Source organism: Malania oleifera, chromosome 6, assembly GCF_029873635.1.
Source record: "Malania oleifera isolate guangnan ecotype guangnan chromosome 6, ASM2987363v1, whole genome shotgun sequence".
NCBI classification, from domain to species: Eukaryota; Viridiplantae; Streptophyta; class Magnoliopsida; order Santalales; family Ximeniaceae; genus Malania; species Malania oleifera.
This window is the reverse complement of record NC_080422.1, coordinates 15,123,608-15,195,696: the sequence shown is the minus strand read 5'-3', so window position 1 is coordinate 15,195,696 and position 72,089 is coordinate 15,123,608. Positions and strand designations below refer to the sequence as shown.

Sequence of the window (72,089 nt, the reverse complement as noted above, 5' to 3'; positions counted from 1 at the left end):
CACCACAAGAAGAAAACAAATTGTTTCATAAATATCTTGCCACCCAACACTGAAGGAAACTATAGCCATTAGTCTCCTGCTCTCATTCTCGTCACTACACATTACTCGCACGTCAGGTGTGAGAGCCTTATGGGGTCTCCTAGTCTGAAGCTAGTCATTTGCATTAATCCTGTTGAGAACCAGAGTCCTTGTGAAAGTGTGGATTTTGAAAAGGACTATTGTTTTGTACGCAGCACTATCCAAATGGAAAGGGCTAGGATTTGGGGGGTTTGTGAGATTAGTGAAAAAGGACTTCAAAGAGAAGGACACTGAAGATTCCCCAATCCAAATCCTAGCAACCCCAACTCCCAGCAGAATATACAAATCCAAAGCCTTGTAAGCAAGTGACTGAACAAGCTTTCTTTTGTTGAGGTTCCTAAGGAAGTGGAAATCCCAAGAAATAGATTCCCTTTTAGGAAAAAAGGAAGTTGAAATTAGTGCATTATGAATGGAAGGAAGTCTGAACAAATGCTGCACCAAAGCTATGGAATCTCCCCCACCCAAATATCCTCTCATAAACGGACTTGAGCACCATTACTCACTTTAGGATGAATGAGAGGTAAGAGAGGGCAAACTACTTGAGATACTAATGTTGAGGGACTTTCATGGGTAATTTGCCATTCCCCATGGTATCCACCCAATTCCATACTTGCTCTTAACAGCCTGATTCCATAAGGAGTTAAGACTACGGAGAACATCCATAACAACTTACCTATCAAAAAGATGTTCTTAGAAACTGCATTTCCCAGCTCCAGTCCCCCCCTGCTGATTTAGGTTTCCTAACCCCTTCTCAATGAACAAGGTGATCCTTCTTATCCTACCTAAACCCAGACCATGAGAAATCTCTAGAGTTTATCCAAATTTCTAACCACCTTTGTATGGAGTGAGGACTTTAAAAAGAGATAAAATTGGAGTAGGCTGCATAATGAGTGATCTGCCCCACAATGAAAAGATGAGCCTTATTCCACCCCTAAAAAAATATTTCCCAATCCTCTCAATCACTGGATCTCAGGAAACATCTGACAAAGTATCCCCCACCCTACCACCTTGAGGAAGACCAAGATACAAAATAGGCCAGGCCAAAGTATGCACCCCCTATGGATTGGATGGAATTCATGGGATGCTAGCATTGGATGATTTTCCAACCCCCCTGCTTGCAACAAGCATCTGTCAAAATGGCATTGAAGTTACATGTACTCTTGGGATATCATACAAATTACAACTCTGGTTAACAGTTGAATGGTCTTAATCATACTTGGATGGCACTACAGCATGAGAGGTGATAATTTGGACATGCTTGGATGCTCATTTAAGGGTTGGTATCTTACCGGTTATTGGCAAATTGGTTTTCCAGTATCTTTTTGTAGACTAAACACCTTCAATCATGCATGGCTGCTTCATTGGGTTTGTGGGCTCCAGTGATTGTTGTGTATTGTACTTGCCCTCTTGCCCACCCTGCTTACCATATTTTGGTTTTGTCGTGGAATTTTTTGTTTTGGATGTATACTGCATTTGTGTGTGATAGTTACATTGGCCACTAGCATCTGTCCGTGTCTGTTTGATGCCATGGAAAGGCTGTTGAGGAAGCTGTCTCCTGGGCAGCATGTGATGACTTGATCTGGTCAGTGGTGTTTGCTCAAGCAGCCCACCGACAACCTAACGATTTGGGGACTGGGATCCCCATTCTGTCGGTTGAGTTCATTGCAAAATAAAAATAGTTGTTCTGGTAAAATTGCAACAATTGCATTTTCTGAACCTGTGCTTCTTTCATTTCGAGGCTGTTAAATGATTTGGTATGGTATGCAGGTTGAAGTACCAAAGAAGAAGATCAAGAAAACCAACATCCCTGTCACAGAATTGGTATATGGTGGAATGGCACCTGCAGATGTGCAGAAAGCAGTAGAGAAGGAGTTTGAAATGGCTTTGCAAGATCGAGTTATGGAAGAAACAAAAGACAAGAAAAATGCTGTGGAGGCTTATGTTTATGACATGAGAAACAAGGTAGATTGCCTAGTTTTTTAGTTGCATATAATAATTTTTTGTTCTTAAGCTTGTAATGCCTATGCTCATACTTCTTTTTATCTCCTTCAGCTTCATGACAAATATCAAGATTTTGTTACCCCTTCGGAGAGGGAAGGTTTTGCTTCCAAACTTCAGGAGGTGGAAGATTGGCTGTATGAAGATGGTGAAGATGAGACCAAAGGTGTTTATATTGCGAAGCTTGAGGAGCTAAAAAAGGTAGGCTCTTTTCTGTTTTTTTTTTCCTTGAATGGATGTTGAAACTTGAGATCATGGTTGCCTGATGTGATTAGAAATTCACAGCAAGGTGACCCAATTGAGGAGAGATACAAGGAGCACTCAGAGCGGGGTGCGGTGCTTGATCAACTTGGATATTGTATTAATAGTTACAGAGAGGCAGCAATGTCAAATGATCCTAAATTTGATCACATTGATATGGCTGAAAAGCAGAAGGTAATGCTGTGGATTGTTTTTCAAGAATGTGCATGCACATGAACAATAACATTAAAATGAAAATAAGCATCTGTGCTGCCCATTGTCATGTAGGTGCTGACCGAATGTGTGGAAGCCGAGGTCTGGATAAGAGATAAAAAACAGCATCAGGATTCGCTTCCCAAATATGCTACTCCCATTCTTTTGTCAGCTGATGTTAGAAGGAAGGCAGAAGCCCTTGACAGGTATCACTTGCATGTAATTTTATGTATTGCAGGTTTACTAAATCATTAAAATGATGGCAAAAAACAAATTCCATGTTTGAATTTTGTTTTGATAATTTGTGTTTAATCTTTTGATTGTCCCGTGCGCTAAATTTCATAGTCTGGATGAGAATTATACACACCTGCCATGTTTGATTAGACCACTTTACGTGAAAGTAAGAAATCCAGGTGGTGGTAGGTAACATATGAAAGGGCAAAAAATTATGTCATAGGAATGTGATATGTTTTATTCCCATTTACATTAATATGTTGCATTTCTTCCAAGTCATGATACTGAATTAAGAGAATTTGCTTCAACAGGTTTTGCAGGCCAATAATGACTAAGCCAAAACCTGCCAAGCCAGCTCCGCCTGAAACTCCACCGCCACCTGCTGCTCAGGGAAATGAGACACCACAAGAAGCTGGGGAATCTCCTCCAAATGCTGACAACTCAACTAGCAGCCCCAACCCCAGCACGGAGGATGGCAGTACAGAGGTACCTCCAGCTGCTGCAGAGCCAATGGAGACTGAGAAGTCCGAGACTACAAGTGCTGCATAAATTATTAAGTAGAGTTGTTTGTATTTTCATGACCTTCGCAGGCTTACGTTTGGTTCCATTTGTATTGGTTTGTGCCTGGAATTCTATATCTTCAAGGCTGGCAGTGAGGAGGGCTATGCTAGGAACTTCGTTTGAATATATGAAGCCATTTTCTGGTCGGCGGCGTGCAAATTCTGTTAGGTAGGGGCGTGTCACTCTGGAATCCTGTTTTTAAAAGGGTTAATAGGATAACTTTGAAAAGACTCTGTAATTCCCTACTCTGGTGAGGACTGAGGCCTAAATTTATACTTTGAAACGGCGTTGCTATTTTATGTTGGAAGGATTAGCCTCAGCCTTACATTTCATTTACGGGTTCTTGTTATCAATGGTCTGAGAATCTTTGGACTCTGGAAGATTTGTTTCCATCATGTTTGATCTTTTTGAATGAATTCTTATAAGATATTGCGGTTTATGTGCTTGAAGCAGTGGAACCTGCCGTCTGGGTTTTGTATCAAGCCGAAGAAGAGATTTTATTATTTCTATTTCTAATTTGTTTTTTTTTTTTTTGTTTTTTTTGTTTTTCTGTTTTGGTTTAAATCAGTTCTCCGTTTTATATTAAAATATTAATAGAAACTTGGGCACAGGAATGTGTGATGAGATGGCTCAGATTTTTTAAATACGCGCCCGCCCAGTTGTATACCTACTTCTTGAATTTGAAGGTTTCTGTTGTTGCTCGTTGGGTAGTTGATATTTATGTTAAAGGGGTGTCGATGGTTATTGATGCTTTTTTGTAAGGTTGAGCATGGGTAGATTGCCTGAATTGAAGTGTTAAAAATAGTTCAAGAGGTAAAGGCTTAATGTTTGTGAACTCAAGCCAATGCAAATTCATTGGCAAGGTTTGTTTATTCAATCTAAATTGATTTATAATGTTACAATATTTTTTAAAAAATTAAATACTTTTCTCATCGTTTCATTTTTTTATTTTTTATTTTTTTCGAGTATGAATCACACTTCGTTTATAGAAATCAACTATACAAATGTGTATTGTGATTTGAGGATATGTCAAATATATTGTTATATAATAATTTATTTTGTAAGTATATTGGTTTTGTTTGGGTAATTATTGCTACATCAATAGAAAATTGTAAAAGAGATGAAACAAATTTGAAAAGAATAAATTTGTAATCTATTAACTAATTTTTGTCTTGGTTTGGGTCAACTTTTTTAATAAGTTCAGTGTTTGAAAATCCTACTCATGCTTGTATTTACAATCTTTATTGATTTGAGAATTACATACGAAGAAGACGTAGGTGTCTTTATAAAAATAATTTTACTTGCACAAATAATTAGACTAGTGGAACGAGTAGCATAAAGTTTAACACTTTTTTAGAATTCAAATGTATTGCTATCTTCTTGATGATTGATGAATGATACATGCAAATCGTTTGCTTATTTGTTTGCTTTGTATGCTAGTCTTGTCAATATGTGCCATTATTTGCATATGATCCTATTCTCTTAAAATAACTTATATGATGCTCATGTGTGCAAATTTGATCAAGTAAATATTAGTGACTTAGTGATAATTTATTTTGCTCAATAACCTCTAAATAGAGATTGAACTCTTATTATTTTACTACTTAGTAAATAAGGATTGTTTCTTAAATTTTTGAAGAACACTTGATTGAATTAGCAATGTTTTAATTGCTGATTCGTTTATCACTTGCTACTAACCCTACTTGTAACATTTTTGCCTTTCAAAAATGCTTAAATTGTAGAAATGTTCCCAAATACTATTTGCCAAATCAACCAATCATGCTGCCTTCCTCTCCTCCTTTATCCTTGTTTGTGCAACATGACCTTTTGTTACCATATAGGTTGACATTGGCAATGAACCGTCTCTGGTCATCGTAGACAACTATGGTTGCACAAGTTTTCTCTTTCTCGTGTTATGCACAAAGAAGAAAGAAGGGGTAACTCCCGGGCATAAGCTCAGGTGGTAAGGACTAGCGTCATGTGGTTTTAGATAAAGATGAAGTTTGCGGTTTGCAGCGTACATCCGTGATTTACCTCTTAGGTATTGGTCGAGGGTACGATTGGAGTAGACGTGAGATTATTCTGGTGCGTAAGCTCATGACACCCGGTGACATGAAAAAAAAAAAACAAAAAAAAAGGGAGTTAGGTTTTTTGTTCAACTAGAGTGCTGGCAAGGGCAATGGAGGGTTGTAGAGGTGGGGACGGTGGCAAGCAGTATGGTTTTGCTATTGGATTCCTTTTTGTTTAATTGAAGAAGAAGAAAAGGGAAAAAAATCATTTCATTTTATTAATATAAGGGCGATCTAGAATTTTTTTTGAGAATAATTATAATTGATTATAAAAATAATTTTAAATAAAATGAAAATTTTAGTCGAGAGGGCTTTGATTTTTTTCCCCATCTTTTAATCATTGTAACAAGCCATAAAAAAAAAAAATCATAAACAAGCGGATACACAAACTCGAGATTGAATAGTTAATTGGAAAACTTTAGATTTGGGTTTGGATTATTGAATCCAACTCAAGAGAGTAACTAGTTTTGCTTATAGCATTAATTAAAATTTTTTTAACTAAATGTTTTTATGTTTTACATTTTGTTATTTGTGACTCTTATACTTGATTTTTGTAAGCAAAGAAGGAAGAGGGAAAAAAACATGAAGGGGCAGCATAGTAGAGATCGTCGATGAATGCCTTGTGTTTGTCGACGAGGGGACAACAACGGTTCGTCGACGAAGGCTCTGAAATTCGTCGACGAGAAAGTATCGAGAGCAGGAAATTTTAGAGTTATGGATTTGTCAATGAAAGCTTGTTCTCGTCGACGAAGTGTCTATGTGGATCGTCGACGAAGCCCTGTACTCATCAACGAAAGATGCCTGGGCTGCAAGTAGTTTTTCTGAATTTTGAATTTTTGAACGTTGGGGGGTTGGGTAAACAGGGGGAACCTTCGAGGAACTTCTATATATGTTATTCTGGGCATATATTGAAGTGAGAGTGATCATTTTGAGAAGTGTATTGTGTACATTGTGATTTCCATAGTGAAATTTGTGTGTCATTACTTCTGTGGATGTAGGCTTTACCGAACCACGTAAATCTTTCTATTATTTTCTAGTTGTGTGTTATTTACTACTTGTTGTTTTTTCCGCTGTGCATTTTCATTATTTGATCCATATCACAAAAAATTGGTATCAGAGAGATTGTTGTTATGGCATCAAAATCGTCTTCTGCAAGATTTGACGTTGTTAAATTCGATGGAATCAGAAACTTCGGTTTATGGCAGAGGAGAGTGAAGGACATTCTTGTGCAACAAGGAATGACTAAGGCTTTACTTGATACTCAACCAGAAGGAATGGATGAAACAACATAGGTAGATTTGAAAGCAAAGACAGCGTCTACAATACGCTTGTGTTTGGCCGACAAAGTTCTCTATCGTGTGATGGAGGAGGATTCTCTAGCGGTTATTTGGCAAAAGTTAGAAAGTTGGTACATGTCTAAATCCCTCAATAATAAACTTTTTCTTAAATAGCATTTATATTGACTTAAGATGGTTGAAGGATCAAGTCTAGATTATCACATCAATGCTTTTAACCAAATCATAAGTGATTTGATGAGGGTTGATGTGAAGTTTGATGAGGATGATAAGGCCTTGATGTTGTTAAATTATTTGTCCTTGACTCATACCTACGAAAATCTTGTGACCACTCTTATGTATGGAAAAGAAACTCTTAGTCTGGAAGAGGTAACAAGTGCCTTGTTAAATTTTCATCAAAGGTTGGAGATATGTGATGAAGGAGGACTTGTGGTAAAGGGTAGCAATGAGCGAGGCAAAGGAAAGTTTAAGAATGGGTCTAGTCAGAAATCATCCCGAAATCAATCCAAGAAGAAGAAGGAAATCCGGTGTATAAATGCGGTAAAATCGGAGTGTCTGGATTGGAAGAAGGGAAATGTTGTAAAGCATGAGGGGATTTCAAAATATGTGAATGTTGTTCAAGAACAAGATTCAGCAGATGGTGATGTCCTATCAATTTCAGTAGGGTCGGATAATCTAATGGAATCCTGGATACTTGAATTGGTATGTTCTTATCACATGACTCTGAACAAGGAGTGGTTCAGCACTTATAGGTTAGTGAATTTTGGATCAGTTCTTATGGGTAATGATGCTTCTTGCAAGATCGTTGGCATATGAAATGTAAAGATAAAGATGTTTAATGGTGCTATAAGAACATTGTGTAATGTAAGACATATACCTGAGTTGAGAAAGAATTTAATATCTCTTGGCACTTTGGATTGTAAAGACTTCAATTACAAGTCCAAAGGTGGAGTCTTGACGGTATGGAAAGGTAATCTGACTGTAATGAAAGGGCAGAAACTGGATGAGAATATTTACATGTTGTAGGGAACTATCGTTGTAGGTGGAGTTGTAGCCGTAGATGCTGAATCAGATATGACCGTCTTGTGGCATATGCGTCTTGGGCATATAGGGGAACATGGCATGAAGGAACTAGACAAGATGAAACTCTTAAAGGGTTTGAAATCATGTCAGCTGGAATTTTGCAGGATATGTGTTCTTGGAAAACAGAGCAGGGCAAATTTTAGACTAGCTATTCACAAGACAAAAGGTATTCTTGACTATGTACATTCAGATGTTTGGGGCCCAGTTAGAGTTTCATCAAAGAGTGGACATGTGTATTATGTGAGTTTCATTGATAACTACTCACGAAAGGTCTGAGTTTGCTTCATGCGTCACAAATCTAGTACGTTTGCCAAGTTTAAGATTTGGAAGACTGAAGTGGAGAACCAGACGGGGAGAAGAATCAAATGTTTAAGGTCAAATAATGGGACTGAGTACACTGATTCTCGGTTTATAAAGTTTTGTGTAGAGTAGGGCATCAAGAGACATTTTACAGTTCGTTGGACACGTCAACAAAATGGTGTGGTAGAACGGATGAACGAGACTCTTGCTGATAGGGTTCAGTGTCTTAGATTGAATGCAAGGCTATCGAAGAACTTTTGGGACAAGGCAGTTAGTATGACTTGTTTTCTGGTAAACAGATCACTAAGAGCGTCACTAGAGGGTAAAGTGGTGGAAGAGGTATGGACAGTAAATACAGTAGACTACTCCGAATTGAAAGTATTCGGGTGTCTAACATATGTCCACTTGTTTAGTGAGGAGAGGTTTAAACTTGAGCCGAAATCTTGTTGTTGTATTTTTTTGGGATATCCAAAAGGTGTAAAGGGGTATAACTTGTGGGACCGAGTGGCAAACAAGATGGTGATCAGTAGGGATGTAATTTTGTTGAGAAGGTTATGGTGAAGCGTACTCAAGAATGTAATGAACAGAAACAGGAGCCAGAAAGTTGGGGCAGTGATGAACATATCGTGCAGGTGGAGTTGGAAGCTCAGGGCAACAGAAATGATCATGATCCTATGGTTGTAGGGAGCTTTAACTCGGAAAGCTAGCAAGTCGACAATATTCCGTTAAGAAGATCCAGATGCAATATTCGTCCTCTGCGAAGGTATGAGTTTGAAGAGTTAGTGTCTTATGCTTTTCTTACTAGTTACAACGACTCAACTACATTTCAAGAGGCAATGCACGACCAGGAGAAAGATAGATCTATGAGAGCAATGATTGAGGAAATGGAGTCACTACGTAAAAATCAAACTTGGGAGTTGGTGGAGCTTCCAGATGGGAAAATACCGATTGAGTGCAAATGAGTGTACAGGAAGAAGGAAGCAATATCAGAAAAGGAAGGTGAAAAGTTCAAGGCACGGTTGGCGGCAAAAGGATACTCACAGAAGAAGGGGATAGATTACGATGATATCTTTTCACTAGTGGTCCGACATACTTCTATCAAAGTAATGTTGGGGTTAGTCGCTTATTATGATCTTCATTTGGAACAAATGGATGTGAAGACGACGTTTCTTCACTGTGACTTGGAGGAACAAATCTATATGGTACAGCTGGAGGGATTCATTGAACTGGGAAAAGAAAATTTAGTTTGCAGGTTGAAGAAATCTATTTATGGGCTGAAACAGTCTCCAAGGCAATGGTATAAACGGTTTGATTCCTACATGATCAAAATTAGCTACAAACGATGCGAGTATGACTGCTGCGTATATGTGAACAAACTTGATGATGACTCACTTATTTTCTTGTTATTGTATGTCGATGATATGTTGATAGATGCAAGAGATTTAATTGAGGTGAATCAGTTAAAGGACCTGTTGCATAAGGAATTTGACAAGAAGGATCTTGGGTCAGCCAAGAAAATACTTGGGATGGAGATTCGCCGAGACAGGACTGTTGGGAGATTATTCCTATCTCAGGGCGGTTATGTACAGAAGGTGTTGGAGAGGTTTAGCATGACTGATGCAAGACTGGTGTGTACACCCCTAACGAATCATTTCAAGTTGTCTACTGCAAATTGCCCAAGTTTGGATGAGGAAATCCGGGACATGTCAAAGGTCCCTTATGCTAGTGTTGTGGGGAGTTTAATGTATGCCATGGTGTGTACGAGACCATATTTGGCTTATGCAGTGAGTGTGGTCAGCAAGTTCCTCTCTAATCTAGGAAGGCAGCATTGGGAAGCTATAAAATGGATACTTAGATACTTGCGAGGTACATTGGGATATGACATTATGTTCGGCAAGCAATAGAAATGTCCTTCAGTCATGGGGTTTGTCGATGCAGATTATACTGGAGATATGGATGATAGAAGGTATACAACAGGATATGTGCTTACCCCTGTAGGAGGGTCGGTATGTTGGAGATCCATGGTATAGTCTCTGGTAGCATTGTTCATGACTGAGGCGGAATATATGGTAGTTGCCAAAACTGCAAAGGAAGCCTTATGGTTTACTGGTTTAGTTAGAGAGTTGAGATTACAACAAAATGGTGTGGTGCGGCATTGTGATAGTCAGAGTGCCATTTACTTGGTGAAGAATCAGGTATACCATGCTAGAACGAAGCACATTGATGTAAGGTTCCACAAGGTTCGAGAATTGATTGCTTCGGGTGAACTTGTGTTAGAGAAGGTTCACACTTTTGAAAATGCAGCGGATATTCTGACTAAATCAATTACTTCAGAGAAGTTCAAGCATTGCTTGGACTTACTCCGTATCTCCAAGTGATAAAAGGGAGACATACTTAACCAAGCGTTTTCAATTTCAAGATGGATCAACTCATGTTTTTGGGGATTCTCCTAAGGGGCATATAGTCGCTAAGGTGGGGATCATTATTTATGGCTCTTATACTTTGATTTTTATACGCAAAGAAGGAAGAGGGAAAAAACATGAAGGGGCAGCATAGTAGAGATTGTTGAAGAATGCCCTGTGTTCGTCGATAAGGGGATAGCAACAGTTTGTCGATGAAGGCTCTGAAATTCTTCATAAGAAAGTACCGAGAGCAAGAAATTTCAGAGTTCTGGATTCGTCGACGAAAGCCCGTTCTCGTTGACGAAGTGTCTATGTGGATCATCGACAAAACCTTGTACTCGTCGACGAAAGATGCCTGGGCTGCGAGTAGTTTTTCTGAATTTTGAATTTTTGAACGTTGGGTGGTTGGTAAACAGGGGGAAACCTCCGAGAAACTTCTATATATGTTATTCTGTGCATAAATTTAAGTGAGAGTGATCATTTTGAGAAGTGTATTGTATACATTGATATTTTCATAGTGAAATTTGTGTGCCATTACTTCTGTGGATGTAAGCTTTGCCGCACCACGTAAATCTTTGTGTTGTTTTCTGGTTGTGTTATTCATTTGTTGTTGTTTATTCCGCTGTACATTTTCATTATTCGATCCATATGACAACACATTTGGAGACATTATTTTTGCTATAATAAGAAATTATTTAAAATTTTAAAATGTGACAAATAGTTTTGCTCTTAACTTAGACAGAAAGAGAATATGACGTACATATTAAGAGGTTAGTTACCAAATGGCTGCACATTCATATTTTGAGACAGTTCTAATCATGCTAGACTATAATTCACAAATTAAATGCATCTAGTATTTACTTCTTAATATTTAATTTTATCAATGTCTCTTAATCAAAAAGAGTTTTTGAAAATATCACTCAATTAAAAGTATACTAAAAAATGTTAAATATAATTAGGGATTCATATTGTAGAAGGAAAATAGATAAATTACAACGGACCATTTATAGGTGGACCTCTACTTCATTTATTACAAAGCCTCGTATATTTTGCCCGGTCGTTACCCTCTTCCGCTACTCTTTCTCTCGCTCTTGCGTTTGCCTTGTTTGGTTGCCCGGAAAAATGTATGAAACAGAGAAAAGAGAGATTAGGCTTCCGTATCTGCGTGGTTTCATTAGATTTAAAAGTTCGGTATCTTTTATTGTTAACAGTTCCCCTGACAACAAAAGCAGTCCAGAGAGATTCATTTGATACGCATGCATGTTCATTTTCGGTACGGTACAGAAAATTCCTCGGCATTTGCTTACGTGCGCCAGTCAACAAATAAGGAAATAGCGAAAACGATGATTACGAGAACGATTACTCTGTCTCGGGGGATATCGACTACGACCCATCTCTCTCAGAGAATTAAGCAAACAGGTGATGTTCATTATCTCTTGCTTCAGTATTCTGCGCATTTACCTGTAGAGACACATAAACATAGATTGCAAACGATTATATTGCATTGATTAAGCCGCTAAGGCACAAATGGTTGAGTGCTGTTCTATCCTTTCCGTTTCGTTCTTATATCAAATGGAGTGTTAATCAAATTCATTTGATTTATTACAGCAGAAAATGAGATTGTCCAAATGTTCCGGTTAACGAGTCCAAAAGATGATGCCCAATACTTGCCCGTGAATCGAAAGCCAATGAGACAGCCCCCATCAGTTAGAACCTTGGATGAGAGATTCATTCGGATTTTGAAAATATTCAAGTGGGGACCTGATGCCGAAAAGGCTTTGGATGTGCTGAAGTTGAAAGTGGATCACCGATTGGTTCGTGAGGTTTTGAAGGTAGATGTTGAGATCAATGTGAAGACCCAGTTTTTTAAGTGGGCTGGGAAGAGAAGGAACTTTGAGCATGATTCCTCCACCTATATGGCTTTAATCCGTTGCTTGAGTGAAGCTGGGTTTGTTGGTGAAATGTGGAAGACGATCCAAGACATGGTTCGAGGTCCTTGCCTGATTGGCCTGGCTGAATTATCTGAAGTTGTGAAAATTTTGGGAAAATCTAAAATGGTAAACAAGGCACTTTCAATCTTTTACCAGGCCAAAGGCCGTAAATGCAAACCAACAGCGAACACGTATAACTCGATGATCTTAATGCTGATGCAAGAAGGACATCTTGAAAAAGTCCACGAACTCTACAATGAGATGTGTAATGAGGGTAGCTGTTTCCCGGACACTGTAACATATAGTGCACTTATTGCTGCATTTGCGAAATTGGGTCGTGATAATTCTGCTATTAGGCTGTTTGATGAAATGAAGGAGAATGGATTTCATCCTACGGCAAAGATTTATACAACTTTGTTGGGCATATATTTTAAGCTGGGCAGGGTTGAGAAAGCTTTGGATTTGATCCTAGAGATGAGAGTGAAAGGTTGTGCTCTAACTGTCTTTACTTACACAGAGTTGATAAAGGGGCTTGGTAAAGCTGGGAGGGTTGAGGAGGCTTATGCTACATTCCTAAATCTGTTAAAAGAGGGTTGCAAGCCTGATATTGTGCTTATAAACAATTTAATAAACATATTAGGCAAAGCAGGTCGATTGGAAGATGCTGTGAAGCTGTTTAATGAATTGGAGTCTTTTCAGTGCACACCGAATGTTGTGACATACAACACTGTAATCAAAGCTTTATTTGAATCGAAAGTTCCAGTGTCAGAGATCACTTTGTGGTTTGAGAAGATGAAGGAAAATGGTGTTGTTCCTAGCTCCTTCACTTACTCAATTCTTATTGATGGTTTTTGTAAGACAAACAGAGTTGAGAAAGCTTTACTGTTGCTTGAGGAGATGGATGAAAAGGGTTTTCCTCCTTGCCCAGCTGCTTATTGTAGCCTGATCAACGCACTTGGAAAAGCAAAACGATATGAGGCTGCAAATGAGTTATTTCAAGAACTGAAAGAGAACTGTGGATATTCAAGTGCTCGTGTCTATGCTGTGATGATCAAACACTTCGGAAAATGTGGGCGTCTCTCTGAGGCTACAGATCTCTTTAATGAGATGAAGAAACTTGGGTGCAGTCCTGATGTTTATGCCTATAATGCACTCATGTCAGGGATGGTAAGGGTAGGCATGATAGATGAAGCTTTTTCCTTGCTTCGAACCATGGAAGAAAATGGTTGCGTTCCTGACATAAACTCTCATAATATAATTCTAAATGGCTTGGCTAGAACTGGTGGTCCAGAACGGGCAATGGGGATGTTTGACAAGATGAAGCATTCCAATATTAAGCCAGATGCAGTTTCTTACAATACTCTTCTTGGATGTCTTAGCCGTGCTGGTATGTTTGAGGAGGCTGCAAAGCTGATGAAAGAAATGAGTTCAAATGGGTTTGAATACGATCTCATTACTTACTCGTCTATACTTGAAGCAGTAGGCAAGGTCAATGAAGACAGCTCATATATAACTTCATGAAAGGAAATGGTATGACTTGAATTCTTCTACTTTTTGACTTTGTCTAGTGCACAAGAACAATACTAACTTTGTTATGATTCTTAGCAGCAAAGTTAATATATAGTTGAGGAATATGAATCTATACAAACAAATTTATGCACTTTAGGTGTGAGAACTCTCTCTCTCTCTCTCTCTCTCTCACACACACACACAGATAAGGTGAGGTGTTATTCACGTTGACCTCCTGCATTCCACATGAATAGGATTATAGGATCTATTGCTTTGTACTTTTATGATTCAAACTGCGGACAATGGCTGTTGAGTCATTAGAAAGGGTATGTCAAGGGGGGCCTATGGGATATTTAAAACCTCAAGGGAGGTTTACACCTATTGCCAAACCTTAGGGAGGTCTGGGATTTTTGAAAGCCCAAGGAAGTCCATGTCTTTTACTCAAAACTCAGGGGAGGTCATTCTATTTTGCCCTAGGACTTTTGGTGCTATCACAGATTTTCTTTTAAATATTTATGTTGCAAGGATAATTAGTTGCATTTTGCAACACCCTTGAAGTGATTGACCTCCTATATACAAGCTTGGCCGCATACATGTCCATGTTTATATAAAACTTAACTTACCTTTTATAGGGCATTACTGTGTCTATTTAATTTTTAGAGGAAATTAGTTAGTTATATAAGATTTGGCATCACCACAGAATTTCTTTTGAATTGTTTGTGGCATGGGTAATTAGCTGCAGTAGCAATATTTGAAGTGTTTGACCTCCTATCTAAAAGCTTGACTGCATCCATTTCCAAATTTTAAGATGAAAATCAGATGCATTATCAAAAGAAGGGAGCTGGATTATCTTCCCAAAAGGAGAAAATGTTGTTGGTTTGTAGTTGAAAGAGGCAAAATGTAACATCCTCAAAATTTTCATGCATTTTTTTTTATTTTTTATTTTTTTTATAATAATAAATTACTCCAATACTTGCATGTAATGGGCATCCCTATGCAGTGGAAAAACATAAATCACATATACATGTATATACAATATCAGAATTCAGTATTTTCATCCATAGCTACATAATACATTTCTCTCTTCAGTGTCAACTACCCAAAAATACAAAACCCTAGACAAAACTTACCCTATAACTAGGGTGACCACGTGATCTCTATCCGCGAGCCTGATCTGCTTGCCTAGCTGGCTCACCTGAAAAATGTTAAAGTAAAGGGGTGAGTCGACGCTCAATAAGTGGAAATATGCTATTACTAGTGTGTGGCGACCGAATCATAAAATTATAATAATAATTTTTAAAACTGCATAATCTGGAAAATCTATAAAACACTTGTATAAAAGGTTAAAACATTTGTATCATCTGAGCTTTCTATCATTCATATTGCTATAACATATTACATACAATAAAAACTATAAATCTGTATACATATATATATAACTGTGTTCTTTCCCTGGGACTCTGTATGTCATGATTTGACCCCTCATGACAGGGTCGTGCGGTAGGCAGGACTTAACCTGATCGGCCCTCCAGGTAAGTTATCATACTCTATACTACCTTAACCCGGCCAAACTGCATCCACTCCTAAGCACGGGACTGACTGCTACCTCGTCTAACCGGCCTCTTCTACCCAGCGTACTGGGGAACTGCATCCTCTCCGAGCACGGTTAGACGGTACCCACACAATATTTGAGATATGTGGATGCACTCTATCTATATCTAACAACGGTACCGTGCTCTATAAACTGTATCTGTCCGTAATGTCTCCACAGGGATTTGATACTATATAAGTACATCTATATATATATACCTTTGCTATTTTCATTATGTTTCCAAAATAACCATAATGCTATAATTCTGTACTGTAAATACTGTAAAATTTGAGTAACTGTAGCATCTCGATGCTATAACTGTATAATCTATCTTTATAAACTGTGTGTTATGGTATTCAGGAAAACATAGCATTTTGTAAAAACTATGATATACTGAACTGAATAAAATCTATATATATCTGTCTGTTAATCATTTGTGAATAACTGTATGTACATGCTATATAACATGATATGCTGAAGTACTGTATAAATTTTACATCAGGTAAATATCTACTCAAGCCACACAACATTTAAACATTCGTTCTGTAAAAATTGCATAATAACTGGTATATATGTATCTATGAAAACTCTGTTAATATTCTTAAAACCCTAGCATAACATATTTTCCTTACCTGTTTCTTGTTAAAAATCCTCTACTATAACGGGTCCAACACCCGTAGGGTTCTCCACTCAACACTCCGAAAATCATAAATTTCAGAACAAAACATTACTATTTCTACGTCTATTACATTTCTCAAAACTGCTAGAAACCCAAATTCCGAATAAAAGACCTTACCATGGATTTGGGATGAATTCCAACTGCGTTCCACCTACGATCCGCTCCGGCAGACTTGAAGAGAACTCCGTCAGGAACGTCGTGGTAGCCTCAGATCGTTGATCCAGCGCCTAACGGGGCCAGAAACGAAGAGAGAAGAGGGAGGAGCCGTAGGGGTAGAGAGAGAGAGAGAGACTGTGGCAAATTTATGCGATTAAAATCAATTTAGGGCTATTTATACTACGGGATTCGTCGATGAGCCACGTCATCTCGTCGACGAGTCCTTCAATAATTTCGTTGACGAATTTCAGTCTATCCCAAAAACCCTTCTTGGCATCTTCTTGTCGAAGAGGCGTAGCTTCGTCGACGAGGTCCCCTTATGCACTCGTTGACGAACTCCCTATGTTTGTCGACGAGGCCTCCTTATGCACTCATCGACGAAAGGCCCTGTGGGAAAAATTTTTCGGGTTATTTCATCCAAAATGCTATGTCGTCGACAAACTTCGCGTTCGTCGATGAAACCTACTGCCTCCTTCTGTTTCTGTTTTCATTTTCCTCCTTCCTTATTATTAAAATACTATTATTCTTCGGGTCACTACATTCTCCTCTCCTTATAAAATTTTGTCCTCAAAATTTACTGTTCATATAATTCATCATCCCTTAAAGGTAAATGGTCTACTTATTTTATTTTCTGCCCTTACTTATGGCGGAGGAATACCGTGGTTAAATAGATAGTTCTGGGAAATTACATATATAAAATTAAAAACTATCTACTAACTAAAATCAATACATTTACCTGCAAAAGAAACTTATCTAACTATTATACTTTACCTGAGTACCTCTATACCTCTTGGAATAACTGCGGATATCTCTGTTTGATCTGCTCCTCGAGTTCCCAAGAAGCTTCCTCTATAGCGTGATTCTGCCACAAAACTTTTACTAATTGAACTTCTTTAGTGCGCAGTACTTGTGTCTTTCTATCTAAAATCTATACTGGTGTTTCTTCATAAACTAATGAATCTTTAAGCTCCATCTCTGCATAACTGATTATGTGGGATGGGTCTGGGACGTATTTCCTTAACATAGCAATATGAAACACGTCATGAATTCTAGCCAAAGATGGTGGCAACGCTAGCCTATAGGCAACTTACCCTATTCTCTTAAGTATCTCAAAAGGGCCAATATACGAAGGGCTCAATTTGTCCTTCTTTCCAAACCTCATAACTCTTTTCAGAGGAGTTATTTTCAAAAACACTCGATCTCCCACATCATTCTAACTCTCGGTGGCGAGTATCTGCGTAGCTTTTCTGCCGACTCTGTGCTGTACTAATTCTTTCTTTAATTAGTTGGACCTTGTCACAAGCCTGCTGTACTATCTCTGGACCCAAAACTTGCCTTTCGCCTACCTCGTCCCAGAAGAGAGGAGAACGACATCTCCTACCATACAATGCCTTGTATGGAGCCATGCCGATACTAGCTTGGTAACTGTTATTATAAGCAAATTCAACTAACGGTATAAACTGAATCCAACTGCCTCCAAAATCAAGCACACAAGCACGAAGCATATCCTCTAGTGTCTGAATCGTCCTCTCAGTCTGACCATCTGTTTGGGGATGAAAAGCAGTGCTAAAAGCTAACTGCGTACCCATAGCCTCTTGAAAACTTTTTCAGAATCGTGAAGTAAACTGAGGATTTCGGTCCGAGACTATGGATACTGGTACTCCATGAACACGAACTATCTCCTGAACATATATTTCTACCAGTCTGTCCATGGAATAACCGATTTTAATAGGGATGAAATGAGCAGTATTTGTCAGACGATCTACGACCACCCAAATCGCATTCAGTCCTTGTCGCGTACTGGTGGTAACCCCGTAACGAAGTCCATCGAAACGTGGTCCCATTTCCATTCTGGAATGAACAGTGGTTGCAACTGTCCTGCCGGTCTCTGGTGCTTTGCTTTAACCTGCTGACACGTCAAGCATTCCTGAACAAACTCGGTTATCTCCCTCTTCATTCTACTCCACCAGAAATATTCTCGCAGGTCCCTGTACATTTTAGTACTGCTGGGATGGACCGTGTATAGGGATCTGTGAGTCTCCTCCAGTATAGTTTTCCTGATCTCAGTATCTGCAGGAACACATAGCCTAGTACAGAATCGCAGAGTTCCGTCATCTGATATGCTGAACTTCTCTCCTCGACCATCCCGCACTCTAGCCATCACCTCTGCCAACTCTGCATCATCGCCCTGAGCTGCTTTAATCCTCTCGTATAGTGTAGGCTGAACCACTAGACTGACAATAACTACCTGAGGACTCTTCTCTACTAATTCTATACCGAGCCTCTCCAAATCCATCAGAATTGAGTGCTGAATCTCCATAGCTGCCAGTACGGGTCCCCCTGATTTCCTGCTCAGAGCATCTGCCACTATATTTGCTTTTCCTAGGTGGTAACTAATCGTGCAATCATAGTCTTTAATAAGTTTTAGCCACCTTCTTTGCCTCATATTCAACTCTTTCTGGGTAAAGAAATATTTCAAACTCTTATGATCCGTGAAAATCTCGCACTTTCCACCATATAAATAATGTCTCCAGATCTTGAGAGCATACACCACGGCAGCAAATTCTAAATCATGGATAGGATAATTCTTCTCATATTCTTTAAGCTGTTTGGACGCATATGCAATGACCCTATCGTACTGCATCAACACGCATCCAAGACCCTTTAAAGAGGCATTACTGTATATTACGAACCCATCCTCCCCTGAAGGAATAGTTAGTACTGGAGCTGAAACTAACCGTTGCTTTAACTCTTGAAAACTCTGCTCATAGTCATCAGTCCATTCAAATTTTACATTTTTCCTCGTAAATCGTGTTAATGGACCTAATAGCCTGAAGAAACCATTCACATAACGCCGGAATAACCTGCTAATCCCAGAAAACTCCTGACTTACTGAACATTTCCCGGCCTTTCCCAACTCACCACTGCCTCTATTTTGCTTGGATCAACTGATATACCTGCTTTTAAGATCACATGGCCAAGAAATGTGTCATGTTTTAACCAAAACTCACACTTCTTAAATTTTGCATATAATTTCCTTTCTCTCAATATCTACATCACCAGCCTCAAATGATACTCGTGCTCCTCAAAACTCGTCGAGTAGACCAGTATATCATCAATGAACACAACCACAAACTAGTCCAAGTACTGATGAAACACCCGATTCATTAGATCCATAAATATTGGTGGTGCATTAGTCAACCCGAATGACATCACTAAGAACTCGTAATGCCCATACCTGGTACGAAATGCGGTCTTCGAAATATCTTCTGCTTTAACTTTCACCTAATGGTAGCCTGACCGCAGATCAATTTTAGAGTAAACCTGGGTCCCCCGGAGCTGATCAAATAAATCATCGATCCTAGGGAGAGGATATTTATTCTTGACTGTCAGTTTGTTTATCTCCCTATAATCGATGCATAATCTCATGGTTCTATCTTTCTTTTTCACGAACAGAACTGGCGCACCCCAAGGCAACACACTGGGCCTGATGAAACCTTCATCCAGCAATTTCTGTAACTGTTCTTTCAATTCTTTTAACTCTACCGGGGCCATACGGTATGGTGCTTTTGATATTGGTGCAGATCCCGGCAACAAGTCTGAAGTGAACTTAATCTCATGATCTGGTGGCAAACTAGGAAATTCTTCTGGGAATACATCTAGGAATTCCCTCACTACTGGTATGTCGGCTTGTCTCAATTCTTCTTTTGGCAATTCTTTTATGAATGCGACATACACCTGGCAACCACCCTGTAACAATCTCCTCACCTGAATAGCCGACACTAGCTGTGGTGGAGCACGTACACGTGAACCCATGAATCTAAATCTGACTCGCCTGGGGGTCTAAAAATTACTTCCTTCAGATGACAGTCAATACTTGCGTGATAAGTTGCTAGCCAATCCATGCCCAGTATCACATCAAACCCCTGCATATCTAGGACTACAAGATCGACTAACAACACTCTCTCCTGAATACTTACTGGAAAATTCCGGAGTCCCCTCCTGCATCTAACCACAGATCCCATCGGCGTACCCACAGACAGTTCTACATCTAGTAGCTGAGTCTCTACCCTAGTTATTCTGACATACCCCGCCGATATAAAGGAATGGGTGACACCTGTATCAAACAAAACAACAATTGTATATGGTAAAGCAGTAAGGGTACCTGTGACCACGTTTCCAACCGTCTCAGTGTCTCCCGGTGTCAATGCGTAAACCCTTGCCGGCGCAGTATTTCTTTGCTGACCTCCGCGGGGTGCCTGGTATCCTCCCCGAAATGGCCTAGGAGCCGGTACATTACCTGGTGTCATCTAACAGGATTGAGCCATATGACCTGGTCTCCCGCAGCGGTAGCAAACATTCTCCCCTAATCGACATTCACCTGAGTGTCTCCATCCACATCTAGTACAAGTGGCGGGAGGCTGACTGTCTTGAAATCCACCCTGCTCTACTATCTGTCTCTGACCTCTACTAGATCTACCTCCCCTCCAAGGGCCTCGGCTGGGACTCGCCTGAAAGCTCAAGGGTACGGTCCTCTTCTTCTGACTCTGTATCTCAATCTTTTTCGGTAGACTCTCCTTTGCTATCAAGGTCCTGTCAACCAACTCTGTAAAATCCTGGATTCTCAGTACCGCCACTTGCCTATAAATATCTCGCCTCAAATTCCTCTCGAACATTCTGGCCTTCTTTACTTCATTGGGGACGATATATGGGTAGAAACGCGAGAGCTTGATAAATCTTGCCGCGTACTGCTGGACTGTCATCGACCCCTGGGACAGGCTCAGGAACTCCTGAATTCGGGCCTCTCTGACCGAGGCAGGATAATATCTATCAAAGAATATATCTTTGAAACGGGCCCAGGTCATTGGCACTAGAGTCGTACTCTGCTCTTCCAGTAGTCTAGTGGCCGTCCACCATCTCTTAGTCTCCCCTGTCAGTCTATACGTGGCGTACATAACTTTCTGCTCGTTGGGTGCAATGAAGTACTGTCAGGATCTTCTCTACCTCCTGCACCCAATTCTTTCATGAATTTCTCTATGGTGCATCCCTGAACTGGAGAGGGACCTCCCTGCTCTCTAGAACTCCGCGCTATCTCAGCTATAACTTGCTGAGCCACACTACGTAGCACGGCATCTGAATCCCCACCTACTGCGCCAGAAGGACCAGCACCATCATTCCCACTAGCGTGAGCGCTATTACCTCCTGGATCCATCCTGCAAACACATAGAACATCGTTTCAGAATTTTATTTCCCTACAGACTCAGCTTATTCAACTAAAACTCCAAATTCTCTATTAATCATCCCTCTTGATCCTAATTCCACAATCCAATCCTGCAACCTAGACACATGACTCGTCGACAATTTACTATGGTTTTCCTGAAATCGTCACCTCAGGAAAAACACAGAAACTACCACGAAATCCTATATCTAGATCACAGAATAAAACCTCAAATCTTTTTCCTATATTCTGGTATTGTTTTCCGCTGCACTCTATAGTCTACAGAACCTAGCAACCAGGCTCTGATACCAAAAATGTAACATCCTCAAAATTTTCACCATTTTTTTTTTTTATAATAATAAATTACTCCAATACCTACATGTAATGGGCACCCCTATGCAGCAGAAAAATATAAATCACATATACATGTATATACAATACCAGAATTCAGTATTTTCAACCATAGCTACATAATACATTTCTCTCTCTAGTGTCAACTACTCAAAAATACAAAACCTTACACAAAACTTACCCTATAACTAAGGTGACCACGTAATCTCTATTCGCGAGCCTGATCTGCTCGTTTAGCTGGCTCATCTGAAAAATGTTAAAGTAATGGGGTGAGTTGACGCTCAGTAAGTGGAAATATGCTATTACTAGTGTGTGGAGACCGAGTCATAAAATTATAATAATAATATTTAAAACTGCATGATCTGGCAAATCTATAAAACACTTGTATAAAAGTTTAAAACATTTGTATCATTTGAGCTTTCTATCATTCATACTGCTATAACATACTACATACAATAAAAACTATAAATCTGTATACATATATATATATATATATATATACATAACTGTGTTCTTTCCCTGAGACTCTGTATGTCATGATTTGACCCCTCATGACAGGGTTGTGCGGCCCGTAGGCGGGACTTAACCTGGTCGGCCCTCCAATTAAGTCATCGTACTCTACACTACCTCTGCCCTACCAAACTGCATCCACTCCTAAGCACGGGATTGGCTGCTACCTCGTCTAACCGGCTCCCTTTACCCAGCGTATTGAGGAGCTGCATTCTCTCCGAGCACGGTTAGACGGTACCCACACACTATCTGAGATATGTGGTTGCACTCTATCTATATCTAGTAACGGTACCGTACTCTGTAAACTGTATCTGTCTGTAATGTCTCCACAGGGATCTGATACTATATAAGTACATCTATATATATATATACCTTTGCTGTTTTCATTATGTTTCCAAAATAACCATAATGCTATAATTCTGTACTGTAAATACTGTAAAATCTGAGTAACTGTAGCATCTCGATGCTATAACTGTATAATCTGTCTTTATAAACTGTGTGTTATGGTATTCAAGAAAACATAGCATTCTGTAAAAATTATGATGTACTGAGCTGAATAAAATCTATATAAATTTGTCTGTTAATCGTCTGTGAATAACTGTATGTACATGCTATATAACATGATATGCTGAAGTATTGTATAAATTTTATATCAGGTAAATATCTACTCAAGCCCCACAACATTTAAACATTTGTACTGTAAAAATTGCATAATAACTAGTATATATGTATCTATGAAAACTCTGTTAATATTCTTAAAACCCTAGCATAACATATTTCCCTTACCTGTTTCCTGCTAAAAATCCTCTACTATAACGGGTCCAACACCCGTAGGGTTCTCTACTCAACCACCTGAAAATCATAAATTTCAGAACAAAACATTACTATTTCTACGTCTATTCCATTTCTCACAACTGCTAGAAACCCAAATTCCGAATAAAAGACCTTACCATGGATTTGGGATAAATTCCAACTTCGTTCCACCTATGATCCGCTCCGGCAGACTTGAAGAGAACTCCGTCAGGAACGTCGTGGTAGTCTCAAATCGTCGATGCGGTACCTGATGGGGCCAGAAACGAAGAGAGAAGAGGGAGGAGCCGTAGGGGTAGAGAGAGAGAGAGACTGCTGCAAATTTCTGCGATTAATATCAGTTTAGGGCTATTTATACGGCGAGATTCGTCGACGAGTCCTTCAATAATTTCGTCGACGAACTTCCTCCTTCGTCGACGAATTTCAGTCTATTCCAAAAACCCTTCTCAGCATCTTCTCGTCGACGAGGTGTAGCTTCGTCGACGAGGCCCCCTTATGCACTCGTCGACGAACTCCCTGTGTTCGTTGACCTGGTTCCATTTTCCTCCCTCCTTATTATTAAAATACTATTATTCTTCGAGTTACTACACAAAACTTCTGGGGAAAGCGAGTGACTGGGGAAATATTGAATGGAAGAAATTTTGAGATGGAACCAAGAGGTAGCCAAGTCAGACCACGAGGAAGAACATGGGGTGTTTCATTTTTCACTGAAGTTGGCTGATCAGCATGGATAATCCTGTTTTCATGATGCAGTTTGAGTAAGGATTGTTCCATGCCATTGTCTGTCAGCCTTGATTCGCTCTTATGTGACTGTTGTAGTGAAAACATGCAATAGTGGTTCAATTGAGTATTAGACATACAATAGTTGTTAAGTCGACTCAATCACAAGATTGGCAGTCATATTGACACTTAGGCCATGCTTCAATGGTGTTGGCCCGAAGGGATTTCTTTTGTGATATCAAAACTCGTGCTTCGATATATGTGTCTTGGACTTGAATGTGGAGTACTTATGATGCTTATTGTAAGTAATTTTTTTGTGAGATGATTCACATTATAGCTTATTTGTTGCAAGAATGTTGAATAATTCGAAAGTTTGGTCCTATTATCCTTAAAAACAAGTACTTCTGATTAATTTAACTTAAAATAAGTAGTTTGTAATTAAAATAAGTGTTGTTTTGAATTGTTTACGTGTTTATATTAATTTTTTTTTTTAATTCATCACCTAAGACAATAAATGAAAGTGAAGAATCTTGACTCTTATTTACATGTTAAGTGCTTTAATACAACCACCCGCTTGAGATCTTGACCTTTTATGTATTTTTTTCAGGCTTCCCCCAATAATCCCACAATGGTCTTTGAGCTCCTTCCCTATTTGCTTTAGATCATTTCTTGAGCTTCAGCTTTGACTTGAGCTCTAGAATGAAACCTGGAGTTATATGAAATGGATTTTTGGAAGCTTCTCTGATAGGCCTGTGATGGATTTATGTGAGATCTGTTTTCAGCTTCAAATCAGTAAGTTTCGATTCAAATCTTTCATCTCTTATTTAAGCTGATAATCTGAAAATTTTCTTCCATTGCATGTTAACTCCTATAGTATTGGGAAACAGATCCACGCCTTCAAATTAGAATATTTATTGTTTCTGAAGTTTTGCTTCCATCAGATCTGGATTTTCGCATTGCTTTCATGTTTTTCTGTGAAATTGAAATTCATTCTTTCTATGTAATCTTCAATTTCTGATATAAAATTTAACAATTCATCCCATCTAAGTTTTTGGCTTTCTACAACTCATATCACTTGCTCTCAAGGATTCATCACTTCTAAGTAGCGGATTCTGAACAGCCTAATTGATTTTGTTGCTAGGTTAGTTCATGAGTATTCTTTTTCCTTTTTTTTCCCCCCATGGTTTGCAGAGTATAGGAACCACAAAAAACAGCAAAGATATAAGCATAATGTAGGAATAGAATTATAATGCGGCTTTATAGCACAATTTGGGTTTGAAAATTTGAACTGTCAATAATCAAGTTTGGAAGAATATATTTGGCAAATAATCCCTATTTGTCCCCAGTCAGCTTAACAAAGCTTGTGAGCTGATGCACTTGTGTTTTTGCTTCTAATTAATAAATACAAATATGGTTATAGCATGAATGAACATCAAAAGTCAAATCTATTATCCCATCAACTTGGTTTTCAATTCAAATCTGAGTTCTTCTGAGTAGAGAACATGTAATGTGAATCATTGTGATATGATTGACCCAAATTCAATTCACCGTCATCAAAATTTTAGATGCTTTCTGAGTGTCACAACAAATTTTGAGGGTTTCATTTTTTTATTCAACCAGTTATAAATAAAAAATAAATAACATAATTTGAACTAGAAATTCTATAACTGCAATATTGTCCAAAAATTCAGATCAAAAGGTTTGAAAATCTGAAAAAGAAATATAGAAAGCAGGTAATCTTAAAATTTTATTTTATTACTAAATATCTGATATAGGGCCTCATAATATATTCTATTTCAGCTCAACTTTGATTGAGCCAAAAAAGGTTGTGCACTTTCAAGTTCCAAACATGTCCTTTAGATGATTGTCCAAGTATAATTTTTAATTTAGTTTGCAATTGTTGGGACCTTGTCATCATTCTGCTATATTGGCATATTAGGAAATGGAGCTCAAATTTTTATTTGCACTGTCACCGTGCCTGTGCTGTGGGAATAACATTGCTGTATAAAATGTCATGAATGTCCTAATGGTTTACTTACACATTTTTTTTTTTACACTTTTGTTAAATATTGAAAAGACTGTTTATATTTGATAATTATTTATATAAAAATCTGATATAAACTTTTTTCTGCCATATGAACATTCTCTTGTAGATAGTTTGTTCTGCTGTTGATGTGCTTGGCTAGTTCTCAGTAGAAGGCAACACTAACAAAACTTGTCTTTTATCTGTTTATGCTCTGATGATCTTTAGTCATTCTGATCTGAGTTGATAAAAATTACACAAATGGACTCTATCGATGCCTTGGAAATATTTGCTTGTTAGGCATGATAGAGAGAATGGAATGATTTTTGGCTAGTGAGAAAAAGGAACTATTAGAAGTCTGAAAAAAATTCCCAACTTTACCTTAGGATAGATGAGGTTTTGTATTTGCTCTACTTTGGTATTATATCCATTAATCAGTATTTGGATAGAATCATTGTACTTGTTGATAGATGGTTGAGCAGAGTGGTTTACATGATAACATTTTTGCAAGAGGCTGTTTCCAATGAATTCATTGTTTGGTTGTGGTTGCAATTAAATTTTGGTCAGATCACGATTGATTCAATATATACCCAAACCCCGTTGCTGTGTAGCTGCTCTTTAATAAAGTATATTCACGGATTCTGTAGTAACCTAAACAATATATATATATATATATATATATATATTTTGTTTAGGTTACTATATATATATTGGAGGAGATATTTTTAAATATTTATATAGAAATATCTTGGAGGAAATATTTTTAGATCTTTATATATAAATATCTTGGAGGAGATATTTTTAGATTACTTAAGGGTTAAGTTATGTTTAATATATAACTCTCTCTCTCTAAACCGCGAATTCACTCTCTCTCTCTGAGATCTCGGGCGGCTCGTTGCCCGAATTAATGATCCAACGTTACTACGCGGATTAGCAGGTGAATCTTTACAAGTCCTATGGAGTAGGATCTCGATTTGAGGATTTTCGGGTTTTTACCCCGAAGTTGAGGTAAGGGTCGAAATGAGCCTAGTGACTTGTAGATCTATACTAAATAGGGTGATATTGATGTATGGTCTTTTGGTTTTAGGATTTGGGAATCCGTGTGGCTGTTTCTAGCCGTTTGGAGTCGTGTTCGGTATTCGGGAACAGGTAAGGGGATTTGTTTATATCAGTTATTTTTAAAATCTGATCTGGTAGAACTGTAGGTTATGTTTATACGGATGTTTTGGTTACCTGTTTGGAAAATTTCACCGGGTGAGATTGCTGGTTTTTCAGGTGTGTGGTTTTTGAGAAAATTAGGGTTTCGGATATCGTCTCCATTTCTTTTGGAAAATCGTTTATTTGAATAAAACTAAAGTATAGAGATGACCATACCTTTATTCTATGTTAAATTGTATTTTCGGATCAATTATCATATGATTGTTTAATTATCCAAATAGGTGTGGCAGGAGAGGATATTTTGTGATGATTGAGTTGTGATGTGTTCGAAATGGTATATAGGAACTGGAGTTCCAAACTGTTTTCAGGAATGGTGGTTACTTACATGCCGGTTTCATTACCATGGGGTCAATAATGGCATGCCGGTTTGATTCCGTGGGGTCGAGAAATTCCGGATTAATATCGTGGGGTCGTAAGGCATGCCAAATTAATACCGATGGTCGTAAATTGCCGGTTTATGCCGAAGAGTGTGAAAACACTAGATTTGTGCCGGATTAATACCTTGGGTCAATAATGACATGGTAGTTTGCTAGATTATGGTTACTAAAACGCCGATTCAATACCGTGGGGTCAATAATGACGTGCCGGTTTGCCAGATAATATCGAGGGTTGTGGAATATCGGTTCAATACTGTGGGTCAATAATGACATGTTGGTTTGCCGGATTATGGTTACTAAAACGCCGGTTCAATACCGTGGGGTCAATAATGACATGCCGGTTTGCTGGATAATATCGAGGGTTGTGGAATGCCGGTTCAATATCGTGGGTCAATAATGACATGCTTGTTTGCCGGATTATACCGATGATTGTGAAATATACTGGAACCATTTGTGAAAATACTAGAAATGCGAAGTACTTTGTTTCTTATTGGAATAACACTCATGTGCCCACACACTGATATAACCTAATTCTTCCTTATTGAGAAGTGTCTCACTCCAATTATACAAATCTGTTTCAGGTCCTTCAGGTAGTGTTTTAGAGGGTTCTGGAGCGTAGTATTCTGTTAGTTTTTGTAAGTACTGTTGTGAGTATTGAACTGTAGCCGGGATGTTATTTTGGATTATGTTGGAAACCTTGGGTTGATGTTTTGTATTATGACAGACTTAGTACTCTGGTATGAATGAATGTAATAGGTTGAAATATGTTCTGCTGCGTTATTCATGTGAATAGTGGTTGTGAGTAGGGTATCCGCGAGTCTTATTGGGTTGGACCCTCATATTTATTAGTATCATGGATGTTTGTATGATACAGATACAGGTTAGGTTCTCAAATCATACCCTAGGGCCCACTTTTGGGGTTTGGGGCGTGACAGCTTTGTATCAGAGCTAACGAAGTTGCTAGGTTTTGTAGACTTGGTTAGGCTTGATTAGGTGAACATACTAGAGTATAGGAATGTAAGGAATGGATAGATTGAGATATGGGTAGAGTAGGTCGAGGGTTTTCTTGTAGCTAGACGGGGATTCATTGATGGTGTTCTGTGTTTTTCCTGGAATGACGATTTCAGTAAAACTACAACAAACCATTGATGCTTTCGTGTTGGTGCGGTGCGACAGACCTGGACCTAAGAGTTTAGATGTTAACATGATTATTTTACAAGGATTGTGTTAATTGTGCTATGACATAGGAATACTAATATATTCTTATCCTATTTTCGGAATGGAACCCAAGGATAACAACTTGGACGGTAGCTCAGAGGGGGCTTCGAGCGATGGGTCTCCTGCCGTGCCTCGAGGCTTGACTGAGCAGGTCTTGCGGGAGATTGGGCGGAGTGTTAGGGGACGGGAACGTCCACCTACTGTTGCGGGTTGCACTATCGAGAAATTTACTCGCATGCATTCTCCGACATTCACTGGAGGATCTGACCCAATAGTGGTTGAGAACTGGGTGCAGAAGACAAAGAAGATATTGAAAGTTCTGCATTGCACAGATGAATAGAGGGTTCTCTATGCTACATTTCAGCTAGCAGGTGAAGCTAAGAGATGGTGGACGGTTGTGAGTTTGCTGGAGGAGCGGAGGACCGGGCCATCAGAAATGACGTGGAGCTGTTTCAAGCAAGTATTTTTAAAGCGATACTTCTCGGCTTCCACTCGAGACGCGAAGGCAAATGAGTTCTCAAGTCTGACCCAGGGAACCTTGACGGTGCAGAGATATGCGGCCAGGTACATCGAGCTATCTCGTTTTGCTCCGTGCCTGATATCGAACGAGTATAAGAAGACTCAGAGGTTTGAGAAGGGTCTGAGGAAGGATATCCGTAAGCAGGTGGCAATCCTGCAGATTCGCGAATTCGCTGTACTGGTGGATAAAGCCACCGTGGTTGAAGCTAGTCTTCAGGAGGAAGTGGTAGTCCAGGATCAGAAGAAGAGGCCAGCGCCTTCTGGTTCTCTGACTGGTGCTCGTCAGGGGCAGTGGAAGAAGAATAACTATGGTGCTGGTAAACGACAGGAGGTGGAACCACGGGGTCCACAGGGGGATTCATCTCGCGCATGGTGTCCCAGGTGCCATAGGTGGGATGAGGGTGAGTGCTAGCCGTTCACGGGTAGTTGTCACTGTTGCGGCGAACAGGGCCATGTGGCATGAGTCTGTTGTGCAAATAACTACGGTGCTGGTAAACGACATAAGGTGGAACCACGGGGTCCACTGGGGGATTCATCTCTTGCACGGTGTCCCAAGTGCCATAGGTGGGATGAGGGTGAGTGCCGGCTGTTCACGGGTAACTGTCACTGTTGCGGTGAACAGGGCCATGTGGCATGAGTCTGTTGTGCTCCGATGAGTGCTACGCCTGCACTGAATCAGTACGGGGAAGGTAACCTGGAGCCCCGGGGAAATTTGTAGAGAAACACGGCTCAAGCAAGAGTTTACTCGCTTACCCTTGCCGATGCGGAGAACGCGGGCGACATGGTGACAAGTACCATGTTATTGCTTTCGAATAAAGCCGTTGTCCTATTTGGATTTGGGAGCAACCCACTCCTTTATATCTGCAAGTTTTGTGAAATTGTGTGGGGTTGAAACCCAAGTGATGGATGCGGAATTGTCCGTGGCGACACCATCAGGGAGTATGGTGATATATAGGAAGAAGTTGGGGGATTATCCTATAGAAATTCAGCGAAGGACGCTACCGGTGAATCTAGTAGTATTCGACATGTACGGGTTTGATGTTATTCTGGGGATGGACTGGTCATCCTCCAGTTTTGCTGTCATTGATTGTAATCGAAAAGAGGTAGTGTTCAGACCTTCTGATGGATAGGAGTATAAGTTCGAGGGATCGTGTGTGCGCTCGGCGCCACAGATTCTATCGGCAATACAGACAAAAAGGTTACTCTTGGACGAGTGTCAAGGGTACCTAGCATGTGTAAAGGAGCCACCGCAAGATGAGTTAAAGCTCGAGGATATCCGAGTGGTTAATGAATTCCCGGATGTATTCCCGGAAGACTTACCCAGTTTACCTCATGATCGTGAGGTGGAGTTCGCTATTGAATTGCTGTCAGGAAAGGTACCGATTTCTAAAACTCCATAGTGGATGGTTCCACTAGAACTTAAAGAGTTGAAGGAGCAGTTGCAGAAACTACTAGATAAAGGCTTTATCAGACCCAATGTTTCGCTTTAGGAAGCTCCAGTGTTGTTCGTGAAAAAGAAAGACGGGTCAATGAGGATGTGCATTGACTACTGTGAGATTAACAAGGTAACAGTTAAGAACAGATACCCGTTGCCTCGTATAGATGATCTGTTTGACTAGCTGCAGGGAACGAAGGTCTTCTCTAAGATCGATCTACGGTCAGGGTATCATCAGGTGAAGGTTAAGTATGAGGATGTGGTAAAGACTGTTTTTCGAATTAGATATGGCCACTACGAGTTTCCAGTCATGCCATTTGGGTTGACTAACGCTCCGACGGTATTTATGGACCTAATGAATAGGATTTTCCATGAATACTTGGACCAATTTGTGGTGGTGTTTATCGACGATATTCGGGTATACTTAAGGAGTCCAGAAGAGTATGAAAACCATCTGAGGTTGGTGCTTCAGGTATTGCGGGAAAGGAAGTTGTATGCTAAGTTGAAGAAATGCGAGTTTTGCTTGGAACAGGCTGCATTTCTGGGCCATGTTGTGTCAAGGGGTGGTATCTCAGTTGATCCAGGTAAGATTGAAGCAGTGGTTGACTGGGTGAAACCGAAGAGCGTGCAGGAGGTTCAGAGTTTCCTAGGACTGGCAGGGTATTATTATCGGTTTGTGGAAGGATTCTCTAAGTTATTTGGTCTTCTGACACGGTTAACGAGGAAGGATGTGAAATTTGACTAGACCGATAAGTGCGAGTAGAGCTTCCAGGAGTTGAAACACTGATTGATCACTGCTCTTCCATTTGGGGTCGATGGTTTTGTATTATATAGCGACGCATCTCTGAAGGGTTTGGGATGTGTGTTGATGCAACAGGAGAAAGTGATTGCTTATGCTTCTCGGCAACTCAAGGAATACGAGAAGAATTACCCTACACATGATCTTGAGTTGGCGGCAGTGGTGTATGCGTTGAAGATCTGGAGACACTACTTGTACGGCGAAAAGTGTGAGATCTTCACGAACCATAAGAGCCTCAAATACTTTTTCACGCAGAAGGAGTTGAATATGAGGCAGAGTAGGTGGCTTGAGCTGATCAAGGACTACGATTGCACCATTAGGTATCACCCAGGAAGGGCTAACGTGGTAGCCGATGCTTTGAGTCAGAAGTCTGAGCATGCGTTAGTATTTGCGGTGTTAGATCAACATCATATCAGAATGGATCTAGAAAGTCCCGGCGTAGAATTGGTGGGTGGTAATCACTAGACATTGTTTGAGAGAATTAAAGCCACGCAGGCCAATGGTGAGGAGTTAGTGGGGGTTGTAGAGAAAGTGCAGAAGGGGTTGGCTGCAGATTTTAACATTTCTAATGATGGTGTATTGAGGTTTGACATGAGGTTGTGTGTTCCAAACGACGAGGAGATAAAGAGGACGATTCTGGAGAGAGTCGGTCTGGTGGCGTACAAGATAGCATTAGCCCCAGCACTGTCTAGGATTCACGACGTGTTTCACGTGTCCATGCTTAGGAGGTATGTTCCTGATCCTTCATATGTGATCAACTATGAGTCATTGGAGCGCGGGGACACTTTAGCATATGATGAAATATCGGTTCAGATTCTAGGCTGTAAGGAACTGGAGCTATGTACTAGCTTGTGAAGGTACTTTGGCATAATCATGCAGCCAATGAAGCTTCATGGGAGTTAGAGTCAGAGATACGTCAGAAGTATCTTCAGTTATACAGAGATGCTCAGAGTTAGACAGGTAAGTAGAGTGGTAAGTAAGTGGTTTGTTTGGTCTCGGGGAGAGCTTGTATTTGTAATCTCTCGAGACGTTATGTGTAACCATGGTATTCCTCCTCCATAAGTAAGGGCAGGTAATAAATTTGGGCGAGGCTACTATGTGGGTGGTCGTCGGTTCTTCCTAGAGACAGAGCAATTAGAGTTCAGACAATGTGATAGAAACAGTTAGCAAATTTTGAGGACGAAATTTTATAAGGAGGGGAGATTGTAGTAACTTGAACAAAAATAAAATAAAATAAAATCTTGGAGGAGATATTTTTAAATATTTATATATAAATATCTTTTTAGATATTTTTATATTACTTAAGGGTTAGTTATTCCTCATCGTAACCAGCCCTTAGACGTATCATAATTGCTCTCTCCCACTCCTCGTGTTACCAACTTCTATGCGACGGCCGACCAACTCTCTCGACTCGCCCACCCAGGCGCCTCCACCATATCAGCTCGCTCCCATCTCGGCATCCGGACCCCCTCTCCGTCACCCTCGCCACTCAGTCCCTCCCCCCTCCCCAGTACCTCCCCCCAAATCTCGACCCTCCCCTCTCCGTCCTGCGCTCCAATCTCCAGCTCGCTCGTCCCGACCGCACACCCGAAACGCTCCATCGCAGATTCCTCGACTCGACCTCACTCGACTCCACGGCTCCTCCGGGTCCACTCCGAGTCCCCCCATCCTCCACACGCACCCCTCCTCTCCTCCTCTGCCTCGCCCCAACGCCACCCCTCTCACCTCGCACATATCCCCCCTGCCGTCTCCGCCCCGATCGCAATCCCACCCCCTTCTCCCCCACTCAGCGGGGACCCACCATCTCACGAACGAAGAGAACTCCACCCCTCCAATGGCCGACGAACGACACAGGACTCAAACCTCCTATCACGTTCTCCTGTCTTCTCTGCTACCTCTCTCGCCCAATCACTCCCCTCCAGGACTCGATCTCTCTTCTTCTCTATAAAAACCTGCGAATTCACTCACTCTCTCTCTCTCTTCTCTAAGATCTCAGGCGTTCTCGTTGCCCCGAATTAACGATCCCACTTTACTCGTGGATCAGCGGGTGAATTCTCTACAAGTCCTACGGATTAGAATTTTCGATTTGAGGATTTTCGTTTCCGGGTTTTATCCCTGAAGTTGAGTAGGGTCAAAACGAGCCTAGTGACGTTGGTGGGGGGTGGTGGTTTTTTTGTCGATTTGTACTAAATAGGGTGATATTGACGTATGATCTTTTGGTTTTAGGATTTAGGAATCCGTGTGGCCGTTTCGAGCCGTTTGGAGTCGTGTTCGGTATTTGGGAACAGGTAAGGGGATTTGTTTATATAAGTTATTTTTAGAATTTGATTCGGTAGAACTATAGGTTATGTTTATATGGATGTTTTGGTTACTTGTTTGGAAAATTTCACCAGGTGAGATCATGGTTCGAAATCGCGGTCGCGGGTAACGTCGCGAAACGGTCGCGGGTGTCGCGGGTCGCGGGAGACGCGGGTGTTACGTAACGGGAAGCGGGCGTAACGGTCGTGAATTTTTTTCACGCATGCACAACCATGCCAAAATTAAAAAATAAGCATGAAATCCATTAATACATGATTTTTAATGAATTTTGAAGGCTTTTTTTCAACCTACAAATGCTTTTTAATAGGCATTATGATTTTTATATTAATTTTAGTGCGCTGTTTACAAAAAAAAACATATTTTTTTTATAGTTTACATTACTTTAATGAGTAAAAAGATGTAGAAATGTAAGAATCAATTAATTAAAGTCATAAAGTTACTAAAAATGAATCAATACTCAATAGACTTAATACTCAATATACACATTACACTACATGAATTTAAAAGTGATTAATATCAAATATCAATAAATAGTTGAAAATACATGAATACAATATTACAAATTTGTAACATAACACATGTCACCACCAAAAAGAATGACGTGGAGGGTCTTCATATTTGCATCTGTATCTTGGGATTGGGATGGGAAATTATCTCCCCATCCTTGTGAAATACATAGTTTGAATGAACCTAAGTTTACGTCATTTTGTTGTTGCTCTTGAAAATGTACTGGTGATGAAAATTCTCCTGAATAATGTCTATAAGTTGGGGCAGGGGCTGGCTCTGGGTAGTGTGTAGAAGAAGACTCACTAGATCCTGAGATTCCTGATCCACTGGGATAAAAATGTGAGTCACGAGATGCATAATGTGGATATGCTGGATGAGATCCATATGATTGTGATGATGAACCATCTAAACCAAAGTTCGCCAAAACTACGAACCACACCATATGAATCTTCAGTAGAATCGTTAGGGTACCCACGAGCACTCCTTCTCCCTGGGTTGTGAAGATTGGTTCCTTGGAGGAATACCCAAGTCCATAATTTTCAGGTATGTCATGTAGTCCATAAGGATCAGAAGGATATATATCCTTCCAAATGATGTCCCTGTATCATATCCATAATTATAATTCTACACCCGCCGCCTCCACCACCACCACTCGCCACCCCCCCCCAACCCCCAGCTCCAGCACCACTATTACCCATCATCATCACTTGGTGGGCTCAAACCAAGATTGTCATCACTTTGTGTACGTTCAGGGCTTGAACTTGAATCATCATGCGCGTTTATTGGTGTTGATCACCTCCTTCTGTAGTACCACCAACCTCTTCATTTAACCAATTTGAATTGTCCTGACCGTCGAGTAGTGGTGTCTCTCTCTCCTCTAACCATTGACTTAAACGGAATCATCTTCTTCGAAAATGTAGTCCAAATTGATAGGATTGAAACCCTCTTCAATTTCTCGTTGGCTTTCTTCTCATTGTACGTCTTAACTTTAACCTCATGTTGTAATGTACGAAAACAAGTTTTGTAGTCTCATGTACTTTAATCTATTTCTTGTTTCGTATGGATGAGGCTAAAGGTGCTCCAATTACGCTCACAGTTCGAAAGCTGATGTGGTCTGGCTAAGAACTCTAATTGCTATTCTTTGGAGTTCAGGAGCACACAAGCCATAATGAATCCACCATTCAGCTGCCATTAATAATTAAAAAGAGTTTTATATTAGTATAGCGTATTTCAAAAGTCAAATTTGAACACAAAGAGAGAAAATAGAGTAATTTTCCATTATTTAGCTATATAGTCATATTACCAGGATTTGTTTGTTTCACTGCCCTTTGAGCCAATGGGGTTCCAAAAGTCTCTTGCCTATCTCGATATAGCAACAACTAAAAAAGGATGATGTGAAATAAAATTAATTAATTAGATGTATTAATAATTATTCTTAAAAAGTATTACAGAATACTAGAACAATTCATTATTCAATTTAATGGAACCAATACTTACTTGATTAATCAGCCCGAATTTGAGTATCTATATCGGGGACCAACTTGGTTATCACTTTTTTAACTCCATCCATGACTTCTCTAGCAACTTCAGGAGAGGGTGGGGCACCATAAAGAAATTGTGGGTTCAAAAAAATACCCTACAATTAAATTTAGAAACATATTAATCAATAGTTTTCTAATGCAACTATGCATAATTTAAAAGTTAAAATAATAGAAATTGTATTTGATTTACACTTACCAGCAGCGTGCAAATCTTGGTGCAACTGAAAACTCCACCGGTTGTCAATAATTTTCCAATAATCTTTGTAAAACCGGCAATCTTTTTGAATGGCCAACTTCGCCCTATCAATTGCCTCGTATATGAAGCCCATGTTGGTTTTTCATCACCATCAACCAATTTAAGAACTTTCACCAAGGGTTCTTGCACTTTAATTATATCAGAGGCCTTTTGCCAAACTCTTTGCCTAAGATAATTTTCTTCGAATCATATGCTGGGCCTGATTTTGCCATTCCAAATCTTGAGTTTTTCCAAGCATCAGATGTAAACATTTCCCTTAGTGCTTGTTTATGCCTGACAATAGTCTCCAAAGCAATGAAATTTGTGGCAAATCGAGTGATGGAGGGCGAAGTAACTCTCTATTATTTGTGAATTTCTTCATGAAATTCACTGTCCATGTGTGGTTGTAAATAAATGAGGTTATTGTTCTTGCATCTTCTAAGACCTTCTTCACGTTACTTTTCTTACCAATATCTTCAAGAATAAGGTCTATGCAATGAGCTGCACATGCTGTCCAATAGAGATTGGGCCTCTTCTGCATCAATAATTTTCCTCCTGCCTTCATTGCAGCTTCATTATCAGTCACTACTTGAACAACATTCTCCTCTCCAATTTCTTCAACCACCTCATCCATTAATCTGAAATGAAATTATAGATTCAATAATTACTACTATTTAATTAAAAACATGCAAGTCCATAATACTATTTTGCATATACAATTAAAATTAGAAAATTACCTGAAATAATATTCAGCTGTTCTGCTTGGCACATCAGAGGCATCAACTGATTTGTGAAAACACTGGTGCCTCAATCGCAATAAACTAAAAAGTTTATAATGTGTTTTCTAGTTGGTCCTGACCAACCATCACACATAAGTGTTACACCTCTTTCCTTCCAAATTCCAGCAAAAGAAGCTATATAATTTTTCATTTCTTGATACTCTTGCTCCAAATATAAATTTCAGATATCTCATAGGGTGATGGACCCTTCACCCCCTTTCCAACCTCTGCAGCAATATCAAGCATAGGTTGCATAAATGGAGAGTCAGCTACATTCGCTGGAATCCGATTATAAATTAGGAATTTTCCAACCGCTTTTCCTAATTTACTTCTTAAACCTTTCAGTAACTTGTGTTGAGTTTTGGTTTGTTTCGCACTCTTGCTTCTTTCTAAAATAGGATCCATTGCCTTTAGTCTAGCTTCAGGGGCATCAGGATTGATCCATTGTCGTCCACTACCTCCAGCTTCTCGACCACTATAAGATCGAGCTCCTGCTCTATTGAAACCACTGGTAGCACCACTGCCAGAGCCACCTCCCTCTTCATAAATATTACCTCTTCCAGTTGTTCTTGCTCGAAATCTTTGTCTTTCTTCCCATTGTTGTTGTGATCGCATGCTTTCTTGTCGAGCAAATCTCATACTTTCTTCTTCTAAGTCTTCTTCATCGCTCAAATTCTCAAAATCTCCTCTAATTTGGGCTTCTGCTTCTTCTTGCCTTTTTTGTTTATCTCTTTTCTTCTCAGCATACTGTTGTAGATGTTTCATCATTTGTTCTCTTACTTGTGTGGTCACATTTGAGCATCCAGCTACTTGACCCTTTTTATGTGCCAAGTGTTGTTTCAAGCGTGTAATGCCCCCTTTGATTATCTCCCACATAACTTACACATAATAACATGTCTATTACCGTCTACCGCAGTACCAAAATGCCATCCAATATCCTCACTAGGTAAGTTTTCATTTCTCTATCACGTGACATATTGATAGACTTAATTTGATGATCTCTACACAAAATATAAAGAAAATACAAAGTTACAACCTTTCTACAATGACAGGAATAATATAATTAGTAATTTAGTAAATATTAAATAATAAGTACTAAATAGTCCTAATTTTAAATACTTATTACGTAAAAATAAAGTATAATATTTGATAAAAAGTAATAAGTAATGTTTATTATTTTATATTTAAATAAACAAAATTATAAAATATTAGATATTTTATTACAAAAAAAATATATTTCTTTATCTTTAAAAAGATATTTTATTATTTTTCATAGCTTGATTTTATTTTCATTTATAACTATAGAAATTAACAGGTGAAAAAGATTTTTGCTCTACTTTCATATACATCATAGCATCACAAATAGAGATCCATACATTACAAATTGACTATTTAATTTTTTAAGCATTTTCTCAGTATATGGATTAAAATTAAATTTTTCTATAAATTCCAGTAGTAATTAGTAAAAATCAGATTTATTAATGTATTAACTATTAGGTTAATTTTTTTATTATTAAGTTATCAAATTTTACTTTATTTGATAACTAAAAACAAAAAATAGATGTAAACATTTATTTTACCTAATTTTAAATTTAAGGTCAAAATGATGTATTAAAACTTAAAAAATATTAATAAACAGGGTCACCCTACTCAAGAAATGGCAAGTAGATACACATGTAACATAAAATGGGTGACAGATGTTATTTAATTTTTTTTTATTTTATAATATGAACATTATTCAATATTTTTTCAATAGATGGGAGTGAATATGATATCTTCTTTATCAAAATAACCACTTTGTCCAGCTGACATAAATAGTATGTTAGCCAATTGGTGCCATGAATTAATTTTATTTCTATAAGTTTGGCAAATCCTAAGACTAAATATTATAATAATTGTGCAGAGTATTCCTTAGAATTTGGCAAATCCTAAGACTAAATATTATAATATTGTGCAGAGTATTCCTTAGAATTCTTTAAGAATGGTGAAAAATATAGCTCAATTAAGCCTAGATAATATAAAATGCCATCACATGGATGTCTTGTGTACATACATTATTTTAATGCTTTGTTTAGATGGTGAATGCAGTAGTGGATTATTGATATTCAAATATTATTATAAAAAAGGCTTCAATTATTATTGGTAAATATTAATTATTTACTAACCTTAAAAAATATTAATTATATACTATTAATAATTGCTTGCTATGTCATGGAATTAATTTTCATAATTATCTTTCAAAAAAATATAATACAATTAAAATATTTATAAATTAAGAAAATTTTATTTTACATAATTATTAATGATTTCTAATTTTTTACTCTATTAAATTACTTTTTTTTTTTTTAATTCAATTTAACAAACCTATTTTACAACAAAATATAATTTAAAAAAAAAACAGAATGAAAAGTGCTGTGGGAACAACAAAATATAATTTAAAAAAAAAAAAAAAATATGAAAGTGCTTGGGAACAAACAAATATAATTAAAAAAAAAAAAACAGAATGAAAAGTGCTGTGAACAACAAAATATAATTTAAAAAAAAAAAAAACATAATGAAAAGTGCTGTGGGTGTTGAGTGTTAAGAGTTAGAGTGTCTCATACGCTGGGCCTGGTAGTCGACTCAGAGCGAGAGAGGGGAGGGATTCGAGGGAACTCGAAGGAGCTCGAAGGAGCGAAGGCTGCGAACTGCGAAGCACAAAGCAGAGATGACGCCAAGCTCCGAGCCTCCGAAGCTTAAAACGAGAGGCTGGCTGGTGGCGACTGCGACGACTGGCGGAGGAAGGTGCCGACTGCGACGACTGCTGCTGCCGACCTTTCGCCGGCGCTGGGGACTCGCCAAGTTGCTGGAAACTTGCAAGATGAGTAGATCTGCTCGGTAGCCCTCGGTGTGCTCACTCTCAGGCTTCGAAGCCTTCTTATTGCTTCCGCCAGGCGCCAACAATTTTCAAGGTCAGTTTGTAACTTTCCATTTTACCCTTTGAATGGCAGATGAGTGTGGGGACTGGGGAGGGGGGAAAGCAGCGCTGCTGCCTGCTGCCTGCAACAGAAATCCTTCAGCGAATCTGCGACTGTCGGCCATGTAACGGTCCGTAACGGACGTTACGAAGTGTAACGTTGGAGAATCGGCCGTTACGTGCCGTTACGCCTCCGTAACGGCCGTTACGGCCGTGAATTTTTTCCGAACCGCATTATCGGCCCGTATCGGTTTCGGGGCTTCCGATTTCCGTTACGTATCGGCCGTTACGCTACGTAACGGCCGTTATTTAAAACCATGGGTGAGATTGCCGATTTTTCGGGTGTGCAGTTTTCGGGAAAATTAGAGTTTTGGGTATCGTCTCCGTTTCTTTTGGAAAATCGTTTATTTGAATAAAACTAAAATATAGAGATGACTGTACCTTTATTCTATGTTAAATTGTATTTTCGGATCAATTATCATATGATTGTTTAATTATCCAAATAGGTGTGGCAGAAGAGGATATTTTGTGATGATTGAGTTGTGATGTGTTTAAAATGGTATATAGGAACTGGAGTTCCAAACTGTTTTCAGGAATGGTGGTTACTGACATTCTGATTTCATTACTGTGGGATGCCGGTTTGATTCCGTGGGGTTGAGACATTTCGGATTAAAACTGTGGGGTCATAAGACATGCTGGGTTAATACTGATGGTTGTGAATTGCCGGTTTATGCCGAAGAGTGTGAAAACACTAGATTTGTGCCGGTTTAATACTGTGGGTTAATAATGACGTGCCGTTTGCCGGATTATGGTTACTAAAACGCTGGTTCAATACCGTGGGGTCAATAATGACATGCCAATTTGCTGGAAAATATCGAGGGTTGTGGAATGCAGTTCAATACCATGGGTCAATAATGACATACTGGTTTGCGGGATTATGGTTACTAAAACGCCGGTTCAAAACTGTGGGGTCAATAATGACATGCTGGTTTGCCGGATAATATCGAGGGTTGTGGAACGCTAGTTCAATACCATGGGTCAATAATGACATGCCGGTTTGCCGGATTATACCGATGATTGTGAAATATACTGGAACTGTTTGTGAAAATACTGGAAATGCGAAATACTTTGTTTCTTATTGGAATAACACTCATGTGCCCACACACTAATATAACCCGATTCTCCCTTACTGAGAAGTGTTTCACCTCAATCATACAAATCTGTTTCAGGTCCTTCAGGTAGTCGGACCTAGCGTTCTAGAGGGTTTTGGAGTGTAGTATTCTGTTAGTTTTTGTAACTACTGTTGTGAGTACTAAACTATAGCCGGGATGTCATTTTGGATTATGTTTGATACCTTGGTTTGATGTTTTGTATTATGACAGACTTAATATTCTGGTATGAATGAATATAATATGTTGAAATATGTTCTGCTGCGTTATTCATGTGAATAGTGGTTGTGAGTAGGGTATCCGTGAGCCCTATTGGGTTGGACCCTCATATTTATTGGTATCATGGATGTTTGTATGATATAGACATAGTAGTCAGAGGCGTGAGGCGCGTAATTATTAAAATGGTGTAAAATATCTATTTGGGGTAATTTATATATGAACATATGAATATCTAGTGATATTAGAATTTAAAATGCCAAAACATTCAATAACAAAATTGGAAATTTAATAAAATTGCCAAGACAAAGCCCAAAAGCATCAACAATTCAGCATAGTTCAACATCAAAAGAAAAGAGTACAATAAAAGATTTCAAAATATAAAATCTAAAAATCCTCCTCAATCATCACTCATCACTCATCATCAACTAAGTCGGTGAAGATATCATCATCTTCCTCTTCATCATCAGAACTGTTTTCTCTAACATCTTTTTCCTCTTCCGTCTCCTCTGCACTATCCACTTGGATTTCATCCTCATCTACAAGTTCCAACATTGTGGTCCGACCCCTAGCACTGGTTGCACTACTAGATGAAGCCCTTCCTCTTCCTCTAGATGATGATGGCATATTTGTACTTATTCTTGATCTAGTGTGATGCGGGGGGTTATTTAGTCCAGCAGCTCTAGCAACAGAATCCCAAGTCAAATTATCATCTTCAAACAAGAGTTCATCATCCTCATCAGAATCACCATCCATCCTACAAATCAACCACTCATTACTATCATCAATGTCCTTTAGGAGGATGGGATCAATGGTGTCACGTTTGTCGTATCGACGTCTTAGAGTTCGATTATATTTCACAAATACCAAATCATTCAAGCGTTGTTGGGATAGCCTATTTCTCCTTTTGCTATGAAGCTGCAAAAAGTTTAAAGTAATATGGTTAATAATGATTCTAAAAAGCAGTAGATTGGTAGTTCTTGTTCTTTAATAATTAATCCATGATATACTATTGACTTACATGTTGGAATATGCTCCAATTTCTTTTGCAGCCGATAGCACTACATGCGAGGCTAAGAATTTTCACAGCAAACTTTTGCAAGTTTGAAGTTGTTGATCCATATGCCATCCACCATTGCGCCGTTATAAAATAAATTTTAAATGAATACCTACTAGGTAAATAGCAAAAATAATTTTCAAAAATAAAGAGGTAGTACAAATGCCACTTTACCTAGTGCTTTTGTCTTCCTTTGTCTCACTGCCAAACTAATTCCAAAGACGCCACTACCGGCGTTGTATTTTTCCAACTCATTTGAAACTTTATCTTGCATTTCAATAGTTGGTAGTAACCTTGCAATACATTTGTACAAACCCGTCATAATTTCTTCATCTTGCAAAATGTTGGGGTTTGAATAGAAAAATTCTGGATTCAAGTAGTGTGCAGCTGCATGCAACGGTTGATGGAGTTGGCATCCCCACCTCGTATCAATAATTTCAAATGCCTCCTTGAATTTATCCTCTCTCTCACCAAAAGCCTTAGCTATAGCTTCCTTAGCCCTATCCATTGCTTCATAAATGTATCCCATTGCAGGCTTCTTTTCCCCATCAACCAAACGGAGTACACGAACAAGTGGACCTGTTAACTTAAGAGCATAGACGATGGTACTCCAAAAAGTAGACATCAAAACAATAGTAGCTGCTCTTTTGCCAGCCGCCTCCTTTGCCCATTTAGTAGTATTCCAATCTTCAGAAGTAAACATCTTCCTCAAGTTGTTCTTTTAAAGATGGATTGAACGAAGGGTGATGAAGGCAGTTGCAAATCTTGTAACTGCAGGTCTTAGTAACTCCTTTCCTTTAGTGAACCATCTCATCAAGTTGACAACGCCAACACGATTATAGATATAGCCATTCAAAAAAATTGCCCTTTTCAAAGTTGCATGAATTGAAGGCATCTTCCCAATATCCTCCAAAATTAAATCAATGCAATGAGCAGCACACGGTGTCCAATATAAATGTGGCCTCTTTGCTTCCAACAATCTCCCTGTTCAAAAATCAAGGAATGAAGCCATTAAAATATTAAAATAAACACTATATACACTATAGAAAGTAGTTCTAAAAATAAGTTCTTACCTGCTGCAACATAGTTTGACGCATTGTCAGTTACCACTTGAATCACATTTGATTCTCCAATTTCCTCTACCATCTCATCAAGTAATCTATACATTCTATCTGCATTCTTGACAATATTAGAAGCATCAATAGACTTGATGAATACTGATCTTCTTGGAGAGTTCACTAAAAAGTTGATTATGTCCTTATTAGCAACCGAATCTCTCCAACCATCAGACATAATTGAGCAGCCATATTATGTCCATTCCTCCTTATGGACCTTCAACAACTCTTTCATTCGACTAACTTCCTCCTTTAGGTAAGGAACTCTCACTTCATGATAGCTAAGTGGCTTTATTCTAGGACCATATTGTCCAATCGATTCAAGTGCCACTGCAAAGCTGCTCAAACGTATAATATTAAATGGTATCCCAGCATCATACATCCACCTAGCAAAATCTCCCATTGCCTTTTTTCTTAGTTCTTTCTTGCACGCTTTATTTATTGATGTTTGCTTCATCTTCCCTTCTTTCCTAGATTGAACCGCTTTCTTTGGATCGGGAGTAAAAAACAAGTCTATAGGCCGCTTCTGTTTTGGTTTCTTCAAGTTGGATTGGTATGATCTTTTACTTCCATCACTAGTAAGCACTCTCTTGCCACGAATGTCAATTTCTTGAACTTCATCTTCTTCATCTTCACCGTAATGATCTATATCATTAAAGTCGGGCAATAACTCATTTTTCTCCTTTTCCATATCTTTCTTCAACATATACTCTTTAATCTCCTCACGTACATGAGCAGGGCACTTAGAGCATTCTCTCACATTTCGAAATCCTCCAATAATGTGTTGTTTTGCCCGAAATATTCCTCCCCTTGCGACTTTACCACAAAAATTGTAAGTCAAATTATTTCTATTTTTTTGATCCTCCAAATGTGCATACTTCCATGCAGGATCTTTCTTTGCCGAGGCCTCACATCCAGAACTAGAATCCATTTAAGATTTTAGACTTGGTATCCCGTATCCTAACTGAAAAAACAATGCATCATATATTTAAAATTTAAGACTTACATAATGCATTTCCAAACAAATTAAAAAACAGTAGCTAAATTTCAATAAAAAGAATAAATATTATGTATTAGTTATAATTTATAAACTTACATTAATTAAACTAAATATTATAAATTAAAAAACAGTAGCTAAATTTCTGTAAAAAAAAAAAATATTATGTATTAGTTATAATTTGTAAGCTTACATTAATTCAACTAAATATTATAAATTAAAAAACAGTAGCTAAATTTCTGTAAAAAAAATAAATATTATGTATTAGTTATAATTTATAAGCTTACATTAATTAACCAAATATTTAATTTATAAGCTTACATATAAAGAAGAAGAAGAAGAAGAAAAAGAGCAGGCAGCAGTCAGCAGTCAGCAGCATGCAGCATGCAGCAAGCATGCAGCAGGAAGAAGAAGAAGAAGAAGAAGAAGAAGAGAAGCAGCAGACAGCAGGACGCAAGCAGCAGCAGCAGTAGCAGAAGAAGAAGAAGAAGAAGAGAAGAGAAGCAGCAGGCAGCAGGACGCAAGCAGCAGCAGAAGAAGAAGAAGAAGAAGAAGAAGAAGAAGAAGACTTACAAAGGTTCGAAGGCTTAAAGACGATCTCCAGCTGGTTTGAAATGTTGAAGGCGACGTGACGAACTCACGTCGTGCTCGAAGGCAGTCAGACGAACTCACGACTGCTTTGAAGGCAGGCAGACGAACTCATGAGGGCTCCGGCTGGTTCGAAACGAAGTCGCGCAGGTCGTGCTTCTTCAAAATGTCGAAGATGAACTCACGATCCTGGTCGAAGCTCGAAGACGAAGTCGCGAAGGCTTCCGGCTGGTTCAAAGGCTCGCAAACGAACTCACGAAGGGCTTCGAAGGGTCGAAAGGGGCTAGGGCTCTGTTCGTTGAGGGATACGAGTCTGGCTTGGGCTATTTCTCTCCTTTAAATGGCTTAAAAATACACACGGCGCACCTCACTGCGCCTCGTCTCGCCTAGGGTCGCCTCTTGCAGGTTGCCTCGCCCCACCTGGTATGAGGCGGCAGCCTCTTCACCTCACTGCGCCTTGCGCCTGAGGCGTGCTTTTAACTACTATGGATATAGATACAGGTTAGGTTCTCAAATCACACCCTGGGGCCCACTTTCGGGGTTCGGGGCGTGATAGATTCACCTCATTCTCACTATTGGTACAAGAACCTCAAAAGCAGTCCATGTGTTGACAACAAGTTATTATTGTTATTATTTGGAATTAGGGTTGGTTGTCAAATTCTAGAATTTTCTTTTGAAACACTTCTTTGAGGAGTTGGCCTTTGGAGACTGCCAGTTCTGTATTTTGGTGATGCATCTATTAATAATATTTTGTTTTCAGCTTTGTCAAAGCAAAGACTTGAACCTTCCAGTCACCAAAAATCTAATAGATTGTGATGATCAATATTTTTGCCTTAAATTTTATAGCTTTAGTGACCAAAAATCCTTGACCTTTAAGGATAACAAAGAATAGTTGAGCATTTTGAAGAAAGTACAAACATCTTTCTGCCCATTTTTGATGTGCAATTTCCTGTTTGAAGCTTTTGCTATTTAAACCTTGTGCCCAGCAATTTGGATTTTTTAAGCAAGATTATTTGGAAAAAAAAACTTCTTTAAAAAATTCTCTCTCTCTCTCACTCACTCACTCATAGGATATCTCTCTCTCTCTCTCTCTCTCTCTCTCTCTCTCATAGGATAAGGTCTATCCTTAGAATCTTTTGCTATTGTACATGTGCAATGTAATGGGGAAATGGATGTTTTGGCTATTTATTTAAAGGATTTATTTATTTATTTTTTCTTTTCTTACTGAGAAATTCATATAGAGTTGCTCCTTGATTGGTCATTTATTGCATATGGATGCTATTTCCAGAATCTTGCGATTGAGGGTACTGATTGTGCTTTTAAAACGAATTTCTGAGCATGATAACCGATATGAGTCTCTGTCTAGAAGTCGATACATAGTTGCATGATCTTTTGTAGTTTTGTTATATTCATGTGGCTGTGCTTTATTTATTTGTTTGTGCCATCTTGTCATAGAACTTTCCCTTTTCCCAAATTTATTCAATATATGTAGTATTCTCAAAAAATTATTCCAAATATTCATGTACCATAGATGTAGAATGTTTTGGCATTCACTTAGAATTTGATGTTCAAATTTTGTGCTTTGGTCGCTTAGTCTTTTTTTTTTTTTGGCTCCATGGACAGAAGCCATATTCTTTGGTTTGTGAAGGATTCTAGGTTTGCCTATCCGTGGCATTTAGTTTTGGTAGATTCATTTGGCTTCTTGGCAAGTTTTGGCAATGATTTGCCGAGGGAAAAGGAAACTATATCAATAGGAGGATGAAAATGTTACTGGAGAGCAAGGTGCTACTAATGCCTGAACGCGAGGATAGTGTATCCATTGAAGCCATCAAGAAAGGATGGAGCTAGTTGGTATAGAAAGAAGAAGTGTAAAGAGGAAAGTGCCAGAGACCATATTGAGAAGAGTATCAAAGAGATTTGTGAGGTCTTTCACAGCACCCAATGGTCGAAATTTTACATGGGGAGATAGCATCAATCAACTTAATAAGATGGAATATTTGGTTCTTGAAGGAGGTGACAGATACATGCACACTTTCATACTTTTTCATGATTGAATGTATCGAGAGAGACGTGGATACTCCTTCATGGAGCCTGACCAGGACATGATTAGTTGCAATCATGAGATCTTATCAAACCGCCACCTGTTGTAATTGATATTTCATTTCTAGCAAACATCATTATTCATAATAATGTTAATGTAATTGAATTCTAAGGATTTCAAAATATTTTATAGTAAATTATAATTGCTGTTCTCTTTTGTTTTATTTTCTTTTTTTTTTTTTAAATAAATTTTTACTCTTACATACATTCTATCTTTTTGGAAGTTGCATGTAATGTGAGCTTTGTTGTCTTTACACATGGTCACAATGCAGTTTTGTCAAGAAATTGTTTTTCCAAGCACTTCGTAAAATGATTTCTGCTTTGGGCACCAAATATATATCATTATGAGAAACTTAATAGGTACCTTTTTAATTTGGACACCTGATACACACTTTATAGGTACCTTTTTAATTTAGTTAATAAGGAATTCCAATTTAAGAAGTTCTTATTGATTAATAGCATCTAGAAGTGTTGCATAAGACCAGCTTAGTTATTACTTATGAGCTGACTCAATTTGAGCTCAACCTTTTTTTATCATTAGTTTTAATGTTTGAACTAGCTTGTTGGATATTTGCCGATAAACTTAGGCACGCAGAGGCAAACTACAATGAATTTGCCAATTTGTTTTATCTCTTTGTACTTCGTTGTAGTGCTTTGGATGTGAACAAAAAGAAACAATGACTTTTGTCCTCAAGTAAGTTTCTTCTTGAGGATTTGCAGGGAGATCTAATTTTGAGTTGTTATACATCAAGCAACCAAAGGTTGCGAAGTTTGTTGGCATAGAGTATTTCGTGTAGTGCAAGTTTGTGCACTATTGCACAATTTTGGTGAGAGTGGATAGCCTAAGATGAGCTCTTGGGAAGTTAAAAAGGCTTAGTTAAACAAACCACAATTAAAATTGAGTTTGTTTTCATCTCTCTTCTTATTTCATTTTCTTATTGTTTGACTCTGCTTGTGTTGGTAGATTCAACATATTATAACTTTGAAATTCAATTTACACAAATTATTATTACATCCAATTTGTGAGGTTACGAAGGGACAATCTTACAGTTGATTCAAGGTTTGTCCTCATACAATCAACCCCATTCCTACTCTCCGTGGGTGTCATTTGGGTGGTCAATCACCATTGGCTTGAATGGCAATTTGGGGGGTTTTTTTTTTGGGGGTGGGGTGGGGTAGGGGAGATAAGGTGGGAGGGGGTTGTAAATTGGGTTGACAATTTCTTCAAAATTTTTTAAATATTTATTTCAAACAAAGTTGACCAACTTGAACAATGAAGCAAACACAATGCGATGAAATCAAAAGATTAAAAAAGAAGGAATAGAAACACACACTTCATATTTTTAGGTTCACAAACACACACACTATAAAGTTGAAATGCCCAATTGGTAAATAAAAGGGAAGATCACACTTGCATCAAATGAACCCAACTTGTCACTAGATGACATATTCCTTGGTTAGGAAACCCACCAACGAAACCCTTCTTGTGGGTCTCTTCCACCAGAGGTATCTTCTTATTATCAATGCTATAAATCTCATCACAATTTGCGAAAACCTCTTCCTTCTTGTTAGCATTTGAGAATGTGATGAGAAAGAACTCTCACCGAGGCCAATGAGTACAAGCTACCTTTGACAAACCAAAGCCAAAGCTAATACAATATTTTCACAACATAAATGTAGCCAATGCTATAACCTAGAGCCTTAGAACCATGGTTTAAAAATCTTTCTTTTCTCCTCTTCCATTGCGTCATGTATAGTTTGCCAAATGAAATGCAATAGAAATGAAATGGAATGAAAAAATAAACAAATAAAATAATGAAATCAAAGTGATAAATTCAATTTTATTCCATCCGATTTTATTTCATTTCTATGTAGCAATGTTTTGATGAGGCATAACCTCTTTGTTGCCAAGCGGTTGATTCTCTAGTGTAGATTTTATAGGGTTAACAATATATTTTCCACTTACCATTAACTCTTTGCAAGAAGTTTACGTTTATAAGCGTCTTTTGTGAATTGAAACTTAGTGGCCTATCTATGGATAGATCACTTGGTCCAAAGAAGTTGGCGCAAGCACCTCCCACACGCAAATACCGTGGATACTGGGTTGTAGGATACTAGTGGTGCATTTTGTTATTTTAGTGGAGCACTTGACACTTTGCACTTTTACATCGTGTAAGTGTAAGTGCAAGTGAAAGGGCGAGCACATATTATTTTGGACTATGATTTTATAAATATGGGATTCTATTTTATAAACGGAGTGATCATGATTTGGTATGTGGGCTATTCATTTTATTATTAAGTGATTTAGAATTTAAATATAACAATTGACAATTAGTAGTGAAGTTTAAATTTGAATTTATAGACATAACTTTACTGAAAAATGACTATTAAATTAGAATTTGTAGATGCACGATCATCAAATGAAAATGCATTTTTTTATGCCTATTTAAACTTCTCCACACAAGTAAAAAGACATCTTCTTCAAAATCTTCTTACACTATCTCTCAATTCCTTTAAAATTTTCTTTTGAAATTTTCATATTGCAAACACAAATTTTCTTTTCCCTTGAAATACTTATTATCGAACAGGATATTCAATTTCTTTCCTTGATATGCAATCTACAAATAATCCATAGCATTGGCTGGACTTTGTTGTATTTTGGAGACGATTTGTCATAAAGCCAATTTATACACAATCCAATAGGGATGAATTTCTTCTTAAAGAGTACATGATTTTGAATGCGCTGCAACCATTTATTTCTACATTTCTAACATAGTTCACCAACCACCAAATCTTTTATGAACAAGGGACTGTTTTCATTAATCTGACTTGAATTATCAGACATCTTTCATTTGGAACTTAGAAACATTAGAAAAAGAATCACTCTTTCATGTTTGATTATCAAATAAACTGTAAATAAAAGTAAATTTTTTTCATACTAGAAAAATCACTAATTCATCCGTAGATATGCTTCAAAAACATCATGATATTCCTATACATGAAAAATTTCTTATGTACCCGACTTTGTGACAAATCCTTCAACTACTAGTACAAAAACATATCTAACTTATCAGAAGTTTTAATTCCTCTCTCATCCCTTACCCCTTATGATTCCTTTTAGAACTTGAATCCAACACATCAACATAAAAATTTTAAGTTTTAAGCACCGAAATGCTTCTTGAGGCTTGAGAGACAAAAGTATATAAAGTATTTTCCTATTCCCAAGTGCAAAAAGGACACTTTTACTATCCAATTCTTGTTTCTAATGCTTTGTATTGAGAGGTATCATAGGGATACTGTGCCAGATACCCGCAAACCTACTAGGCACAGTTTAAATGAAGGATATATGGTGATCTGCGATTCGCAAGTCTTTCTCTTAAACGAGAGACAAAAATCTGATAATATTTTAAATTAAAACAAGTCAATAAGAATCTTCTCATGCTTTGCCAAGATATCAACTCCGAGCTTCCCATTGTGTGCCTCTAACTTCATCTGCAGAGAGATACCCATTTATTTCATTCATCAGAAGGCATTATTTTAAGATCCCACAGTCGCCCTTTTTCTTTTTTGAGAATTTGTGCTTTCAAGAGTCTAAGCCAGTATTTAAAAAAGCATGGTTTCAAGTCTTTTATTAGGATTTGGATGAAATTTTATAATACATTTTCCCAAATCCAAAACCTGAGTTCATAAAAAAATTCAATATGGCAATGTTTGAAAGTATGGATTACATTTTTTATACAACATGCTATTAAGTTGGCACATGTTTAAATTCAAATCATGTAGAAGGGGGTATCCCTGAATTTGGCAGCCATGATGGAGATGGTCAAATACTAAGCAAGAAGCACCGAGACTTGCAACCAAAGCATATGACAGATGACGAAGCCACAAGAAGACTCCCAACGAGAAGACAAGTTGGCAGATGAAAGCATTTGACACGAGAACTTCAATAGAATGGGCATGACTAAATCATCCTCATCTGGCCAAATATAATAAGTTAGATAGACATGGATTTAAAATAAGTTAGATAGACATGGATTTAAACTTTCAAAAGTTTAAATTACTATTATTTAGAGAAAAAAATCAATTGCTTTCTTAACATTTCTTACCTAAAATATTACAAAATTATGGATGCATTACTTACATTTTGAAGGGAAAAAAAACATATTGTTTGTCTTTTTTTACAACACACACACACACACACACACACACACATATATATATATATATATATATATATATATTTTACACAACAAATTTTAATTGTGTCCTTTTCCTCAATCAAGTTTCTTTTCAAAAGATACATGTCAGAGGAAACTATATTAGGACAAAAGATAAAGGCATTCCTTGAAATTTAGCAAGATGATATTGACCTTTCTTGAATTTACAAAAAATTTAAGAATCACCCCTAACATTTAATTTTTAACATCTGTACTTTTCAAAACTGTCTTTTTGTAAAATATAAGGGAAGGTTAGTGTTGTTTTTGACAAATTTCAGAAAAGATATATGAAATTCTAAAAACGTCAAAAGGGAGATTCCTTACTTCTTTGAAACCTTAGGAAAGTTCATTGTTTTGGTCAAATTTTAGGAGAGATTAACATCTTTTGTCCTAAATATTACTAGTAAATAAAAGTTATTTAATAAAAATAAATATTACTACACAGAGGGAGGCGTTTCTGAATAAATGAAAACTACTAAAATACTCATTAGAAGTGTTAAACAGTAATATTGGCCAAGAAAAGAAACTAAATTCCAATGATACAATGCAACTACACTCTAGGAAGGGAAATCTTGCCACTAGATTTCAAATCCAAACAAGAAGAGAACAGTAAATGCTGATGCAGTCATGCCCACGGATAAGCATGCCAGTAAAAAGGCCCCATCCCATTTAATGAACAGGGCCAACAGTCGATAGGAGTACAATAAGTGTCAATTTAAACAAAGTTCAAGCATTTTGCAGAACACAAAGTAGCAAACAGAAATACATTTAACAGAAGGAAGAGTGACAAACGGCTGCTAATAGTATGTTCTGTTATTTCTTCAATTATGGCTAGCAACTCAAGATACATCATCTGCTGTTTTATTGCCTCGCAATAAGGTGAAAAAGAAATAAACAGAAAGACCAAGGGGGTACAACAGGATGTAGCTATTATACAACAACAGCAAGCGGCCAATTGCAAATAACAGCAAAAGCATACAATCAGGTCTAGGAAATCCATGTATCATCCACTGATGTTCTCAGCTGAGACATCATTCTCCTCATCACCTTGACGTATTTTCGCAATCTCAGTCCGTGCCCTCTCAAGAATCTGTCTCTTTTGCAGCTCCAAGTCCCTATGAAAATCCATCCTCATCTTTTCCAGTTCTACCATCTGCTGCCTCTTACTATTCTCGATCTTCTCATATATCTCGCTGAACTTCTGAATAGAATCAGCAAGCAATCTAAAGGACGACCCCTCGTCGCTCTTCCTTCTAGACCTAGGCCTCTTTGGTGGAAGTCCATCTGAATCATCCTCCTCATCGGTTGTTGATTCTGAATTACCGGGGCTATCCCTCATCTCATCCAACACATTTGCACGGTTCAAATAAACTTTTGGATTCATGAACACGTACTCCCCGGAGTCCAATCCACATGAGAGTCCAGCTTGTCTTGATGATGAAGACATCAACATATCCATCTTTTTAAAATAAACCCATTTGCTAGCACCTCCACCAGTCTCTGCCAACTTCATCTTCTCCTTTTTGTACTTCTTCTTCAAAGTATCCAAACGATTCCGACACTGTGTGTCCGTCCTCTCAATTTTTGACTCTTGTGATACCTTCTCTGCTACTTCCTGCCACTCCTCTGACCGAAGGCTCTTCCTCCCAAGTTGAAGAAACTTGTCACCCCAAGCATCAAGTAACACAAATGTCTCGTGTTCAGTCCAGTCTGTAAGCGAATTCCGTCCACCAAAAGATGGCTTCGGGGCTGAAGCAGCTGCAACAGAGGATGCTGCAACACGAGGAGCAAATTCATAGCTCGAAATCAAATTCTTCAGCTTCCGCTTCTTTGGATGTCTTTCTAAATCTACATTATCAGTTTTCCTATAATAATTTTTTCCCTCATCATCTTCATCCTCATCATCATCGTTGTCATCATCGTCATCCTCATCTTCATCCTTGTTTTTGCCCATTGGCTGAACATTGTCATTTTCAATGTTGTCATCATCTTCTTCTTCATCAACTTCCTCTTCATCATCATCATCACCATCTCCACCATCATCATCATCATCATCATCATCAACATACTGATTGCCAATTGGCTGAGAATATGGAATGTTACGGACAGGAAGCTTCGGTCGCTGTGTAGAACCATACCCCTGCTGGTTATTCACACCATAGGGGTTGGGTGGATACCTCGCATCATCCTCAGTATCATCCATTCAATCACACTTAAAAAACTCGAAACACAAACAAAACTGTTCCTGAAAATTCAAATTCAAGCTCCAAATCACCAGGTCTCTTTTCTCAAAGAATCAGTCCTCAAAAGCAACAAAACCCATAATTCACTGATTCAAAAAGCCTAATTTTCTACCTCAATAATCAACAAGTTCTCTTTCTTCCCAAAATATAATTCCAAAATTAACAAAATCCATGACCCTCCATTTATCAGTAGACCTATTATTTCTACCGTCAAAACAAAATTTCTTTTTTAGGGCAGCACCGAATTTCTTAAAAAACCAAAACTAATACGAATGCCTCAAGAACACATAACTCCAGAAACACTAATTTATTGGACCAAATCACTCAACCCGTTCTCTCTCTTACAAATTTACAATCAAATAACTCCAGAAACACTAATATATTGGTCCAAATCACTCAATCCCTTCTCTCTCTCACAAATTAACAATCAAACTTCCAAGAAAAAAATAAAGCAAACCAATCCTGTCTCAAAAGATCTCGTTTTTGCCACTTCAATGAGTACAAATTCACCAACTTCTACATAGTCAAAACTCAGACACATGTAAGCTCAAATCAAAGCAGAAGCATAAGCAGCACTAATTTCTCACTTTCACATAGAATTGAAGCGAACTCAAGAACAAAATCATTGAAACCATAGTACATACCTAGATGGAAAAACCCTAAATTCACGGGCCTTTAGCGGATCTTTCACAGCTATGGCGTCGGACAGAAGAAAGGAGTGAGTTTGCTGAGAGAGAACGCACTCCGGGGATTGAAGCGAGGGTCGCTGAGCATAAATGGGGAGCAGTGCTACCGTACGCCGAGTGCGGAGAGAGAGGGGAGCAATGGCCCAGGTCAAGGCCCATAGGGTGGTTGGCCCATCCGGATCTCAGACTGGGCTTGGACGGACCATATGGGCCCGTAGGAGACAGGCTATGCTTCAAATCGGTCGGTTGGGCCGGAAGTTATGGCCCCACTTGTCTAGGGATTATAACGGCAGCCTTGCGTTGGTTTCAGCCAATTTTTCGAAAGCTGGACCGGTGACCGGGTCCGTCGGACCGCTGGTCGAACCGGTGACTTATATCATAATATATATATATATATATATATATAGGTATAGGTATATATAAATTTATAAATAAAAATAATAAAAAATAAAATTTATCAAAGAATTTTATCTTATGTACTTAACATCTCAAATTCAAGCGAGATCATATTAAGTACTAATTTTCATCTTTAAAATATCAATCAAAATAAAATTCAAACTCAAACATATATTACTATATTACAATATAAGAATGCGAAAATAAAGCCTATACTCTTCAACTTTATCATCAAATTCAAAGTTTAGTACTAAAAATGTTAAAGGGTTCAGTCCTTAAAATTATAAATTCATATTTAATACCTTACTGAACCAATCCCTAAACTAAAAATAGGTGTGAATCGCCCTAGACATAAGCTTAGCTAGTAAAAACTTGCATTAGAGGCCTTGGACAAAAATAAAGTTTAGGGTTCAAACTTTCGCCTGCAGTGCACATCCGCGATTTACCTCCTACATGTTGATCGAGGACATGACTAGCGTAGGCGTGAGATTAGTTTGTGCGTAACTCCATGACACCCAGTGATTATCGAAAAAAAGAAAAGAAAAGAAAAGAAAAGTTGTGAATCACAATTCATCAGATCAGGTTCACAGCAAAATCACGAGCTGCAGAGGATGAACTTGGAAATGCCTTTGCCTTTCCAACTAAAAAGGCTCACAGTACAAAGTCATTGGTATCTTTTACCATTCATTAGTGAAACTATTCAATAAGTTCCCATGGCAAGCAATACCAGATGATTGCGGCAACCCAGCGGGGAGGAGAGCTGCGGGCTTAGGGTTTCTAGAATCCAGCTTTCAGATTCCATTATTCAATTTATATTTTTCATATTTATTGTTTTAAAAAAAATGGAATAATAAAACCGGGTTGACCCGGCATCAAACCTGGTTTGCATTTGGTTCGGGCTGATTCGGCCGTTTTGGCTCATTTTTGGTTTTTTCCCTTCACTTGGACCGGACATGTGTCCAGATCCGGTCGGACCGGGTTCAACCGGTAGGTCAGGTCCAGCTTTTAAAACATTGGTTTTAGCCTTGTGCTGTCACCAAGGGCACTAACCCTATATTTGGGAGTATAATTTTCGAATCTTAAATTTAAATTTAAGTAGATTTATATAAATTTTAATATAATTTTAATAGGGTAAAATCCAACAACACTCCCTTACTTTTCAAAAAAATGACACTCCACCTCTTGAGTTTTTGAAAACTATCACAAAATCTCCTGAAAATTAATTTTATTGACAAAATGAACCTTCCGTTAGTTGACTATTAGTCCACTGTTAAATTTAATAAAAAAATAAACCTAAAAAATAACAATTTTACCCTTCCATTCAATTCTGATAAAATAAATTATGAAAATGACATTAATTTAATAAATTAAGTTGGAAAAATTAATCAATTAATTACAATATATTCTTAAAATTAAACTTATAAATGAATTGAATACCTAACAAATAAGTCGGATTAATCAGTTGATATAAGTATGACAACATAATTAAACTATTATTTAAAAAAATTAAAGATTATGAAAAATAAATAAATAATAAAAATAATTCATAAAAAATATTTAAATAATTATATCATAAAAATATTTGCCATATACATTTTATGAAAATAAAATGACTAAATGCATCTTTAACAAATAAAATATAGTTTTAAAAAATTGATTCGAATCAAATGGTTGGTCGAAGTGTGACTTGGTTTTTGGGTTTGATTGAATATCATATTTAATAATATAAAATCTTGAATAAAATAAAAAAAAGTCAAGTAAATGGTCTCAAACAATAGTCAACCAATTAGTATAAATTTGAACTCTTTTTATCCATTTAGCATTTATATTTTACACGCAGAAGAATTAATATCTCATTTTATACTTTTAATTTATAAATAATAAATTTTAAAATTTTATTTTTTAACACTATATTTGATAAACTCTTGAGTTTAAAAAAATTAAACTATGTTTTATTTATTTCGTGATGTGTTAAGTCATTAAGTTTTTATGGAAATTACATCCAATAAATGATTTGTAGTATTATATATAATTACTAGGTATTTTTATGATTTATTAATAATTTTTATTATATATATGTTTTAAAAAATTTAAAATAATAATGTTCTAAAGTGATAGGAGCAGATGGACAAGTTAATTTGAGAATCAACTAGTTCTTCGAGTTATTTAGTTAGTTTCCTAGACATTATGTTGACCAATTTTTTCCATTTAATTTATTAAATAAGTGTCTTTTTCAAAATATCACTTTCTTGCATTTAAATTTTTTTTTTTTTCATATACACATGACGGTTGACTAGTGGTCAACTAATAGAAAATTCATTTTGTCAATAATATTAAACCTCAAGGGTTCTTTGGTAGTTTATGAAAATACTAGGGGTGGAATGTTATTTTTAGGAAACTGAGGGGGTGTTTTTAAATTTTACTCATTTTTATATTATATATTTTTCAAATCAAATATAAACTCAAATCCAAATTTTATCCAAACTCATGGTTATCTCTTTGGAGATTTGGTAAAATAATATAGATATTTTTAAAAATTTTAAAAATTTCATAAATCTTCCATGAAATTTGACAAAAAAGTTTAAACTTTCCTTGAAATGAAACTTGCAAAAATAACATGAGCCTCCTTAAACATGTTAAAAACTCTATAAACCTCCTCTAGTAAAAAAGACGTGAACTTTACTTAAAATTTTAAGATTTTTGCATTTCTCGTGACATTTGATTTTGGAGATATTTTCATCCCTTCTCAGGCCAAATATGAGGGAAGCTTAGTGTCATTCAGTTGTGAAAATCATTTCTCGTTTTCCATTTTAGTTTTCCCAATATGACAAAAAAAAAAAGATACTTTTTTAGTTTTACAATATTTATATAAAATAAATGTGAAAAAATAAAAATTTTTGTACAATTTGCTTGTGGAGAGAGTTTTATATTCTATTCTAATTTTTCATACAATTACAACTGTAGTGATCCAAAAAAAATAAAAAAATAAAAAAATTTAAATTTAAATCTAAAAAATTAATTAATTAATTAATTTAATTAATTAAATATTTGTTATTATTAATTAAATAATATAATATAATATAAATATTATATATATAAGTAAACCTCCTGAAGGATAAACCTTCAGGAGGTATTCTAAAGACTCACGCCTCCCCTCCTGAGAATTCTTCTTGCGGCCAACACCTCCGTCTTCGTTTTTCTCTTTTTTTTTTTTAATTTCTTGACGGATTTGTAGCGGATCGGGAAATGGAAGATGCCGTTGGATTCTTAGTTCCGTTGCCGACATTTTTACTGGAGCGGATTTGTCGTGGAAGCGGCTTAGGCACTATTCCTAGGTTAAGACAATTTTTTTCCTAATTTCTCAATTTTGCTTTAAATCTGCCATTAAATCGACGATCGGGCACCGCCACGATGTCCTAGTCCAGATCGTCGTCGTTTTGCTTGGAGTAAATTTCCAATTGGAGTTTTCTAAACCCCACTGGAAAGCGAGAGTAAGATTTGAGAAATTAGGTAAATTGAATATATTTGAGGGTATAATTATTTATTTGGAATTTATGACCCTAGGAAATATTAAAATATTATTTTATTTAGGATTGATTTAATGAAATTAGGATTTTTGATTCAGAGTTCGGGTGAGCGCCATAGGTATTTTTCGGGGTCCCTGTTGGCATAGTTCAAGAAACTAGGTAAGGGGAAAAATATATATTAAATCAGAATTTTTATAAATTTAATGGGAAATAAATTGTGTTACATATACACGTATATGTCTCAGTATGGATTAAAATGTCAACCATTTAAATTATGTTTTCATGAGTTTAGAACTGTTTATTAGATACATATATACGAAAATAAACTGATGAAAGAAGAAAATATTTTCAGGATAATTATGTAAGAAATGAAAGATATTTTTAGTATATAAACATTAAATGTTAGTTGACTTATTTTACAGGCAGTGTATGAATTTTATTATTAAATTGTGTGGCATGAGTAAATATAAATCCTGTGCAAATATATGTTAAATGTGTGAGATGCAGGTTAAGTAAGTAATACATTGAGAATGAAATATGATATGAACTATGTTGCATGTGTGTGTTAATGCAACCATGTAAACAGCTAAAATATGTTGAGTAAAACAGTTGAAAGATGTTGGGTAAAACAACTGAAAGATGCTGGGTAAAACAGGTGAAAAATGTTGAGTAAAACAGTTGAAAGATGTTAGGTAAATGTATAACAGCTGAAAAATGTTGGGTAAAACAGCTGAAAGATATTGGGTAAAACAGCTGAAAGATGTTGGGTATGAAATGAAATGAAATGAAAATGGAAATGAATGAAACGAAAATGAAATGTGAAATGTGAACAATGTAAAATAGGAAAGAACCACGTAAAGTGAAATGAAATGAAAAGTAAAAGATGAAAACATGAATAGTTGAGAAATACAGAATAATGACAAACAAAATTATGTATTATGGTATTAGCAGTATTTATGCTAGTAGAATATGTTACGTTTGGGCAAACAAACTCTTCGACTGAGGGCTTGCTGAGAAAGGCGAGTGCCCTGATTGTATCAGGTGTAGCAGTAGGCTGCATAACGTGTTAGAGCAGAGGGAAACTACTTGAATGAGCGAATAGATTTTCCTATTCTTAGGAGCCTTCACCGGTAAATTTTTGTATGAACTGAGTGAGTACGAGATTAATTTATCACTTGAGGGCTTACTGAGTAAGGTGAGTGCCTTGATATACTTTAACTGTGACCTTTGGGTTGCTTAATGTATCAGAGCAAAGGGGTGTACTTGTATGGGCGGGTAATCACCCCTATCCTTAGGTAATCTCGTGGGTAAAATATCTTGCATGTGTTTGAATAGGATCAAAAAATGATTTTAGGAATGATCTTAATGATTTGCAAATGATGAATAATATGTTATATACAAATCTTATGTTGGCCATACATTGTTTTAATATATTGTTTCTTCCTTTACTGAGATGTGTCTCACCCGAATATGAACTTAACTTTTTCAGGACCTCCACGAGATCGAGCTTAGAGAGCTCGAGCTGTTATAGTACTTTTGAGGAAAAGAGTATAATTTTGATAATATTTTGGAATGTAAATATTTTATGGTTTATGTTTTAAGTCTTCTGAGTAATGGATGGTTGTGAAACATACTGGTGTTTGTGGATACTGAAAGTGTAGGTTATATTTTGGAGATATGTATTGATGTGAATACAGGTGGATGTATGATATATGTTAGAATGTAGATGGATGTAGAAAACTCTGGTGTTATATTTGTTGAAAGATTTTAGTTATGTTTCCCGATGCATAAATGATATTAGAATGTGGATTATTAGGTAAATGAATAGATTAGTAGCACTCCGGGACCACTTAGGGGGTCGGGGCGTTACAACAACTCTATTTGTTTCCAATTGCATGTGAATAATGGTGCCAATATTTTGGTAATGATTTTTCTTTTCAGCTAATAGTGTCTTATTGTAGTTTTGCCACAAAATAAGCAAAATATTAACTTATTTGTCATGATTTAAAGGCATCAATGTTGATTTGTTGAGTATTAGTAACCAAAATGCACTTGTAATTAAGAATCCATAAACATTTTTTATTAGTGGTGATTAAAAAAAGGTTACAAAAACAATAATTAGTCACATTTGATCTACCATCGCTAATAAATAACTATTTAATATTAAGTTTTGAGTATTATTGATGGAAAAAAAATTAGGTTTTGCGAGAGGACTAATGTGGTCCTCCTATCAAGTCCTATAAATCAATGAAAACACTCCAAATAGTGGATTTCACGTGATAGGACTGGCGTATAATATGATGGTATCCACTATTTGTAGTATTTTTATTAGATAAGAAAGCTTAATAGGAGGACCACACTGGTCCTCCTAGACGACCTAATGTTTTCTCATTATTGATTGATGCGTTTGTGCCACTAATACTCAAATATCTTTTATTAATAGTAACTTTGGAAGCTTTATTAATATGCTTGCCTTGATTGATCGTGTCCATTGCCCTCGTGCTCTTCCTATCCCTCCCAGTTGCTCTCCCTCAGTTCCTCTCCTTCTTACTCTCCTTTTTATGTTGTTTTTTTGTAAACAATACATCTATAACTCTTGAATGCAGATGCAGTTACGTTTGTATAGTTGTAAAATTACTAAAAAATTTATTTGTAAGTTTTTTTTAGATGAATAGAATTTTGTAAAATTATTATTTTATTTTATTTGAATGGAATGTTTTACAAAATTAAAATGACGTATAGAAATTTACAAGTATCTATAAATTCAAAAATAAAAAAAGAAAGGAAAAAGGTAGGGTACTACTAATGTCTCATTAAAACCGTGACTAATAAAAATTTTGCTTGAAAGAATCAAACACACTGATAGGCAATGGACAACAATAAATAATAGAATGAAAATATCACAAATTCCCCCACGGGTGTGGTGCGGTGGAAAGATATCAACATGTAAGAAGGAGCATCAGGGGTTCAATTTTAGGTAGATATACTCACAGAACCAGCGGTACTTGTGGATGGTGAGAGTTTATTCTATGAGCCAGAGGAAACCGTGGATGGTGAGAGTTCGCTCTATGAGCCAGTAGGGACCTTGAATGGTGAGAGTTCTCTGTGAGTCAGCGGAGATTGTGGATGGTAATGGAGATGTGTCATGAGGGACGGGTTGGCCGAACGTCCAACTGATGCATGGAAGCCGTGTCCATATTCCGGACATTGCCCTGATCAGCGAGACTTGGGGGTGGAGGACGCTGATCCGTAGATTTGGTATTGCATCAGGGGTCCTGAAGGGCTCGTTGGTGGCTGAAGTTCCTATGTAATCCAAAAATAAAAAATAAAAAATCATAAATTCAAAGTATAAAGTTGGAGTTTTAAAGGATAAAATTCATGCATGAAGAGAAACTTATGTATATTTTTTTTTTTCTAATTTCTGGATTCAACAATTCATTTAGTAAGTGCCCTTCATGGATTTTAATTTTATTGATGAGCCTTAGACTTAATTCTCATTACATTGATAAAGTTATTATTAAGTGCGATTTTATAATTTTAAAATATTCTTATTTTTCCTAATTTTATATTCCTTTTAATTTTATTTGAATGCTTATAATTGTCATTACAATATTTAAGGTTAATTATTATTTGACATCATTTTGAAAAAAAATTTAAACTCTTTTCGATGTGTGTGTGTGTATATACAGACATACACACATAAAATTCAATTTGGCATTGGATCCCTTTGAACACCAAATTGTGGCACTTTTCTTGATACATCTGATCAAAATAATAGATAATTATTTTTAAAAATTAATTTATATAAATGTTTGGAGAGATCGCTAATATCGTGTGTGGGGTGTTGAATTTCTTGTAGGGTAATTCTTTTTGGAATTTCAATCTAAGGTTATATAATTGGGATATTGTTTGGGAAGTAGTGAGCAATACACTTTGGAGCTTAAGTTGATGTATTTATACCGATACAATTAGTTGCAATTTCTTGGAGGATCAACTCCCCAAATAAGGGGATTGAATCTTTGAATCATTTTGACTGAATGGTGAACTTGAGATCATATGAGAAGGAGGGTATTGCATACAGTGATAAATGAGACAAAATATAAGCCAATAAAGTCACCACTAACCTATCTTTAACTCTAGGTGAGGTTAGAACACCAATTTAATATACTACTAGTTTGTTGGTCTCGAAACTATTTTTAGGTCCAAGGAAACAAATAGTCAATAGTCTTCTTTACTAAGTCAGATTCAAGAATACAATTAATATACTACTAGCTTGTTGGTCTCGAAGCCATTTCTAGGTCCAAGGAAATTGGTAGTCAATAGTCAGCTTTACTAAGTCGGATTCTAGAGTACAATTATGTAAAAGGAAGGTATAAGGAAGGTATTAGCACCCCTTTTGCACCCATATGATGGACGGTACCAGATTAGCCTTACATTTGAAATTAATCAATTAAGACTCAGACTCTTCTTTTTTATTCAATTACTTGGCTATTATACATTAGGTAGTCCTACAAAAGACAAAAGATCCCTCACCTCGGGATCCCAAAGGCGTGCGAAGATACAACCCCCAATGATCCCTATGAGGATTAGTTGCTTATTTGGTTTATTCCAAATTAAGGGTTTTCTTTACCTAAATTTAAATATTAGGAGATCTTATGAAATACAAAACCCCCTTTAACTCTGACTTTCCGAGGGCATGCGAATATATAACACTAAGTTTAAAGGAAAGTTCATTATGAAGATTCATTTCAATACCCTAATGTATGCAATCAAGAGATAAAGTCATTATTTAAAGCATGTAAATTATGAGACACTTATATGTTAGCTTTGGTGCAATCCCAAGAGGGGGAGTGTGAATTGGAGATTTAAAAAGTTATTCCTATGTCAACTAGTCTAACAACAGTAATACATAACCTAGGGCCAATCAATGCAATCATAAATAAAATATACACGTGCGGTAATATAAATTGTGAAAATATAAATAGTGCACACACGATATGTTATCGGGGTTCGGCCAACTATGCCTATGTCCCTGCCTTGGCTCACCAGCATAAAGATTCCACTATAAGCTCACTTCACGGGTGGAGCGGCACCGTTTACAACCAGATCAATTAGTGGGGCTGACCTCAACCTAAACACACCTTAACAGGATGGTGCACTTAACTTTTCTAACTGGATTAAAGCCAATATGGGACTATTCAACAGGGTTAGTCTCCCTCTTTAGGCCCATGCCTAGAATACAACAAATATGAAATTTTGCATACAAAAAAATGCTTCTTACACAAGCAGATATGTACCAATATAATCAACACACTACCAAATGATAAGATATGATAAGCTAGTCTCCCTCTTTAGGCCCATGCCTGGAATACAACAACTATGAAATTTTGCATACAAAAAAATGCTTCTTACATAAGCAGATATGTACCAATATAATCAACACACTACCAAATGATAAGATATGATAAGCTTAGTGTAGTCTTAATGTCTACTCTCAAAGATTAATGCAAATATGACAATCAGTTCGTGAGAGTGCATGTGAAAAGATCTTTATGTCAAAATAACAGTATCAATCACAATGCAGCAACAAAGATCTCAAGCACACTTCAAATGTTCTCAACAAATATTTTTCTCAAAATAAATCACAAGAGATATTTGAAATTGGTTTGTAAAATAGTATTTATTTTTAAGCACACTTCAAATACATTCAAAAAATATTTTTCTCAAAATAAACCACACAAGATATTTGAAATCGGTTTGTCAAATAGTATTTCACAAACAAAATGCAATATGAACTCTTGAGTATTGCAATGAATATGCAAAAATCAGAAGCTCTAAGAAGTTTTCCTACGTAAGGTTTATTTACGAAGCCCCCTAGAAAAACTAGAAGCTTACTCTCAAAAAAAAAATTAACCTCAATAAAAAATGAGTAAGTGAGAGTTTAAACTTGGTGAGATGAATACAAGAGCACTCTTACTAAGTGGTATTTGCAATATGGATGAGTAAGAATGAGAGTATGAAGCTTGAGTATGAGAAATAGGTTTTTTGAAATTTAAAGGGTATTTGCTAATTATGTTTTCTAATCTCACACTAATTGTTGCAAATGAGGGGGTATATATAGACTTCCCCAAAATTATAACCGTTTGGGACATATGAGTTATTTTTGCAAAAGTTTAAATGAGGTTAATAAAAATAATAGCGTGTTTAATCTCGATAAATTTTGACAACTCGAGAGGATCAATCGACCAATTTCATGGTTCGGTTGACCATAGTGCCAAGTTTGGTCGACCAGGGAAAATTTGAACTTTATGTTCGGTCGGCCATTCATAAGGCGATTCCAGAACCTCTGTGGTTCGGTTGACCGAAGTGAGTTCGATTGACCGAACTAGTCGAACTTTGGTTGACTGAGATATTTTGAACTTAAGGGTTCAGTCAACCAAGCGGTTGGAATTTCCCACGTGGGGATTCGGTTGACCAGGGCGTTGCCTATATATTTCTGGTCGGTCAACCGAAGGGTCAACTTGTTGACCCAGTGGGGGTTCGGTCGACTGAAGATTGCAGTGTAACTGAGTTCGGTCGATCGAACATGCCATCCTTGGGCATTTCGATCTTTTTTCCTTTATTAAATTGTCCCTAATTATATGATATTTATTTTCAAGAATATGTAGAACATTTTTATGCAATATTTAGGCTCTTAAAGACAATTTAAGGTTTTTGTGAGTTAACCCCAAAAATCTGGCGTCGGTCGACCGAAGATGATCCCTAAGGTCATTCAATAATCTTTTGAGCTTATTTACCCTATTATGCATGTAATAAATGTTCTGAGTCTTTATCTTCTTCAAGTCCATGTGTGTGCACCATATGATACTTCTAATTTATCCTGCACACAAACTCATCAATCATTAAATATCAAAGTATTTGTCATAATCAAAACGGGATATGACCTATAAGGTCAACAATAAAATGCACCTGTATAGTACGTAAGAAAAGTGTGCACCTAAATCAAGGAGTATAATAAAATCACTACCAAGCAAGTCCCGAAGTCATTCTATTAGAATCCTTGCCCAAGTGATAATCAGGAATTACCCATATATATTCCTTCTCATGGGGGTTTGCACACACACACACACACACACAAACATGCGGACACACACATTTATAAAAGAAAGAGACAAGCACATAGTCAAGCGACATGTAAAATCATGCAATAAACAAGCCATACAAGAAAAAAAACCACTAGATAATGACTAAAATTAAGCATAAAGGGTCCAAAGATTTTTATAGAATTTTTATCTATTTATCTATTTTTTTTTTGCAATTCTCAAAGATATTAAAGAAAAATTTCCAAATTTTATTTATTTTTGTGAATTTTAAATTTTCATTTTTTCGATTTTTCTAAGTAAAAAAGATCACAAATTTTTTTTCCTAATTTTTTAATATAATTTTTTCATTTTTTTTTATTTTTAATGAATTAAAAATATTTTAGAAAAGGGAGAGCGGTTTGGACGGTTGAACTAGGTCAATTGATTTGACTAGGTCAATGGGGAGGACTTGAGTTGACCAAGGTCAAATCGAGTTGACCTAGTTTAGAGGAAAGAAAACAGGCAAAAATTGCTTTAGGCCTGCCATATGTCACCCATCTAGAGGTGGCACGTGGCACACCATGGATATTAGGATGCTTCCATTTTTCTCCCCTTTTTTTTTTTCAAATGAAAATGATATGTGGCCGGGTGACGTCATATTGACATCACTTGACATGTGGCACTATGCCATTGATCACAACCTATGCGCCTGGATTGCTGCAAATTGGACACCCTAGATCGTGCCACGCCACACGGTGGCATCACTCACCATATGTTGCCGAAAATGTGCTACGTTTCACCATTCGATGGGTGATACGTAGCCTATTAAGGATTAAAAAAAAAAATATTTAAATCATTAATTTTAAAAAATATATATCTTCTGAAAACCAAGGTATAGTTCCAAGAGGGGGGATGAATTGAGTTATTAAAATATTTTTTTAATTTTAATTTTTTAAAATTCTTAACCTCTTTTAATTCTTTCAATGAATTCTTGACTTCTTATTGATTTAGAAATCACACAAAAACTTAAGTCTTTTTATTCAATCCACAACCACACAAGTTAAACAAAATCTTCAATCAACCAATCAAACAACCACAATGTGTTTAATCAAGAAATACCATATAATTCCTTTGGCAATTCTCAACTTGGTTGTATGTAGCCCTATGAAGAATGAATTTGGTCTTTCTATATGATAAACAATATAACATTCACACTCTTTTCAAATTTCAGATTTCAAATAAACCTTCAGTTAATAGGTTTTGGGGTGTTGACCAATCAATGTATTCCCTTATGGTTTCCGCAAATTTTTGATCAACCAACGTACTCCCTTTCGGTTTCCACAAGTTCCAAAAAACAAATTAAACTTATCCTTATTTAAAATTCAAAACACGTAGTTCTTATGATTTGGAAATTCAAATCATTCACATAGTTAATATATTTTCTGAAATATAAAAAAGAGTAAGGGAAAGAGAAAGAGACGAAGGTTTTTATGAGGTTCGGCTTATCCCCAGCCTATGTCCTCGCTTTAGGCAAACCACCTAAGGATTCCACTATACCTGTTCCTTTCTGGGTGGAACAAACCTTTTACACTTCCCTCTTTTATAGGCAGAGATACCTCTCCAAATGAAACCCTACGCTTGGTAACAACGATCCAATAGCTCTGAATCGTCTACAAGACAAGAAACAAGAGAAGAGAACTTGTGTACAAGAGACACTCTTAGATAGAGTAGGTTAGTCTACCAATCAACACTGTATACTTCAAAGTAATTCAATATAAAGTAGTTGAAACTCGATAAAATTTTATCAACGAATTAATCTTCATTTGATTGAAAGGTTCGGACTTTGAAAGCACAATTTCAGTGTGAGAATCAACAAGAACTCAATGGAATGTGTAGCAAGATGTTGGCAAAAATGCCTTTGAGAGTTGAAAGCATGTGAGAGTCTTAGGCTGCTGAAGATGTTTCTAGGTCAATGAAAAAATCCATGTCTTGGCGGCTATTTATAGAGTTTTCTTTACTCCCCAAGTTGACTTGGAGTGTTTGGTCAACTTTGTAAAAGATTTGGAGCCCTAGAAACAAATTTAAAAATCTTCCTGTTAGTAATTAAAAAAAAATTCTTCGAGTGGCAGTTGCCTGACATAACATGGCAGGCGCCTGTCTCAGTTCAAAATCAAAAGTCAGAACATAGGCAGTCACCTATCAAAACACAGGCAGACGCCTGGGATGACCAGACAGTAACCTATCAAGTACCTGGTAGGCGCCTGACACCTTTCTATTTGCCAATTCTTAAAAAAACATTAAACGGGTAGTCACCTGGCTTTGCAAAAACATTATTTTTTATTTTAAAGAATTTTGACTTTGAAAACTCTTTTCATTTGTGACCTTCATAATTTATAATTTTATAAATCATATTTCAAGGTCTTCAAGAAAATGGTTTCTTAGATTTTATTTTGTCCTAAAGAGCTTCAACCATTCTATATCGAGTCTTACTTGAAGTACTTACATCAAGACTCTCTTAATGAATCTAAATCTTTCAACTCTTGGAGTCTTCATACTTTTCTTTTGCTTTGAGTCCTTTCTTGAGTTTTAAACAAACTTTGAGCTTCAATCCTTCTAACTTTCATAAAATATGTCAATCTTTGAGTTTTAATATTCTTTTAGCCTGAGCCTCTTATTTTCATATTTCCATTGAGCTATCTAACTTTTGATTCCTGAAAGATATTAACTTGAAAGCATATCAAATTACCTTGATTTGTTATTATCAAAATAAGAGTCATAAGCCTTGTTAGGCTAACAATCTCCCCCTTTTTGATGATGACAAATCCGGAGCAAAAAGAGTGGATACCTTAAAAGGCTTCCCCTTAAAATAAGCACATATATAATAAAGTTTCAGTATTCAAACATAGATTTGTCAGTTCATTCAAATTGTCGAACAAGGTAGTCTAATCATACCATCAATAATATTCATGTTAATAATTTATTTACTTTTTATTTTTAGCCTTATATCACATAACCATATATCTTTTTTGCTTTCTTAGCATTATATCTCTTTTTCTCTCACAACCATTCTCCCCCTTTTGACATCAATCAAAAAGAAACTAAACAAGTATAGTCAATATGAGAGAATGTAATATAAAATATTATAGCCATCTAGAGCATTACATGTTTAATCAAAATGCTGGAGATACAAGCCAAGAAGGAAAAGTACCAAGTATCAATACAAAAAGCAAGCATAGCACCAAGTGTGTAATACATCCAAAAACTAAGATAAGAACATCTTAGAACAACAACAGATCAAAAAATCAACCATCATCTTTATCATTAGTAGTGTGTTCAGATTCTTCTTTAGATACTTCATCATCACCATCCTGTTCCTCAGAATCTTCTTCATATGCAGCGTCACTATAAGGAGCAGAGCTGATATCCATAGGTGCTGCACCTTTTGAGGAGCTGGCCAAGTTCTTCTCAACTGTGTGCAAATGCTGAGTAATGGAAGAACATTGGGATTCCATAGAGTGAACCTTCCCCTGAAGAGTATCTAGACCAGATTGCATTTTTTCACTAAAATTGAGATAATGAGTATAGAATGACAGGAACCAAGAAGGAGTATTGACATCCTATGGAATGGAGGGAGCTTGCTCAGAAGGCTGAGGAGGAGGCTCAGGTGTCGGGTGCCTACGACCTCTATGAAACCAACCTTGAGTGTAATTTTTATAGCCCATCAACTTGAGAGTAGTGGCTGAAAAAATTTCATAATGGGTCTTTTTAACAAAGTTGAAGGATGGTGTAAGGATGTGATGATGAGCAAATACCATATTCAACATCTTAGCATAAGGAAGAATGATGCGGAGAGCTTCTTCCTTTATGATCATCCATTTTATGATAAGGCTTGGTAGGTCCAGTTTCTTACCTTTCAAAATGCACCACATGACAAAACAATCAAGGAAAGAAACATGATCATGTGAGCCGGTGCGGGGTGGGATGTTGTAAATGATGAGTTTGTGCAAAATCAACGCTTGGAGGTTCAACTGTTTGTAAAGCGGGGGATGCCCAAAGTAAATAGTTATGTCGGTCATTACAAGTGGTAGGAAGTCCCGTGGAGTAAACCCCTGCTCCATAATCCACTTTTTTTCTACGGGTTTACATTCAAAGTTTCCCAGCTTGACACGGATAAGTTTCCCAAGTGATAACGGTGTGATGCTTATGGTTTGCTTTAAGAGGTCAGTGGTAAAACCAACTTCTTGTTTCTCCATATTTGCGTAAAATAGCTTAACCAAATTGGGAAAATGTCCATTTTCTTGGTATGTGATGAACTTCTGCCATCCAATATCTTCGAAAAGTGTAATAACTTCAAGAAAATCAGAATTGAAAAATGAAACATCAAGTACTTTACCAAGGATTGGATCCGACGATTGGATTTGATTTCGGTAGAATGTCTTGGCTTGAGGGGTGGTAAGCCACTTCTCAACTTCATCATTGTTGACACATCGAGAGGAGGAGGAGGAGGCCTTGTTCCCGGTTGTTTTGGTTCGTGGCATGATTTGGTATTGATGAAAACTGAAACCCTAACGTGTGGAGAGTTTAGGGTTTGATTTGATTTCGAGGGATTTGAGGAAATCTTGGTGGAAGGAGGGTGATTGAAGGAGGAGAAGGTGTTTTTGGGAGGTAAGGAGCAATATCAGGTGATTGATGGGAGTTAAAATGAGAGTTTTTTGAGTTTTAAAGGAGCAACCCACCGTGAATCAGGCGCCTGCCACATGAGGAGTCAGACGCCTGATGACCCCATTTTCATCAGGCAATAGACTTGTAACGACCTGCCTATTTTATCATAAATTTTTTTTCCTCACAAAAATAAATATCGTTCTTAATAATAACCCTGATACCAATATAGTAATATCAACCTGAACCCGTGGGTGCCGGAGATGCACCTGTTATACACAGCGGACACCTAAGCAGCGGAAAATATAAAATTACATCCATAACAAATAGTACTAGAGTTTTACTACAATCCATAACATTTCTGTAAATATAATATACAATCCCCGAAAAGACCAAAAAGAAAAAACTAAAATCATAATCCAAAAACCATCTGACCCTAACTCAGTAACTCACCTTCCTACCGGGGTAGTATGAATTGCCTCTACTAACGCGGAACTTGGTCAGCCTGTCTATCTGGATTCCTTGAAATGTTTTGTAAGCTGGGGTGAGACACCTCTCAGTAAGGGAAATAAACTAATATCAGTTGTGTGCGGTATAAGTATATTCGTACTATAATAGATACACAATACATAACACAAGTCTGGATAAAAATTGGTGATATAATACTGAATAAAACATACATAATCATGATCATGTTAAACCATACTGAATTTCAATTATTATAAAATCATTTGCTATAACTGATAGTATTGAAATAATACCCGGGATGGATAGCTAGCTGATGTCATGTATTACCCCCCATGACTGGGTTGTGCAGCCTGAAGGCAGGACCTGACAATGGCTGGTCGACCACTGCCAAGTTAAATGTGTTTGTAATTATTATGGGCCCGCCCCACCCTAGTTTGGACTATCAGGGGGACGTCTAAGACACTACACTGAAACTGCATCGACTATCCATCTCCCACACTCTTTATTGGCAAGTGTGGTAGCACTAGTCTGAACTGAACTGAATAGCTACGATACTGAGCCTTGAATACTGATCTAAACTAAACCATTCGGGTTTTGATAACATATAATATGTTTACATATACTGATTTAACATGAAACTGGATTGATAGCATTTTTCTGAATTCTGACATATCATATATAATCATGACCTTGCGCTAAATAACATACATAATTATGGCCTTGCGCCGACTATCAATCACGGCCTTGTGCCGAGCATATTATAACATATTGAACTGAAATTTGTACTGTTTATCATAAAATTATGAAACCATAATTTCCTATATTATATATGGTTTTCCTAAAAAAACTGTTGTAAACATGCTTTTATTGAAAATCCGACATAACATAATATTCGTAAAATGATACTCATGCCACACAGTTTTAAATAATATTAAAATTGAATACCTAAGCTAAATATATTTCTGATTAAATATTTTAAAACCGTTTTCCTGTTCAACAATAGTATTCCCAAATATTATGATATAACATACATAATTACTGTAAATACATGCTATTTTAAAATAATAAATTGACTTAATTTATCCTCTTACATGGTTACTGAAAAACCCACAAATTTAACTAAATCTACACCCGTGGTGTTCCCAGCTCAACACCCTGAAATTCACATTTTTTTCCAACAAAACTTTAGTACTATTTCATACTACACCTCCTCAGTCCAAAAATACCAAATACCTTATAAAACTTAAAATAATAAACTTACCCAAATTTTGGGATGGTGCCCAAGTTGGCCCAACCAACGATCTACTCTAGTAGATATGAAGAGAATCTTCCTAAGAGTAGCGTGGCGGCTTCGGATCGTCGAACCGATATGAAATGAGGCTGGATTTCTAGAGAGAAGGAGAGGGAGAGAAAGTTATAGAGAGAGAGAGAGAGAGAGAGAGAGAGAGAGAGAGAGAGAGAGAGAGAGAGAGAGAGAGAGAGAGAGAGAGAGAGAGAGAGAGAGAGGAGAGGAGAAATCTGCATGTTTCTCTTGCAGAAAGTGATTTTTGGCCTTTTATAGAAATGCTTGTCCATGTGGCCTTGTCGATGAGCCACATCTCCTCATCGACGAGTCCAAGAAGGAGTTTCGTCAATGAACACTTACCCCTCGTTGACGAAATTTAGGCCTTGCGAAAAAGTCTCTCGGTAAGTTCT

At 37.2% G+C, this 72,089-nt stretch overlaps 3 protein-coding genes across 5 annotated transcripts in view; 2 read left to right on the top strand and 1 right to left on the bottom strand.

Moving 5' to 3' along the window:
* The window catches only part of LOC131158303 (heat shock 70 kDa protein 15-like), a 14,516-nt gene extending 10,753 nt beyond the window's left edge, over positions 1-3,763 (top strand). The window contains exons 6-10 of the mRNA XM_058113071.1: positions 1,846-2,040; positions 2,131-2,277; positions 2,362-2,511; positions 2,605-2,735; positions 3,075-3,763. Of these exons, the coding sequence (XP_057969054.1) occupies positions 1,846-2,040; positions 2,131-2,277; positions 2,362-2,511; positions 2,605-2,735; positions 3,075-3,312 (861 nt within the window). The 3' untranslated portion in view covers positions 3,313-3,763. The remainder of the gene's footprint in view (positions 1-1,845; positions 2,041-2,130; positions 2,278-2,361; positions 2,512-2,604; positions 2,736-3,074) is intronic.
* Positions 3,764-11,493: 7,730 nt separating this feature from the next.
* Positions 11,494-47,268, top strand: LOC131158302 (pentatricopeptide repeat-containing protein At3g16010). 3 transcript variants are annotated; one of them, XR_009137443.1, is made up of 4 exons: positions 11,494-11,892; positions 12,085-13,934; positions 24,556-24,740; positions 46,640-47,268. XR_009137443.1 is itself a non-coding variant. In XM_058113070.1 (3 exons), the coding sequence occupies exons 1-2, from the start codon at positions 11,730-11,732 to the stop codon at positions 13,923-13,925; spliced, it is 2,004 nt and encodes a 667-aa protein (XP_057969053.1). In that variant the 5' UTR covers positions 11,529-11,729; the 3' UTR covers positions 13,926-13,934; positions 46,640-47,268. The 3 variants fall into 3 exon arrangements, 2 of the variants coding, with proteins under 2 accessions (XP_057969053.1, XP_057969052.1); XM_058113070.1 differs by lacking the exon at positions 24,556-24,740 and having other exon boundaries at positions 11,529-11,892; XM_058113069.1 differs by lacking the exon at positions 46,640-47,268 and having other exon boundaries at positions 11,529-11,892; positions 24,556-24,873.
* A 4,860-nt stretch (positions 47,269-52,128) lies between these two features.
* LOC131158301 (trihelix transcription factor ASIL2-like) lies at positions 52,129-54,446 on the bottom strand. The gene is made up of 2 exons (XM_058113068.1): positions 54,221-54,446; positions 52,129-53,578 (listed from the first exon to the last, which is right to left on the bottom strand). Exon 2 carries the CDS (start codon positions 53,534-53,536, stop codon positions 52,337-52,339), a length of 1,200 nt encoding a protein of 399 aa, XP_057969051.1. The 5' UTR covers positions 53,537-53,578; positions 54,221-54,446; the 3' UTR covers positions 52,129-52,336.
* Between the last annotated feature and the right edge of the window lie 17,643 nt (positions 54,447-72,089).

Excerpts from the sequence above, each read along its gene's own strand:
- LOC131158302 (XM_058113070.1), top strand. The coding sequence starts at position 11,730 with ATGCATGTTCATTTTCGGTACGGTACAGAAAATTCCTCGGCATTTGCT. Across the intron at positions 11,893-12,084 it reads TCAGAGAATTAAGCAAACAG|AAAATGAGATTGTCCAAATG; the intron begins GTGATGTTCATT and ends TTATTACAGCAG.
- LOC131158301 (XM_058113068.1), bottom strand. The coding sequence starts at position 53,536 with ATGGATGATACTGAGGATGATGCGAGGTATCCACCCAACCCCTATGGT.